The sequence below is a fragment of the Solea solea genome, chromosome 11 (assembly GCF_958295425.1).
Source record: "Solea solea chromosome 11, fSolSol10.1, whole genome shotgun sequence".
Classification (NCBI taxonomy): Eukaryota; Metazoa; Chordata; class Actinopteri; order Pleuronectiformes; family Soleidae; genus Solea; species Solea solea.
In genome coordinates, this window is record NC_081144.1 from 17,658,223 (window position 1) to 17,719,170 (window position 60,948).

At 40.4% G+C, this 60,948-nt stretch overlaps 1 protein-coding gene across 3 annotated transcripts; it reads left to right on the forward strand.

Annotated features, from left to right (window-relative positions):
* The first annotated feature begins 27,973 nt into the window (after positions 1-27,973).
* Positions 27,974-60,715, forward strand: LOC131468092 (nerve growth factor-like). 3 transcript variants are annotated; one of them, XM_058641966.1, is made up of 4 exons: positions 27,974-28,128; positions 34,858-34,935; positions 57,842-57,949; positions 58,822-60,714. In XM_058641966.1, the coding sequence occupies exon 4, from the start codon at positions 58,833-58,835 to the stop codon at positions 59,694-59,696; it is 864 nt and encodes a 287-aa protein (XP_058497949.1). In that variant the 5' UTR covers positions 27,974-28,128; positions 34,858-34,935; positions 57,842-57,949; positions 58,822-58,832; the 3' UTR covers positions 59,697-60,714. The 3 variants fall into 3 exon arrangements, with proteins under 3 accessions (XP_058497949.1, XP_058497950.1, XP_058497951.1); XM_058641967.1 differs by lacking the exon at positions 57,842-57,949 and having other exon boundaries at positions 58,822-60,715; XM_058641968.1 differs by lacking the exon at positions 34,858-34,935.
* The last annotated feature ends 233 nt before the right edge of the window (positions 60,716-60,948 follow it).

Consider the following 60,948-nt stretch of genomic DNA (forward strand, 5'->3'; position numbering starts at 1 on the left):
GTCCAATGTTTTATTTAGCATGGGTCAAAGTGGTTGTGCGTGCGTGTGTGTGTGTACTCTATGTGGGTCTGCATTTGTCTCCTGTGAGCGTATGGGCCGTACACCACTGTGTTTAATGAAACATTGGGGAGCACTAATCAACAGCCTTTCACACAGGTGATTGATGAACTTGACAAACTGCATTTATGCGTGTGCACACATATGTCTATTTATCTATACGTGGATGATATTTTATTCAATAGATATCACTGTCTAGTCACACTCATCTGAACACGAAGACACACGGATGCAACCTAAAACCCTTGGATTGGATGGCTCTCTTGTAATGAGCCTGACATCATTAAAAATGGAAGGGGAACATGACAATTACCACCTATTAGAGTCTCGCTCAGCTGTACACTGTCTGTACTGAGTATTTAGCCATCCCTAGTGGTTAGCACACGTTGTATCGTTTTTTTTCTTATCAGCCCTTTTGACTTTTTTTTCTTTATTTCAAGCTCTTTTTTTACAAAAAAGCTACAAAAAAATACAGTGTACACTGTGAAACATCTTTCCGTTAACTGGATGTTTATTTTACATCATCAAACTTATATATATAATAAGAGTGCAACACATGTTTTATATTTCAACAACAGTATCCCTGTGTCCCATGTCACAATGTGCAGGACTGAACAAAGTGATAAACTGCAGCATGTCAGTCTCCCCTCCTCAATGAATACAACACAGCAGCTAGTTAACATATCGATAATAAGTTTGAAAATAAATGCTAATGAGCGACAAATGAATAACTGAGACCTGCTTTGTCGTAATATTTAAAATAAGTGTAAAAAAACACCTGTCCCATAATGTTTTCATATCGTACAGAGTATTTTTAGTTGCAGTACCACAAGTGGCCACTGGAAAACAAATGTCTTTAAGGCAGAGGGAGAGGCGCTCTATCCAGTTTTTATAATACCATAATCCATGGTTTGAATCTGACTCAAGCCTGATATAGTCACTATCTCCATCCGTGGCCAGGCAAACTTAATCACACTTTGTAACCAATTGAAAGAAATAGCTTTGCAGTCAGGTGTTGTCATGTGAATAAAATGTCCTAGCACTGAGCCAGACAGAGGATCCATCAGCATTATTCAAACCATGTGATGTGAGCTAGCCCAGCCCACCATCTGGTCCAGATCGGCTTAGGTTGGGTATCCACCCCTCAGAGACAGTGTTCTTACTGGCTGTCCTACTAAGCAGCTGCATCTACACAAGTCTTCCGTAGAATGTCAGTGGTAAATTATGCATGCTTATAAAGCAATTATCTGGTATTGGTGACCACTCAAAGCCCTTCACCCTACAAACTTATCAATGCATCTACATGCAGCAACACAATTCACACATTGCAGGCACAACCTCCAGGAGCACTTTGGCATTCAGTGTCTTGCCCAAGGACAACTAGACTAGAGCTGTGGTTGGTTCCAGGGACTCCTTGTTGGTCAGCAACATAATAAGCAGTAAATAATACAATTTTGCATTATTGGATCGGACAACAGGTAAAGAGATATTGAGATTTCTGGGCTTCTGCTACAATGACTGAAGTGAGACTGAGTTGGGAAAATGTGTGGCCTTTGGTCCAGTTGGTGTGGCTGCAGGTCATTTGTAAGTTGAGGACACTGCAATAATTCCTTCAGCATCTAGGAATACAAATGGAAGTAAGCATTGCTAAATCAGTGTTAGGTTCATGGGGAGGTCCTTGGAAAATAATCTCCACTGTATAGAGCTCCGGGACCTGACCAAGGTAATGCCCACTGGCAAGAAACAAAGCTGTTCATCTCTATGGGCTAATATACTAGACAACACTTAAATCTTTTTTCTTTTTTTTATCTTTTTTTAAACTGTAAAAGTGAAGATGGTAGATGGATGTTGTGCCAACGCAGTTGGAAAGAGGCTAACAGTAGAGCATTTTACCACATCCCCAGAGATCCAGAGAGACGACAGACGCGTTTCATTACTATGAAACCTGCTCATAGCGAACAGAAGAAGTGGTAGCTCTTGGTAAATCATAGACTCAGAGTCACAAACATTTGTTTCCCTTCAGGTTCTTATACATTTTAATTGACTCTGCAGAGTGAGATGGATGGACGTTACTCAGGAAGATGAAGATGTCAGGATATTGCAGGTTCAGTGCTGGTGCCATTAATTTTTGCTGCATCTTGTTATTTTTTTTGCACAAACACCAAATAGTGAACGGTGAATTTGACCTCTGCATTTAACCCATCCTTATTACACAGTAGTGAACACACATTGGATGCAGGAGCAGTGGGCAGCAATTATCTGTGCCTGAGGAACAAAGGTACCTTGAGATTTGAACCGGTGGCTTCCCAGCTACGAGCCCAATTCCTTTCCTCCTGGCCATTGGCTGCTGAGAATGGGCTGCCGAGACAGTCTTGTCAGAAGTGGGATCTTAGAACCCTTGGACTAGAGGGGATCAAACCACCAGTTTGGAAGATGATCTGCTCTACCTACTGAACCCTAACTACACCAAGATATCATTTTCAGTATTTCCAACAATTGTCTGCAATGGACTATGAAGAAAATTGATATATGACTCTAAATAAAGTCTTGATGAAACATGTACTGTGTCTCTGCTCATCTGGTGGGAGGAGGTGAGGACAGAGATCTTTAATTTCAAAATGTTAGGATTTAAGGACCTGGGGAGGAAACTCAATTATCAATTTTTTTTTTCTAGTGATCCTGCCAATGACGGCATTAAGGAACGATGTCTTCTTTTCACAGGACAATGTAGATTTTGCAGCTCATCTGAAAGCTTTTATCTTGGATTCACGGCTCCTTGTGAAGACATAAATAAAACGAATGCAAGATGCAACCAGCCATAAATGTGTTTTACAAGCACATTCTTCACCACACTGTTGACCAGCAGAATCGGAGCAGTAATCTTCCACTGAGCCGACATGAGAGGACAGAGGAAATAATTTGCTCTCAGGCCAAAACGTTACTCAGCAATGAATCTCTGAGCTACATTAGCTCAGATCTCTGTTTATTGCAGCATCTACTTCAAAACTGACTCTGATGGATGTTTGTCTCTGGATATATACCTCTGTGGGTGTGCTAGGTGTCTTTGACTTTCAGTTCAGATGCACATGTCAACGTTTTGCCGTTCACCCATGATACACTCACTCTTTAGCAGTTCACCTTAGTTCAGCTTTTAAGTTCTGAAGGTCTCCTCTTCCAGCAAGCTCCATGGGTTTTATGGCCAGATTATGCAATTGACGGAAGAAAGCCTTTAATGTGGGCTCTCTAAGAGGTCTGTATATGCTTCTCCAACATTTCACATGTAAACACTTGAAAGGTTATTTCATTTTCCACAGTGCGTGGTACTATGTGACGGGAAACAACATGGAACCATGCACTCTGTCACCAACACAGTTCCACCCGAAGCATTTACAAGGATGGTTCGTAATCAAACGTATCCACATCCTTAAATTGTCCATGGATTACGTTTCAGTCCACTCAAAGCATAAATTCCACATTTGCACGATAAGCGCAGTGTGCTTCTACTGTGTCATGAATACAGTACGTGGAAAAGACTCCTGGCCTACAGGATTCCGACGCATCGTAACCAAATGTTCCAGTTTTACCTTTGGTGCAGACAAAGTATAAATCACTCGACCCCCCTCTTGTTCACATCAAGTGTGTGGATAAACCTCTAGAATAGTGTGGGAGTATCATTTCTACACATATGCAGGGATTAACACAGTATATTTATTTCCATGACAGTACTTATCAGGCTTTGTTCAACAGATGGCCTCTGAGAACTTTGTAGCAGTAATTGTCCATGGTTGTCTAACCCGACCACATACATCAGGAGTAAGCTTCCATACATGTGTGAGTGTGAGACAGAGCTATAAACACACATTAATGGCTATGGACACCTGTGAATACTTCACTGTAGGGCCTCTCTCTCTCTCTCTCACACTCACAGACATTTTTTTGTCTCTGCTGCCCAAGTCACATCTGTGTCTGTCAGAAAGTTTCAGTTGTGAAAGTTGGTGTTTTTTCATGTGATTATTCTTTGCGGATTATTCTTTGTGAGTCATTGCCATGTGTGTGCAGGCTCTCCCACACATATATACACACACACGCACACACGGGGAAGCTGATGATTTAGACCACCTGGTCATAATCAGTCAGGGTTAGGGGTTAAAATCATTGTGTCTTCAGTGTGGTGAAAAAGACTCATGGAGGGATTGGCACGGCAGGAAGGAGTATTGCGCTGGGGTGTGATGAAACAACACTCACTGAGATGAACACCTTCGAAATGCCTTCATCTGTTAATCAAATGTGCCTCTGAGACTTGCCAGATGTTATTACTGGTTCATGAGGCTTATGGGAATTTCTGTACAAATAGAACCCACACACTGTGGTCATCACAGATCTACTGCTCTGGTGTTTTACTAAGTAAATTGAAGTGATTACAAAAAGTGTTTTCAAATGTTAATGACACAGGAACCGGCTAATCTAAAGGGAGGCTTTCAAACAGCAAAGTTACGCATTAAAACCACTTATCTATGCACTTGTTTCACCATTGAGCGATGGGTTGTACAGGTCTAGGTACCAGCAGATCTCCTTACTTAAATTCTGTGGGTTTCATCTTCCTCATCTTCTTCGACCAATCCAACAATGTGGGGCATGTGTAGTCGACACATACTGTCTGCACAGTCACAAAATGTTGCGGGTGTGTGCATGCATCCACACCGGGCACATGCATACCGCACATAATGGCCTTGTAGAGCATAGTGGGCCTCTGTGGACATGCAGAACATATGAATGAAGAGCAGCTCAAGTAGACTGCCTGAACAAGCTCGCTGGTGTCTTTTCATTTACTGATGGAAGTAGCAGCAGACCAACACCTCCTGTGTTCTGTCAGCTGTAATTGCTGTTTTTGTCAATGCATTCTGGTGTGGGATGTGAAGTGAAGTAGGAAGGTTTACAAAGCGACAGAATTATGACTAGATGTGAAGTGCGAACCCCAGTTGCCTGAGAGAATGTATATATGTGGATGCTTAACTAGAACTGTGTTCTGTAAACAGCATTTGACATGTATCCATTTTGGCTTGTCCACTTCCCTTCAGTATGAAGTTGGAGATTAAAAACTAGCTTGGAGTGTTTTGTCCTGCACTTGCATGATCCTCAGACTAAGGCTCCATGCCATCTGTGTGAGATCAATCAGTGGGACTGTCAGCTGGTTCTAATGGCTGCCTTGTCTCTGTGCCATTTATTTTTTCCTAAAGTGTTTATCTCTGTTTGTATCTCGTCACTCTCTCATTTTTCAATTTTTTTCCCCCTTTTTTCTCTTTGTTTTATTTTTAATTTTTCTGACCCATTTTTCAGTCATGATGTAAACCAGAGCCGGCCTACGTGGCAACACATGCAAGGATGTCAGTGCCACAATAATAAACTGAGAAATAAATGAATGTTGTATGCCTATGGGTGAGATTAGTGAACCCCCTGACCCCTCAAATGTGGACAACACTCTGCAGACCCTTGATGTGGCAGCAGGAACACATGACATCATCATGAGTTGCAGCACATATGTAAACAGGTCATTTGTCATTCAGACACTGTTTTGTCAGCTTGATTTGGGCTGAACTCAGTTTGCCTTTTCCTTTCTTTTGGAGCTACTAAATGGCTCCCTTAAAATATAGCCCCTAGTTTTTCACTGATTTAAGATGATTATATCTATACAGCGTGAGTGAACTAGTGCAGTATTACGTTAATCCCCATCATTCACAGGCCAGATGTGAATTGGACAGATGTTTTAGCAAATTACTGACCTACTGGCCTACTGATCCACTCTCCCCTTTGTTTCTAAAATCATAGAAAAGACAGTTGCAAATCAGAAATGTAAATATCTGCACAGTAACAGCCTGCAAAATAACCGTGCCGTGCTGAGGCGAGGTCAGTCGAGACGAGTTGAGTCGAGTCGCGTCGATCCCAGCCAGTGGAAACACGCCATAATGCTAACTCCTGCCTGTACGCCGGCTTCTCTCTCTTCTCACACATACACAGCGCTGCTCGCTAACTCTCTTTCTCTCCCTGCTCGTACACTTGCCCGGCTCTTAAAGGGGCCACAGCATTCTTACAACAGTAGTTTACATGAATTCATCTTGCGGGCCGGATTGGACCTTCACCCGGGCGGGTTCTGGCCCACCGGCCTTAAATTAGACTCCCCTGATTTGATGACATGAACATAAGTGAACTTTAGTAAATGTTCAGGAAATCGGATCCATGTCTTTTCTGAAGAATATGGGTGATTAACAGTAGAAAGTGGTGGAGCCAGTGTTGAGCATTTAGGATATACATGTTCCCACTCCCTTGCCGAGAAGTTTCCAACAATTTTCTGTCTGTTTGCACATTTTCCGGAAAATGTACTCACGGCTGACAGCCCAAATGCCCAACTTTTAAAGGCTTCTTGCCTAGAAGAGGATTTTATTGGAATGGATTTCATCTAATAATGTAGGTCAAAAGAGGTTTGTGGTTTATCCACAACTCTATTAGTATTCATAAGGCTACTGTTGCTGATGATGTTACATATGTACATGACTCACCCATCAAAACTTGTGCAGCACAATTTGAATTGTATTGTATCTCACACAGAACGTAATGTCTATGTAAGAACACACAGAAAGAGAAAGAGGAATGTCTTATTTGTGGTTTGAGTCATTTCACTTACTGTCAGAACTATTGCTTGTACACACTGGGGAGATGAAAGTGCAGAGAGTTTGTAAAATATTGTCCACGGACAGAAAAGGTCGGACTGTGGAATGATAATAGATGCCTTCCTGTTCTTTTCATCTCAGATGGGCTTCAACAGTGTCTTCCTACAGCCATGACATTCAAACTCCTGATGAACTCCATAGCTGAGTCACAAACTAGTCCACTGACATCTGAAGTATTTGAAAAACTAGTACCTCTAACTTAATGCGCAAATATAGAAGTTAGGATTAGCATTACATAATGTTTCTTGTACTCTTTTATCTGTTTTTCTTTTTTTAAATCACATTTAAGATGTGGCATATTTGTTAAATGGCACGGTGTATGCACATGGGGATTGAGAAATGGTCTTGTGTGGTCCCACTGGGTTAAGAGTGACTCAGTCTGAGGTTTATGAATGGAGAGGAAGAGACGTCTTTATGGCTCTGAGGCTCTCTCTTACCACTAGACAACACTAAACAATAGGAGAACTCCTGAGAGTCCCTGCACGTGATGTGTGCAGCTCCCTGTGCTTTAAGAAAAATACCTTTTGAAAGGGAATCCATTTCTGAAAAGGTTCCTGAAGCTTACTATGAAATATTCCAAAGTTGCAGTTGATTGTTACACAACTGTTTATCACTGAGACTCATCTTGGGATGGAGGCTCTCTCCATAGCCCCTCCCACTAGACGAGTAAAGTCGGACACGTGCATTTTGACAGGTGACCTGAGGCAGTCTCTCCAGCTCTTAAATGTTCCACTGTTGACGTATTTTATTGCATTTACTGTCCGTCTCTTTCCACTCTTTTTCATTTTATAGGTTGCCTTGCAGCGTAAGCAGTCATTACGAATGGTGACCTTTCAACTAAAATGACCTACACATGCAGCTGCTTAGTACAGCCAGTGGCAGCACACTCTCTGATATAGTACTATATAATACTCTCATAGTCCCCCATCACCAGCCTTCCCAGATTTCCCCAAGACTGTAAACCAAGAGCCAATTTATTTTCAGTTTAATTTTGTCTACTACTTTTAAAACTGCCAGGATCTCAATATAGAAAGACAGGAAGTGAGTCAAAGAGGACTGCATTAAGAAACGCCAGTCAGAATACTGAATATATAAACCTCTTTTCTTTAGCCTACATTTACATTGACACACACACATACACCCTAGCTCCTTTCAGATTTGATTTAGAAGGATAGAAGTCTCCTATTTCTGTTGCAATTTATTTTATTGAACCGTGTGTCTAAAATCCCTCTGGCCTCAAACAACTTGTAAGACAAGCTGCCACTTGAGTGTGAGTCTGGAAAGGGTGTAGTCACCTCCCACTTCCAAGAGGTGTGACCAATGGCCGGATAAAAATGCCAATTGGAAAGACCTATAACCAATCTGACCAATGACCAGGTGCTTGTTGTAGATTTCTTGGAGTGATTGCTACTTATCTAGTAATGGCATCTGATGACAGGGTTGCTCTGTGGAGCAATGTAGGACGTGCTCTCGGGCTCCCCCCACATGACAGTAAACAATACAATCTATGTATTGTCTGCAACATAAGACAACGATATTGATGAACTCTGAAGGAGTACTTCTAATGTACAAACAAGCCTGTCTTCAGACCAAGTACAGAAGCCTGTGTTATAGCACTTTATACAAATACGATTGCATTGTGTTATTAATTTATCTTTATTAAAAAATGACAAAAGGACTAAAGTGCTTCAGTTTCCTTAGCTTGCATTTTTCAACCCGGCTTATATTCTTTGAATCACTTGATTTATGAAGGAAAATGGACGAGAGAATGAGAGGAGTTCAGTGACAGCCTGACACGCAGCAAGCTCAAATGCTGTGGATATACAGTAGAAACTATTTACACTTACTAGTCCAACAGTAACAGTATACCTCCTGTGGTGAAAGCATATGCTAGCGAGTGAACACCGTATGGATATTCTCTCTTATCCACCCTCTTATTCCTCAGAGGTGCAGTTCAACTTTCAAGGTCACTTTTGTTTGTGTCCCTTGGGAGAAATTTGGCTTGGTCAAGCAATAGAAAAACAGCCCAATAAAACAACATACAATATTTGAGGTTGACAAAAAGACATAGTGCAAATTATACAGTTGCTCATAATGAGCTGTGCCAATAGTCGTCCACTCATCCATGTGCAACCTACACACAGATCATACATTCACCTCTTTCCACCCTGTTAGGAGTTGATGGATCATGAAAAATAATAAGGGTAAGTATTAGAAAGTTGAAATCCTACATTGTGTTGCTCTAAAATGGAAGCAACAGCCAAATCGAAAGACAGCTGCTCTTCACTGGCCGCTATGTCTGCAGAGCGAAAACCAAATCAGAGTCTCGATTACGAGCAAAAGTCTAGTTCTCCATCAGAGCACTTGGTTTATATTATGCTGAAAGGTTACTATGGAATTATTAATCTATGCAAATTAATAAAAATATGTCCACCATGGCTTCAAGAAATAACCAAAATGTACAGTAATACCCTCTATGACAGGAACTCAAGCCTTGGACTTCATGTTGTTTTCTGTGGAAAAGACTGCAGTGGAAAAACACAGCGGCAATTACTGTTAAAGTTAAGTTTGGCCATAAATGTAGCCTGGAATTGCTTACTGCAACGTTCAGTGTAACACAGTAAGCAGCTCCACATCCACTGTGTCTTAGTCCATGATATTGAAATATCTGTGGGGTTCACAGCGAAATTATTTCGTAACAGTCCCCATGTGAGAATACAGTGATGGAACTCTGTGCCAAACAGAGAGTGAAGACAGGGCATCTTTTCCCAGTTGTAGAAGCTCTGGACAGCAGCCATCTCACTCTAGTGACCTGTGCTGATTAGAGTTGTGTCTGGCACAGAAGCAGGATGTGTCTGCCAGGCTGTAACCACCCAAATTATGTTTTACACACACACACACTCACACACAATGAAATTAAATGAAAACATATTCCTTCTTTTTTCCTGAAAACATAACTACCACCCTCATTTTCGAAACCCATACCTGAAATAGAAACCACTGGTATATTTCCACATCATTTCCAGTCATTTAGGATCAAGAAGTAGGTGCTTCATTCCTTTTTGCTGATGTTTCTTTCCCGACAAGATTTGACAGAATAAGTGGCACCTTGCAAAATGTCGGAATGATCTGTTTTCCTGTACATATACCTGCTATAATATTCCCAGATCCCTCTGACTGGGCAACAGGGAAGGTAAAGCAGGCCCCTCTCAGCTTGAGTCACCTGAAAACAGATGAGTACTTTAAGCAGCCGCTTAACCTTCACTGGAGATCAGATATTTTCCTGAAATTGTCCACGAATGTCTGCAAAATTGCTCTAAACCAGAGGTCACTTATTGGCAGGCCATGGTATGATTCAGGACCCTGGTGCCATACTTTATGAACCCAGACATAATTATTGATAAACAAAACATGTTGGACTCTGCTGGAACGCTTGAAACATAGGATGAAGACAAACTGTGAGAGAGCACAAGGGAAGGGCATGTATTTAAACTAGGTGAGGGGGAGACAAATAGGTCCAATTTTTGTTTTGTTTTTCAGAATAAAAGCCCCCGTGTTGACACTATAGCCTGCAAAAATTTCATTATGTCTCATAATGACAATAAAACTTCTTGAAATCTTGAAAATTTACACACATGCGATGGAAATGCTGGGTTCCAAGTCCCTCGACTGACGACAACAACAATGATGTAGATCCAACAGAAGTTGATTGGAGGTGTGTTAAAAGATCGACACATTGGAAGACAATTGTTAAAAAATCTGAAGAAAATTTGCATCGCAGCTCCACATAACCGCAGCTTTCTGTTGTCCATTTTGTTTAGACGACTTTTTTGTCCCGGAACATGGCCTGTTACTTTAGAAATTCATGTGGAAGACAGTGTGGACACACGCAGATTGAATTGGATCACTTGCAATATATAATGTGAACAGTTGATGAGGAAGATCAGATTTCTGATCGGATATGCTTCCAAATCCGGTTTGAGCTGATAACAAGACCTAAAAAAAACACAGACACAGACACATGCATTTAAAACCCAAGGCAAAGTCAGGTCAAGTGAATTATATTTTATAGCCCGACATCACAAACACAATTTGCTTTGAAGGGCTTTACAATCTGTACAGCAAGTGACACCACAAAAACCCTTTTACCGGGAAAGAAATGGGAGGAAGGGCCACAGAGGAGGGATCCCTCTCCTAGGGTCATGCAGTAGGTGTCACATTACAAACAAAACATCTCATTTGCCAAAGAAACTGAACGAAAAAAAGTCCAAAAAGAATAAATGTGCGATGGAAATTGGCCGGAGTAATCGAAGTCTCGTGACACATCTGAAGTGCTTTATCTTCAGGGTTTTTTTTGTAATGTTGGCCTGTTTTATTTTTCTATGATACAAAACAGCTTTTTATTTATAATCCCAATAAATATTAAAACTTTTTTATTTATTTAAGTGAAATTAGTCATTATGTGCCTGGAACTTTGCTTCAACAAATGTTCTCTACCTGGGCACTCACAAATATAACTCACTACACCTGCTCTAAACTTCTTCAAAATTGACACAGCAAATGTATAGCCTATTGCTTTCAATTCTGTGTGGGTTAGTTAAATGTGACCCAAACTCCCTTGAAATACCTGTGAATCCAAATGACACTACTGAAACTACGAAATATTCAAATCACTGCAAAGCTCGATCTCTGCAGATGGATATTTGTGTCAACCTTGTGCATCTTTTTCCTGACTCTTTTCATCCTTTGTTCCATTATTGCAGTGTTTTCTGCCACGTACACCGCCCTTCATAGTCAAGCAAACAAACCTCATGAGTGTTTGACCTTGCCTCTCCCACAATGTGAGAAGCACATCAGCTACGTAGGAAGAGAACAAGACAGATGTGTGTTTGAAGGAAACCTCTGTCCAGAACAATCCCCGTGACACACGAGGTGCCAAGTACAATGAAAGTCAAATACTCTCAACTCAAAAAAGTGAAAATATTTTTATGTTGTCACTTGACTTTTTACATGTGGGAAACTCACTCAATAGACAATTAGACACCAATTTCCCCTGAAAACGCTGACTTTGCTGCACTTTGGCTCCAAATATAACAATCGTTTTAGTTGCTGTGTGAGTGTTTTTGGCTGAGTGTGCAAACAGGATGGCTGGAGACACTGAGGTCAGAAGAAGAAAGTGTTTGTTATAATTTTGAACAACACTTTCAAGGTGGATGATGGCTTGAGGGAACACATTCAACACATATTCAAAGGTTAGCATTAGGAAATTATGTTCTGACAGAAAACATCCCTCTGTTCTATCCCACTGAAATACAGCTGGCCTTTAAAGCTTTTCCCCACAGTGTATCTTGGCTTTATTCTCATGGTTTTGGCCAGCATTTCTATTGATCGTAATAACCAAAAAAATAATTGATGAGAACTTGGAACATTGCGAAAGGAGGAAGTCTGACGCCACGATACCTGGAATGTTAAGACCTGTCCTTGCATTCACAGCTTTCAGAAAATAATCAACCCCACGCGATGCTCTACGACCAAGTGTTACTTGGGAAAATAAATAAATACATATGATGTATATACTGTGGATAATAAAAGTGAAACTTGTCAAAAATTGCAGAGTTGCAGTTAAACATGACTACAAGTGCATAGCGAACTAATGAGGTCATGTCTGTGTTCTATTTTTCCCAAGCTCTTTTGGAGAGTTTGGTCAGAATCTTTTTTTGTCTGTCAATATAATTAATCACACAATAATCCCAACCAAACAATGCAAAGACAGTTACTTTATGATCTTGACTTTAAGGTGTTTTGATTATGTTTAATCAAAATAAGTGCAATAAGTCTGAGGTAACACAATGTCTACTCCAGAGCTGTTAATGCAACAGCTTTTGCACTTTGCAGGAGTTCCAGCTTCCCACGTACTATGAAATGTATACAACGATGGACTCCTGCGTTAAAAGCAGCAGCATTATTTGTCTTTATTTATTTATTTCACCTCCTGACTAAGCGATCGATCTGCAGTCTTTTCCCAAAAGACTCTCCAGTTCAGAGCAGAGCAGCAGTTCAACACACAGTGTGAACAACGTGGTGCGTGAGACTCTTCATGCAATTAAGCTATAGTTAAAAATAATAATATGTTATACCTGTTAGGCATAGTATAATATTAAGCCCTTGATTAATCACGATTCACATATTAACACCGACAGCCATGGTCTGTCTACAGCATATGTAATAAGCTGACGGACCTGTGATGACATGACCACATGAGTCAGAAAGCACTGACATGATGTCTGACTTTTCTGGAGAAGGCAGATGATCGCCAATTAGCAACGGGAGCAGCCAGAGCAACAAGCTATTAAACTGCAAAGCTGATTCCACAGTGAGTCACAGCGAGTCACAATTGCCATTCATCAATTTGAAAAAGTTGTGTTTCTTCAAACCAAGTGAGAGTGAAATTAGTGCCACTGTTAGAGAGATTTGCTTGTTGTCTCTGGTTTGGGCGCTGCTTTTTGGAAGCATCAAGAACTTCTAACCTAATCCTATCATTGCAATTATGTCCATGACCATGACAAGATAAAAGCTGATGAACCTGAACCATGAACCTGATGAACCTGATCTTTGTCAGATATAAAACAGATATATACGGAATATGAACATACAAAATATAGAATATAAACCGATGTAAACAAAAGTGTCATCTACAAACAATGTGGAAGCACTTAACGCCACACAGGTGCGGCTTTCAGAAATAAAGCAAATTAAAGCAAAATAAAAATTTGACCAACTATAGACAGAGATCTTGAAAGGTATTAGAGTTCCTTTTACATGGTAAATTATCAACAGGGCACCAAGCATATCACACATATCACACCAATATTGGGTTCCCTGAACACACACGTTTACAAATTTCCAGCAGAAGGCTTTCAGACTGTCTGCACTAAATTCTTACATATTTGAGAATTTAATTGGTTTTGACATTTCTTTCCAAGCTCTACCTTGTTGTCTGAGATCAGTGATTTTACCAGACACACTGTGAAGTTGGTGTGACTCTGGGTTAGAAGATTATGTGTTGGAAAACTCTCAAATTCAGATTTTCCCATCATTTATGGATCTTCTTTGATCCCCTTCTGGAAGACTACTGAAGGTGGTATTTAGTTCTACTTCATACTGCTTTTTTTTTTGTCCCATTTTCACCTGCTTTTAGTCTGTCCATCCTTCACTATGACCCTGTAATTGCTTTAGCAGATGCAGAGAGTAGCTACTTTGTGGCAGCAGATGTGTCCAGTGTTCTAGGTTTTTGTTTATGGCTGTAACTCAGTGCCAGCCCTGCTGTCTGTCAGATATATGTGCCAAACCACCACACACAGAGCAATCCAGGAGCTTACAGTACATGCCAGTGGTTTTGCACAACCAGCCACTCAATCATGTGTGCGCCCAACTCGCTGACATTCATTTCCCAGTTTGTAAAAGTACCCTTGTTGCTGAGGCTATATTTTAAATTTTATTGTACTTTAAACCGCAAGAAAGATTGCACTATACTTGACAGATAACCGTATGTAAACTCGACATCTATAAAATGCACCGATTGACACACATGCACATTTTTTCATTGTTTCTAACACACGTAAATACCCTTTATTTAACATTTAAAAAGCCAAAGAAGTAAATCAGGTATTATCTGAAATGAAATGAAATGTAAGAGAAACAACCTGTGCAGCTTTATATGTGGAAATACTGTATCTATGGTTAATATCAGTGAAATATTATTTATAAGCCCAGCCTAAAATGTATTTTTCAAACATTCCAAGCTCACATTCAATTCAATTCAATTTGATTTGTTTAGCGCCAAATCATAACATACATTATCTCAAGGCACTGTACATAGACAACATCATCCCTTTTAACAGGAAGAAATCTCTGACAGAACCAGACTCAAAGATGTGCAGCCATCTGGCTCGACCGGTTGGGATGAAAGGAAAAATGGGGGAGAGAGGAGAGGTGGGGGAGAGAAAGGACAAGAGGGAGATGAGGTAGAGACAGAAGAGAGAGACAGGAGCAGATATGCAACAACTGTATCAAGTTCAGGACAGTTAGAGTCAGTGATGAAATGTTTATAGCACTACAAAGTAATTTATATAAGCAGCAACAGATATTGTTGATACAAATTATACTGATATCGACTTTTAATTATAGCATAATAATAATAATGGTGGTAATATGTATGATGATAATAATAATAATAATAATAATAGCCTCAAAACTGGATCTGGATCCTGCAACCTGCAAGATGAGGACACAGAGAGAGAGAGAGGGGAAAAGAAGGAAGGACACACACTAGGGAGAGAAAGAACAAAGTTAATGACATATAATGAAGTCATATTCATAACCTGAGTGTGAGAGAGTGAGTGTGCGTGCACCACAGAAAATCCCCCCAGCAGTCTAGGTCTATATCAGCATAACTAAGAGATGGTCCAGGTTTCCCTGAGCCAGCTCTAACTATAAGCTTTATCAAAAAGGAAAGTTTTAAGTCCACAGGAACAGGAGAGGAGCCTGGTAACTGAAGGCTCTGCCTCCCATTCTGCTCTTACAGACTCTGGGAACCACAAGTAAGCCTGTATTTTGGGACCTAAGTGATCCGTTAGGGTGATAAGGTAAAACTAGGTATTTCAGGTATGAAGGTATGTATGTGACGAGGAGGATTTTAAACTGAATTCTAAACTGTACGGGGAGCCAGTGTAGAGAAGCACTAAGTTATATGGTCTCTCTTTCTAGTTCCTGTCAGAACTCGTGCTGCAGCATTTTGAATTAACTGAAGGGTTCTGACAGACTTGTTGGAACATCCTGATAATAAGGAGTTACAGTAATCTAATCTAGATGTAACAAAAGCATGGACTACTTTTTCCAGCATGCTTTAAGGACAGAATGTTTCTAATTTTCATAATTAAACTTATACATGTTTAGGCACAGTAGATGTGGTGTGTGTCCCTTTTGTGTATGTGAATTTTTTTTTTTTTTATTCATTTCAGTCCCTTGGTGCAACCACGGCAAACTGCTTGCTGTGTGCTGTGCTGGAATTTCCCATTTAATCCCCTCAGCAGACTCATACTGACACTGATCTCTTTTTGTCTAAAGGCAGTGAAGGACAGCTCAGGACAAAGGAATTAGCCTAAAAGCTTATAAAACCATCAGATCAACCACACCGTCATGTAACGCTTATGGAATGTCCACTTTCAATCTTTATTCATTTGTCACTCTATCGCAATAATGATTGTGGGTGTCGGTGGATGAGTGGTAGAGTGAGTCTTTCAACGGGAAAGTTGAGAGCGGTCGATTTCAGGCTCTGCTAGTCTACATGCCAATTTGTGGTGGGTAAGACACTTAACCCTAAGTTGCTGTGAATGAAAGATGTGTGATTGGAAAAAGTGTTGCACATAGGTGTGCTGTATGAATGGGTGACTATATGGGTTTGAATGGGTGAATGGCAGCTTTGAGTGGTCATTAAGACTATATAAATGTGATTGCATATCATTGACAGCGAGTTTTGTACCTAAAGCAATGACAACGTAATGTCAACAAGTCGTCCTTCAACTGGTAGGTTGAGGGTTGGATTTCCGGCTTCACTCGTCAACATGCTAATGTGTCCCTGGGCAAGACACTTAACCCCTAACAATTGCAACACTGTGCAATCATTTTCAACAACATGTGTGTATATTTCTGCTTTAAAGGTAGAGCATGTTGGCCGTGATTCCGTTGAGATTGGAGAGGGTGTGTCAAACCACATGTCTTCACAAACTGGGAGTGTTTTGACTGTTGGTTCGAGGTGTGGGAGGTCATGCCTGGAGCTTTGTGGGGGTGGTAATTTAGCTTTTCCCCAAGAGCCTGGTCTCTTACAAGCATACCACTGTTATTTTCTCTGCTATGCATTCCAATTAAATACAGTAACCAGCCTTGGGGTTGTAGCACAACTTTCACTTTTTACCTGGTTGGAATAATGTTTGGCCCTGCTATCTCCATGGTGCCATAAAAGAACATTGTCATCTTCTTTGTATTTATATAGGGCTTTCCGAGTCTGGATGACCACTCAAAGCTGCTTTACACTAGTTTTACCATTCGCTTAAGCTTTCATAAAGTCTATGTACAGAGCATTTTCATACCCCTTCACACATTCATGCCGGCACAAACATCAGGAGCAATATTGGGTTGTGTCCCAAGGACACATTGGCATTTAGACCAATGGAGTCGGGAACCAAACCCACAACTCGCTCTATCAATGAGAGAGTCACCCCACACTATGTTTCTATGCCACAGCATGCTGGGGTGTAATTTATTTTGGCCAATTCTGGCCAATTGTGCAAGCAGTGACTGGCAGGGTGGTCAGTTAACGGTCTGTGTTACTGTTCTTACATGTTTGTATTAATAGAAAAACAGTTCTTTATGTTTTCTCCTGTTTAACATGATTGAGTACGACTTCTTCTTCTTTCGGCTTTTCCCATTCAGGGTCGCCACAGTGGATCATCTGCCTCCCATGAGTCCTCTTCTGTTACACCAACTGTCCTCATGTCCTCATTCACAACTACCATGAACCTAATCTGTGGTCTTCCTTTTTTCCTCTTGCTCAGCAGCTCCATCTTCAACATCCTTTGTCCAATATAATCACTATCCCTCCTCTGCATGTGACCAAACCATCTTAACCTTGTCTCCCTCACTTTATCAACCTAAACTGTTTCTTGAATATGCTCATTTCTAATCCCATTCATCCTGGTCACTCCCAATGAAAGTCTCAGGATCTTTAGCTCTGCCACCTCCAGTTCTGTCTGCAGTACGTCCAGTTCTTTTAATCTAGAATGTAAATTCTTTATTTTGTCACATTCTATGGGATCTTTCGTACCAGCTATCGTCCCACAATGTTGGACACAATAATCCACACACACTGCTAGCTTGGGGCTAGATCTCACGCCACGGCTGCCAGACTTCATCTTGAGATATTTTAATGGGTCAAGTGGTGTAATGGGGGACAAGAAGAGGAAACAGGGAAAACAAGTGGGTGTCAGGAAACAGCGGCTTAACCAAATCCCTCTTATCTTTGTTGTCCTAGGGAATATCCAGTTTGTGAGAGACAAAGTGGACAAACTCCAAGGAAATGCTTGTTTCCAGAAGGACTTCAGGAACTGCTGTGTCATTTAGCCAGTTGACCTGTTCGATGGCTTTGGGGCTTCTTTTAATCTGGACTGACCAGCTGAGAACATGGGCAAAACACAAGGAGGTGGAGTACGTTTATATGTAAACAAGCAGTACTGTAGCTCTGTAACTGTTAGAGAGCACATCTGTGCACCAGATGTGGAACTTTTATCTGTGTCCCTTTGGCCTTTTTATCTACCCTGTGAGTTTCCTCACGTTTTTATAACAGCAGTGTCCGTACAACGAAGGTTGGACCCTGCATTCACTAGGGGTGGGAAAAATAATCGATTCTTCGATGCATCGCAATTCTCTCTAGAACGATTCCAAATCGATGCAGATAAGTTAATAATCGGAATTTAAAAAAAATAAATTACTTCGCCTGCTGCAACATTCTGTTCGCTTGCTGCAGAGTGCGACAGAAAACTCTCACTATCCTGCGAGTTGTTTATGTGGCGACAAAATGGCCGCGAGCAACAAACCTATACTACCTGCACCATCTGCTTCAAAAGCTGCCGTATGGCAGCATTTTGGGTTCTGTGCATCTATTGCTTACCGTTAGAAAGTGCAAGTTTATCCTCAACATCCAGGTATCCAGGAAGTAGATGGGATAGGACCTCCCACTCTACCTCGTTATGAATAGAGGCCTGAACCTCACTCATTGGTTCACATCCAATGCACATGTCAGTATTGGTTGCCATGACTGCAACCATTTTCTGTTGCTTGTTGTTTATTTCTTTATTTATTTTCTCTAGATTTGCATTGTTTAGTATACTTTAGTATATATTTCTATTTTAAATATACAGTATATCTAGAGTATTGGGGGCAAGTCTTGTCTTTTCAAACAATATTTCATCAACAGCTTTTGTCTCAATTATTTACACATGATCTACTTAAGATAATATGATAATCCTTTATCCGTCCCACATGGGGAAATTTGCAGTAGATTTCAATACTGTATTGTAATCTAACATCTAGAAATGATCTGTATAACTAAAAAAATCACAAAGGATCCTCTTTATTTTTGTGTTTTTATTTCATGAAAGTCTCAGTTGAACAAAATGTTCATAATCATAACATCACTTGACCGTTATGACACAATAGTGTGCTTGTTGTGCAGTGTTGAGACACAGTTTGTGCACGCCTGGGGGTGCATGCACATCACTTTGGGAAATTCCTGATGGTAAGCTTAATACAAGTGACCACCATGGATGTTTTCAAGAATGATCACACATTTTGTAACCAGTGGGGTTGAAATGTTTTCCTTTTCGGCAGTCCCTGGTCAATATACACATGGCATTAGAAGAGAACATTTAATTCATCCTCAACAACATTCACATCACACAAAACACACAAATGTTGTTCTTCAGGAATACCTTGACCTGCCTGTTTCAATTGTGAGTGGAAGGGAACCTTGTCATAGCTCTCTAGGACTGTTGTCTTCAATAAAATTTGAATTTGTATGACAGTGAGTTTTCATGATGAAATAATGTGTAATTTATGGAAAGAGCCACACGCTTCTTGCAATAATTTGTGTCTCATCCATGACTTTGCAGCACTCATGGTTAAATCTTCCATTTACACTGATGATCAATCAAAGATAATTGTAATGATGTCATTGACATTGCTTCACTGATCAGTGTGGAAAAAAACAGAGGATATGTTGTTGCATGAAAAAAAAAAAACATATCTTCAGTGTATGGTTTCAGTGGTCGCCACGTGTTAGTATTTTGTTGTGTTTTGTTGGCAACAGCAATATGAGACATGTACCTGCTGGTGCTCGCATTGGGCTCAGTCATCAAATATGCTGAATTCATGACCACAAACATGGGATGAAACAGAACAGAGGAAATTATTTAATGAGTAGAAAGGAAATAATTTGTTTCACAAAATGTAGACATGCAATATGGCGTGTGCTGACGTGTTGGGGTAGGATGTGAGTCAGAGAGGATTTACATTTAAAAGGAAAGTTAGTGGTTTTTGAGACTTGGTCGGGTCATTAGTGGGAAAACCTGGGGGATTTAGTTAAACATTATACAGTAGTTTTCCTATTTTGGGCAATGGGTTTCTGCTAAACATTTGATCACAAAATGAGTCTCCCTCGTCTCCTTTGTGTTTCTGTGTGTGTGGCCGTATAGAACATTTAAGCAGTAATGTGTTTGGAGGCAGAGACCTAAACCTACACACGATCTGTGTGTTGTGCAGCCACAGACTCTGTGGCTACAGCTCCATTACAGGACACAATGCCCTGTATGTATGAGACACAGCCAGCAGCTTCAAACCTTTCCCTATCAAACTGGGTTATTCAGACACAGAAAGTCACAGAATGAAAGCAATGCCGATGACATGATTCAGGATTTCACTTTCAGACACGACAAGTGTTTTAATTTTTTGTTTGTTAAAATTATCTTTACTTCTTGTCCGTCATCAGTAAATAAAGCTGTCTGGAAAAAATTAAAAGATGCCAGTATCAGGAGGGGTGTCAAACTCAAATGACCTGGGGGTCAATATGTCTAGTCTGGCCATGAGGGGGCCATCTAGAAAAAAAAAAGTGATTCATGATGATATTTCACAGAATTTCAAAGTAATAGTGTTTGTTTTGGCATGGAATGATTCACAAGAATAACATGATGTTAAGTGGTGGGCCACACATAATCAATGGGGGGATGCATGTGTCCCACGGGCCGCCAATTTGACACCTCTGCAGCAATAAACATGGCTAATCAATACCTGTCTGTCACAAACTGACCTGCCTGTGCTCTTTAAGTCTTCACAAGCCAGAGACAATACCCTACAGTTACTGAGTAATTCACTGAGAATGGGAAAGACAGGGCCACTCTGTTGATGATGGAGCTTTGATGGCAGATGGGCTCAAAACATCAGCTAAATTTTGTCAAAATGTGGGCTATTAAGGGTCACAAAGAAGCATTAGTGGCTTGGATGTATTGGTATCTATCGGACAGATACCGATACTGAGTATCGTATCGGCTCATCCAAAGGATGTACCCGACCTTTCATCCGATGTCAGCTGGGATTGGCTCCAAGCCCCTGCGACCCTCATGTAGAGGATAAAACGGTAAAATATGAGCGAGAGAGTAAGGGGCCTGCTAATGCTAACTTTTCAATGCTTCTTTCGCTTCTAAAACGATCGGGTATACCTGGGATCTTTGAACCCAGATGCCCCCACTGATATAGGCGATGTCTTCTATTCCCCTCACCAATAGTTGTCTGGTAATAGTCCCCTTACCAGAAACAAAATTAGTCAGAGGATGAAGAAAAAAAACAATTGAGTTCAGTGATAATGTCACAGTCCTTACTAGTTTGTTATGTTTTTCTTCAGTCCCCCATTCAAATTCAAAAGAATGTAAAATATCATAACAAGCTGTAAAATGTGTATAACCAGTTATAGATGACAGCTATGCACATATTAGCACTGTGCCAGAAATGACCCCGCTATTTAAATCAATGCGGAAAATGAAGTGAAATGACGAAGGTTGGTTTAAATGCTGACATAAGGAATAATTTGAAGATTAACAATATGTATTAAAAGAATTAGTGTGTCTACGTATTAAAATCATTAAAATAAATAATAGTTATTGTAATGTTGAACTTGATAGTACAGTGTACTGTAATAGATGTGATACTTACGTAATTGCATTGGTCCCTTTTAAATAACCATGTTGCGTTCATTCTTGGCCACTGGAAGTGTTTTGCGGCAAAAAAGAAATGCGTTATTCTAAGTGAATGGCATTCTACAGAAGGCTATCTTGTGTTTCATTGTGGCAAAACACAACCTCGTCTCTAAAGAAGAGTCCCAGTCTCTCTCTGCTGCTGGGTCTGTTGCCTCTAAGGGCAAGATTTTTTTTTTTACTTTAAAATGAGTGACTGTTGGGGTTCTTATCCCTTGACTTTGGCACAAACCCAGATGCAAAATTAACACAAGATGTTGACCGAGTCAACATTTTGCCAGAATCTCTGGGAACGGGCTTCTGTAGTTGTATGTGACATGTCACAGAGACAATGGTGAGAGAGGCTAAAGGTTAATGCACTTATTAAACAGCATGAAGGGCAACAATTACAGACACAGGCCTTTATAAACACACACAGGCACGCACACAGGGACTTAATGAAGAGCTCAGCTTCCTCTGAGAGAAAGGTTAGAGATCAAACTGCTGGAACACTTGGGCAACTACTTTTTATTCTTCTTGATATCAAAGAGCAAATGATATATATAGTGTGTTTTTTCTCTATATGTTCAGGTAGACACTGCTGTTCCTCAGAATCCATCTGCACAGGCTGTGATGGAGCATAATGCTCATGATGTTGTTTGCCAGCCTGTCCTTGGTGGGACAATAGCATGATTCTGCCGCACATGGCCGTGGGAGGAAGGGGGCACAAGAGTCAATGAGTGAAGAGGCTTCTGGGATGCGTCAACACAAGACCGTGATGAGAGCGTAGGAGCTCCAACAATGAAGCTGTAGCCTCAACAATGGTCAGAGGAACAGCCATTCAGTCCCCCAACCCGAATGACACACACACTGTAAACACACACAGCCGTAGGTACACACAGTCAATAAAGGCGCAGGTGAAATTAAGCCATTCAACCACCTTCCCTCCCTGTGACATGTGGATGACTGAGCCGCACAGCCTCAGTCAGATACTTGTTTTTTGGTGTAGGTTGTAACCGGAAAAAAAAGAATGAATCTGTGTCATTTATTATAGAGGAGAGTCTGAATAGGTGTTATTTGAAATAGACAAGGCAGCGGTAATGACGTAAGATGATCTAATGTTGCCCATTAACTTGTAAATAGTACATGTATAGAAATACAGGAACAAAGAGCGTCAGAGTCATAATCTCCATGGACATTCTGCATTCAAATGATTACTAATGACTAATATGGGCTTCAGACACTTCCACATTAACTTTACCCTCTAGACTCTAAAATGACATATGTATACCAATACATATTTATTACTATTTAACATACAGTAAATGCCCATTATGTGATCATATAAAAGTAATGCATAGTGAATAAGGTAACATTTTATTGTTGACTCTTGACTTCATATCTACTCCACTGTTTTTCACTTTAGATTTACAGATGCAAGTGTAGTTTCCCCACCAATAGTTCATTGTCAACAGATAAGCAACTAATTGTCAACGAATCTATGATTTGATGTTTTCTTGACAATAAACATGTTGTCCACAGATAATCAATTAAGAATTGAACATATTTGTGGTCATATGTCAACTTTACATTGACAGACTAATCAGAAGTAAATAGTCAGCTCATAAGACGCTGATACAATCTACAGAGAAATAGTAAATGATGGTAAATAACACTGCAAATTAATACTATTTATTGTCAACAGGCACATTTGTACAGGGTTAGTGTTAGAAACATGAAGCACATCTTACAAGTCTACTGGTAGTTATCAGTTGAATAAGTGTCAACTAATTGTCTGTTGACACGATACCAATGGACTATCAAAACAAAGTGTTACTGTGAATACACTTAAAAGCAATTTATATATTATCAGTTCTTATTAAGGTGCAAAAGGCAACACGGAACACAAGCAACTGTGATTGTGTGCATGTCAGTACAAAGAGGCATGGGATAGTCATCAAGTTACTAACAAGTCCAGGGGGAGAAAGTCTTTGAAAAGTGAAACAGGACTCACCTTCAGCTAAATCCTTTGAACTTATTTCATTTCTTCTACTGCAGATCAGCTCATTACTCACTGAGTCTATTACTGGGCTCAAGCAGAACTTGTAATTAGAAAATTAGATGTTGTGTACAGGACATCCTGGACTTTCAGAAAACATAGCATTGACAAGTTATGAATATGACGAGGGAGTGTTCAACTGTACGTTTGTATAGAACAGGGATTCCCAACCCTGGTCCTCAGGGAACACTGCCCTGCATGTTTAAGATGTCGCCCTGCTCCAACACACCTGATTCAGATCTCTGCAGGACGGTGTTCCCTGAGGACCAGGGTTGGGAAACACTGCTATAGAACACAGTAAACAACCCAATTTCAATGCATCATATTTATTTACAGGGTCTTGTGATTTCAACTGATACACAATGGAACAGCTGGACTGACTACCAACAACAAAGGCTCAAGAACAACACAAAGTATGAGATCATGTCAGTTCTCTATTATGTATTTGCATTGGTGATATTTATTTTATGACATCTGGCGAGGCAGAATGTTACCTGTTGGACCTTTAAGACCTAAGATAAGAAAAACCTTATCATTATTAAAGGCTTTCAGCATGGAAGTGATCAATGATCTAAGTCGTACAGTTTTAGTGTGACTAAATATCTCTGAATAAAATTGTTGCGCTCACACTGTAGAAAAAAAATCCTCTTTAAATACTTTACAGAAATATCTGCGAGATGAATGAGAACAGTTTTTCATATGAATCCCTTCATCAGAAGAATATGGTTCAAGAATAGAAAAGAAAGGTCAGTCACCAGATGTTTTTTCTAGTGATCTAACCAGGGAAGACTGGCAGGTTTCCTTTACATCTGCAACAATCAGTAGTAGTATTTCAAAGCTGTAACGCACGCAAACAGAGCTATTTTCTATTTTCATCGCTAAATAAAACTGGTTTGACTTCTGCATGTCCTGTCACCCAGAAGACAGCATCAAAAATAAACAAAACACAACACACTGAAGTTCAGTGAAGTATGACATCGTTCTTGGAATGACTGAAATGAATGGGATGTGTGCGTGTGTGTGTGTGTGTGAAGAATCCTGAGAGGACATATTGTGATTTGACATGTTGCTAGTTCCTGGTCCTCAGAACTTTAAAGGTTAGGGTAACGGGCTCGGGAATGCATCATGTCTACCAGTGTCCTAACTAGGAATGCTGTACAAGTTTGTGTGCATGTGTGCGTGCATGCCTGTGTGTGTTTCGGCAGGCTCTGTGTCGCATTGGGAGAAACCTGTCCAACCGCTTCCCTCAGATGTCCATGGGATAAAAATCAAGATGAAAACAGTGGGGTGTTTGAATTTGGATGTGGTTTTAATACTGATGCCCTGAGGCTGCAGGTCATAAAAATATAAAATTACATAATGTTGAGAACCATGAAAATAAGTTATATTGGGCTGTTTATGCGTGGTACAAAAAAAACCTACCCCTTCTCTTCCTGAACTTAGTAACTTCATACTTACATGATATCACATAAATGTTATTTTATTTTAGTTAGCAGCTATAGGCTTGACAGCTTACTGGTGTGAGGTATGAGTCATGATTACTTTTGTTTTGCTTTGCTCAATTACTATAATTTATTCAACTCAGGAGCTGCCATCACAAGGGACCGGTCTCCTTTGCGCTACAGTTAAGTTTTAGGGACTTCCAGCAACAGCTGGTTAGCCAACCTATGTGTTCTGACTGGAGTGTGCATGTGCAGCATTTCAGCTAGAAACTGAAGGTGCCAGGGCATTTAAGGATTTAAAGACAAACAAGATTTTACAATCAATCCTAAAACGCACTGGTATGATCACATTTATGCTTACCGTTGAGAAGCGCTCTGCACTTTTTATTACATCAGTGAGTTACAGTAATCCAGTCGTGAAGCATTGTTTATTAAATCATGCCACAACACATCTTCTGAGGGGGCTTGAGTCAATCCCAGCTGACAATGGGCAAAAGGCAGGGTAAACCCTGGATAGGTGACCAATCTATCACAGAGCCAACTTTTCAGACATGAGCTCCACAAAATGTGTGGGGACATTGACATATGCTGAACATAGTGAAAAATGATCTGGGTCCAATGTGTTCACAACAGCAGGGGAAGGTTTGGAACATTCAGGTAAGGGGTGGGTGCGTGGCTTAAGCATGCAGGGGGTAGGACACTCACAGGTAGGAGTAGCGGTTGTTCAATTGGAAGGCTGTGGGTTCAATTCCTGGCTCCGCTACTCTTCATGCCGATGTGTCTTTGGGCCCCATGTTGCTCCCAACGTGTGGCAGAATGTTAACCTTATGAAAGATGTGTGATAGAAATTTGCTGCACATAGATGTGAATGGGTCAATGGCAAAAACTGTAGTGTAAAGCAGCTTTACACAGTCGCTCGCAGTGAATTATCTGGACTCCTTCCTGTTGTGTTCTGGCATTAATTAACTCTGAGATAATGCAGAAATCTCACAAAAGAACTGGCAACAGATGCTCCAAAAAATTCCTGGATTTATTTGTTGCAATCTTAGATACAGTCCTGCCAGGCTGTTTCAGGAAAATGTTCGATCTTTGTTTTAATTTCACCAAAAACAATCTTAAACACATGCACACCAATCCCCCAAAGCCCTCCCAGGCATTACATGCCTGAAATGTGACGATAGCCTTGCACTCTTAACCTCTTCTCTACCCTTCCAGACCAATGCAAGAGCTAACCCCTTCTCAGCATTTTTCACCCTTAACCGACCCTGTGGGGTGCAGAGTCAAAGTTCACTGTCTGGGGTTTCCCCTTTCAAACTCTGTCTCGATAACAAGGGCAAGGGCAGTTTTGACAGTGACACAAGTGAAATGAGACAAGAGAGACCCCTCTCAAGTTTTCACCTGTGTTATTCCTTCCACGTCCCATTTGCACCCAATAAAGTTGTTCTCGTTAACGTTGAAAACATTGCCAGCACTCGGAGCAAAAACCAAAGGAATTCCATTTTCCCAAGATGAGGAGAAAAGGATGACAGGGACACACAATACTTCCTTTCTCTCATTTTTCTCAGTCTGTAGCTGCAGAGGCGTGGGACATCTGTCTGCCCAGTGCCAGGGGCTCTGACAGTGATACGGCTCAGGTCGGAGAGAGGAGACGTGAAAGAGAGAAACACATAGATCCAGAAAGGGAGGCAAGAGCGAGAGATTGGGGGGGGGGGGGGGGGGGGCGTTGAAGATGGGTAAACAAGAGAGGGAGAGAAATGTCAGAAAGGGACTGTTGTGACATTGGAACCCGGAGGCCCTGTTGAATGCAGGGTGTGGCTAATCTCCTCTGGGGGTGAGGGGGTAGTTGCATCGTTTGACTCTTCTTCTTGCTCCATGTCTCCATTTTATCTCCATTTGACAAGTAGCAGAAATGAATTCCTGCATGCAGCAGACCATCAAAGTTCTATTCTTGCATGTCCATGAATCTCGTCGGACTGTAAACACGTTCCTCGATGTTTGAAATGCAAAAGAATGTGCAGAATGTGATATTTTATTATCAGCTTGTAGAAGATGGTACCACACCTCTGACATGGTCAGTTTTAGGTTCAACAAACCTCCACCACCATTCTTTACATCATGAACAGTGATGTTTTAGAGCAACACAATGTAGCACTTGCTCTCCGGGTTTTCCCCCAGTTGGTAAACGGTATTGTTTGACACATATGACATCAAATATATGTTGCAGTAAAATGTGCACTTGTTGACAAGTCAATGAACTCTGAAGCAGTATTTGTGTACTGTACAAACATTGTGTTGTGATTAAATGCCATAAAGTAGGATGTTCTTTTCGTGGCACAGACCAGAAACAAGAAGTTACATAGTGCCAATGCAGGTGAAGCAAGGCTTTGACAGAGGTGACATTCACCTGAGTCCGTATCCAAGGATGAGATGCAGGTGTCTCAGGTTTGGAGTGACAATGACAATCTTTGTGCAGCTTTCACTGTACATGCCGACAAATCCTGACTGTAGGTGAGGTTGCGTCTCACATATAGCCTCACTCAGCCATGATTCATCATTTCATATTATAGAAATGTTGAATCACGGCTGAGTGATTCAGCTCCAGTTTTTCTTTTCCAGTGGTTTACGCACACAAAACCATGAATGCAGCATTGAATGAAAAAAAAAAGAAGGAGAGAATGAATAATTGCATAAATATTATGTAAATTATGAGCAGATGTCCCTCCTCTTTAAATGGAACACGTGGAAAGGGTAGGCACTAGGACCTGACGTGTGCCACATAGGAGGGAGGGAGCAGCTTTGGACGTCCTCTTACTAAACTTTTAGAACAATCCATTTCTCAGAGAGTGTGGGAGGGAGACAGGCAGAAGTGGCCCGAGTCGAGGATTCACAGCTTTGAAAGCAGGAGCGGTATTTGGAGATTGCCCCTGCCTGAGGTGGAATACATTGCAGAGTTCATCTGGAAGTTTTCACTCTCTGGGGAGGGAAAGACAAGGAGCGTTGATAGGGTGGTGAGTCCTACCTAAAACTCTCAATTAATCACTGTGTTAAAGAGTGTCTGAGGTAGAAGGGAGATTTTAGGATCTCTCTTCATACCTGTCATTAAGAGAAAGTGGAGCCACTGAATTGAGACTCAACTCAGCACCAGCCAGTTAGTCCTCTGTTGCAAGGGGGAGTGAAAATTCCAGCTGACCACATCACACAGGAGGAGACCAAAAAAAGGCTTTTGTTGAGTGATGAATGTGAGATTTGCGTTGCCCCACTCTGTCAACATTGTCAGTCAAGTTTTGCCAGCAGTTTTCCAGGTGTAGAGAGAAAGGAGGTGAGCACTATAGAAAAAAGGGAGAGAGAGAGAGAGAGAGAAGGGGGTGGGGTGGGGGGGTCTGATCTCCAAACTTCAATGGGTACCAGTTCACTGTTCAGAAGGCTCCAGGGACATCAGGTTACCTTCTTTCACTCTCTCTCCCCCTTTTTTCCTATCTGTCTCTCTCTGCCTCCTCTTCTTTTTTCTCTGATCATGTTACACAACCCTCAAAGGACTCGCAGATTCTGATGATCTCCAATGACCAACATAAAGTATGCTTCCAAGGTTATCCTGGTGTCTGGGTGGGGCCTGCAGCTTGTTGATAATTTTCTATCCTCTAAAATTTATATCCGTGTGGAACTCGTGTGTGTGTGTGTGTGTCTGTGAATAAGCGTGCTAAACACAGACCTCATGCCTGCCACTCCTACCAGGGAATTCCTTTCGGTCTTTGACAGGAGAGGAATTTCACCATGGACCAATATTTACGCACACAAACATCACCATCTCAAGTCACATGGACACATTTCCTTAGACCTGATTACCTATTTGTTGTCTCATTGAATTAGATAATGTGCCTTTCAATTAGGGTGGTAAAATGGTACGAACATGCAATGTCTGTGCTTCATCCACCTCTACAACTTTTCTTTTTTCACATCTGTGTTGAATAAGAAAAGTTATCACAACTTTGAGCCGAGACCAGAGCGTGAGGCTCTCTCAGAAGAGACGTGCTCTGGACTGTAGAGAAAGAATTTTTGTTAAACTTGTTTACGAGCTTCAGTTTTGTTGCCAGCGTGTGCCGCAGGGAAGCGGAGTGCACTTTCATCACCTCTCAGTGGGCTCAGCAATCCTGCTCTACTGTACAGCTTAAGTGTACGTCCCAGCAGACACTGTTGAGCAGATGTTCTTCAAGCTCACTTCATCTCTCTTAGAGATCATTTGTAGATACAATACACATTTCACTTGCTCAGCTATGTAAGCTTTGAATTGAATTTGACCACGTTTGTCATATTCATGTAGGAAATCTTTACTCAAAAGAAAAAAAACTGGTCTCGTGAGCCAGTCATTACGGCATCTATGGATTTGAAGGATGTTTTCATATTAGGCCAAGTGAAAGATTGCATTATCAATGAGTCATTGTGACAACAAATTTGATTTGCAACCCTGACTCACAAAACCTACCTGTCAACACATAACTGCATTCTCTGATTCCATTTGAAATGAGGTTGTATTTAGTTTTTTGACATATTACAAATTTTATGTTGCTCAAAATGTTCAAAATTCTGTCACACTTAACATTACAACTGTATCCTTTTTTTTTTATTGTGGGAAGGTTGTTGCAACACTTGGAAAAAACATGATCTTTTTGTAACTGTAACTAGTTGCTATTTGTGCCTAACCCTCGTCACATGTTCACCGTCATTTCCTTTTGAGGGTGATTTCATTAACAGTTAAAACATTGTTACCTTTACATGCATGACTGCATGTAAATCAGATATGTCATTTCATTTCAAAATAATGCTCCTTAGTAAACATAACAGGGCCACATGGCAGAGTAGTGGCTAGCACTGTTGCCCCACAGCAACCAGTTTGAATCCCGGTTTGACATGTTCTCCCTGTGTGTGTGTGGGGGGGGGGGGGGGTTTCTCCAGGTACTCCAGTTTCCTCCCATAGTCCAAAAACATGCAGAGGTTAATTGGAGACTCTAAATGACCACATGTGTGAATGTGACAGTGAACAGTTGTTCTTCTCCGTATGTTTGTTCAATGATGGACTAGTCCAGGGTGTACGCCACCTTTCGCTATGTCAGCTGGGGTTAGCTCCAGCAACCCCCCCATGACCCTCATGAGGAGCGGTAAACTGAATTGTGAAAAGTGAGTAAACTGAATTATGAATGCAGTTTAGTCCACATGGAAACAGGTGTAGGTGAATACGCATAATTGTTTTTTATTGCATTGGGCTTTAGTGGAACCTGAATGGCATTTTTTAAAAATGGGTCCCAGAGTCAGAAAATGTCAAAATGCCACCCTTTTAATGAAAAGTCACTAGATATCACTGTCCTGTCCTCAGCGACTTCAGCCTGACTTTTCCTGCAACAATGCTGTATGTATAGGAAACAGCAAAGAAAACAAATGTTTACGTTTCATTCCATTTTCATGTGGATAGTGCCTTAGTTGAGTGGAAACATAAGATCCATTGCTCATCTCCTACTGGGAGAAAAAATCATTCATAGGTGAGATAAACAGTGAGCTTGTTAGCTTCCATGCTAACCTTTAGCTACGTGGCCTTCGACTTGTGTATATTTATCGATGTATCCGCCTTAAAGCTCCAGTCCATAACTTCTGTAGCCTTGTGAGGAATTCAGAGTAATTACTCAAACACTGCTGGTGTCTCCACATGATTAAGGCCAAGGGGATTTTGCATCTGTCAAGAAGCTTTCAGACTTAAGGGACATTTGTAATTTGAGCTTCCTTTGTCATGTTTTGTCCAATTTTAATTCCATATTTACTTGTTTTTAGATAAGAAGAAACAAATAGCTTTATCTCTATTTTTAATGTACTCAAAAATTGAAGGTGCAGCGGCATTGGAAACAAGTTAAGCCATATTAAACCTGTGTGCATGTGTATAGAGGGCAGATGGACAGTGCTGTTTTCCCTCACAGACAAAGATGTCTGTGATTATTTATGACCCTCTCAGGTTTCCCTTTGAAGCTGAATTACAGCTTTCCCTATGTTAGCACCAATGTGTTTGTGTGTGCATGTTTTTGACCGTGCATCACATAAAAAGAGACAGAGCTAAACGACCATGCTTTACAATAAGGTATAAACCAAGCTTGAGCTTAGTAACTATGAAACAAAATATTAATAAATGAGGATTACATCATTTTATAATGCATACATTATACTATGTATTTGTGATTAATACATTAATTGCCTTCTATTTTAATTATCAATGTAGCAGTTTTAGTTGTTTTTTCAATAAAAAACAATTCCTGTGATTCCAGCTCCTTAAATTCATGGAGGTATTTGATAGTGCTGTGTAAGTGGTTTTATGTTTCGAAACCTATAGTCTTACCTTAATATATGTAAATAAACAGACAACCATGCTTTGTCTAAAGCTGCTAATTATTAAAACATATCCGATTTAAGCTCTATTCAGATTTTACTGCAGTTTTTTGCTAGCTAACTGTTGTTGGAAAACCTCACATGATGCCACCATCTCAACAGACTTGCAACTTGAAAATGTTCTCATTCAGACTAGGACAGGAAAAAGTTCCACCCCTTTAAAACATAAAAGATGTAATGATATGAGCTGTCTAGGCTCTGGAGTGTTGTTTAGGACCCCTGGGCATTGACTAACACGGGGAGGCTGGAGCCAATCCCAGACATAGGACAAAAGGCGGAGTCACACCCTGGAAAGATTGCCAGGGCAGGGTAAACATATAGACATGAACAACCCTTCCCTCTCACACACACACCTATGGTCAATTAAGAGAGTCCAATTAACCTCTGTGTGTTGTTTGTTTGTTTGTTTGTTTGTTTTTGGGAGTATCTGGTGAAAACCCAGGAAGATGCTAAATCATGCTGTAAGGCCACAGTGCTAGCCACTATACCTCCATGTGTCCCTTCTATTGTATGTATTTCGTTGTTATATAGACTGACTCAAAGCAACTCTCCTGAGTGACACAGCATGAGAACAAGATAGCTGCACATACAAGATTTCTATCAGACCACAAAAGCCTCAGGCAGACAGAAAAATTACATAGCGGTTAAAAGACTCATTAGTAAAATATACTGTTTATTTTTACAACTCTGAGTTTTTTTTCCTTACAGTTAACAGTTAATGTGAAATCACTGTAGTGGCACGTTAACAACTTCCTGTCTACATTTGTTGACGGATCAATATGGATTTTTTGTGATAGGTAGGTAATCGCTCAAGAATGTAATTTGATGACGTTACATTTTCAAGAAATCCCTATCTCTAACACCGGACAAAGTTGTAAAACATTGTCAATATTTATCAGATTTGAACGGAATTTGTTATGTCTATGCAGTTTCGTCTGGATCTGATCGAATTTAAATTTAAGATGGGAAGTCTCATTTAGCAAGGTCAGATGTGTATATCTCACTGACATCTTAATAGATGAGGATGAATTTTGTAATGATTATGTAAGATGGTCACAGCTATAAGCAGGTAAAGTTCTATACAGATCCAGAGGTGCCAGTATATAAAAGCCTTAGTGGCGGTACCTCAGATTCAATAGAATCAACGTAACATTTGCTTGGCATTTTATATAATGTTTTGAACCTGTTTCAAACATGATCTCAGGACATATCTGGAGCTTCTGGAGTGTCCAGACATTCTCTGGAGTCTGTCAGTATAGCAAATATACAGAATCTTGAGAACATGCAAGAGATTGGGTGATATTCCAGATACTAGTAGAGCACTCGTCCTCTCAGTTGCTGTGAATTAGAAACCAATTATGACCATTACCATTACTGAAATTTGGAGCAATATGCATTTACAGTAGATATAAAAAAAAGTGAATTTCACAAACACCAATGCAAAACTTTAATGTTTGTCAATACTTCAAATGTTTACATGACATTAAAATAAAGAATGAATACATAAAATGATGCAGAAACTGTCCTCCAAATCTAGAACCGCCCTCTTATGAATCAAGTGAAATAAATAATGGCACAGCGGTTTACTCTTTTTTTCTTCTTGTCCTCTTGTTTATATGGACATATGTATATTGATGGAGTAGCAGCAATTACTAGTAAGAGACTCCATGCTGTTGACAGCAAATGGTCCAGTGGAAGAGACTGCAGCAGAGCAAATGGAAAAGCAATAAAACAATAGCAGTTCACAATCTGTAAAAATGTAACTGATACATTCAGCCCCCTCCCGTGGGCCTGCTCATCAAATTGCGACTCCCCAAAACACTAGAAGTTGTTGTGTAAATCTTGGCTGCCGTTTAATCTTGATAGTTGATAGTGCAGGGGCCTCACTGCGTACTACTTTAGATAGTGTTGCCCCTCTGAAAGTCTCATGAAAGAATGTAGTGAAAACCATGGTTTAACTCCCATGGTTTTCAACAGGCTTTACTTAGATTAGAAAGAAAATGGCGTTCCACTAATTTAGAGGGTTTTCATGTAGCCTGGAAATATGGTTTTGTAGCAAAAGCCCAACATAAAGCTAGAGCTGCCTATTATTCTTTTTTATATGAAGAAAATCAAAATAATCACATGTTTCTTTTCAGCACTGTAGCCAGGCTGACAGTCACTGCCCTAATGAGCCGTCCATTACTTTGACACTTTTTTTGTCAATAAAATAACATCAATTAGAGACAAAACAAATCATCACCTGCCTCCTACTTGTACTCAATCATTTTTTGACACAAGAGCTTTAGAAGCAGCAGGCGTACAGTTAGACAGTTTCTCCCCCATAGATCTCCCTGAGCTAACATCATTAGCATCATCATCCAAACCATCAACCTGTCAGATCCCATCCCCACCAAACAGCTTGAAGATGTTTTTCCTTTCAAATACAGCTCCATATGAATCTATGCTTATTAACTGGATATGTACCATAAGCTTTTGAAAGTGTAGCAGTTATTAAACCCCTCCTCCAAAAAGTGACCCTCGACCCAGATGTTTTAGTTAATTACCGACCGATATCAAATCTTCTCTTTTGTTTCTAAAATCCCTGAGAAGACAGTTGCAAATCAGTAATGTGAATATCTTTGTAGCCTGTTTGAGGATTTCCAGACAGATTATATGTAGATTATATCATAGCACAGAAACCGCACTAGATAAATCTGTGGTACTACCCTCGGCTGGTTTGAATCCTACTTATCTGATTCAGATAGATAGTTCATGTTAATGATAATGCCTCATTGCAGACAAAAGTTAATTGTGGTGTTCCACAGGGCTCAGTGCTTGGGCTTATACCTTTTACCTTGTGCTTCCTTCCTTTAGCAACAATCTCTGCTGCTGCCTGTGTAAATGACATGGTAGTACTATAAACATGTCATAACTGATTCAGAACCGTCTTGTCTAAACCTATAACTTGATATAACTGTTATGTATCTGCTTGTGGTGTTTGTCTTCTGTCTCAACCTTGCGTCCCTCTTTCACTTTCTCTCTCCCACCTCTCCTCTGTCCCCCATTTTTCCTCTCATCCCAACGGGTTGAGGCATATTTTTAAGTCTGTTTCTGTCAGAGATTTATTTCTGTTAAAAGGGAGTTTTTTCTCTCCACTGATGCCTGGTGCTAGCTCATTGTGTGAACTGTTTGGTTTTTTTCTTCTCTCTATAATATTGTAAAGGCTTCTGTTCACTATGTACAGTACCTTGAGATAATATATGTTGTGATTTGACGCTATACAAATAATTGACTATTTCAGTAACCTCTGTCTGTCATCTCTGCTTCAACAGTGTATGTTTCCTTGGCTGGTTGTGAAGACTCCGATCACACGCTGCGAGAGCACAGGCTTATCGATTAGTGAGTCACAGGTATGCCAGCCAATTATTCCAAGCATTATGAATGAAATGATGATGGTTGATGGTTTATTACATTATTGTGAGACCCAAGCTTTAACCCTATGAGTCCATATGATGCAATATGCACACAACCAGCAGGGCCAGCATTAGAGCCCCATGGAATCTGTTTCATTTCATTCAAATTCCATATAATCTTTCCTTAAATCCAGTTCTTCCCATTTTAGTTCAACACTTATTTTACAAGGAAAACGTGTCTTAACTTTAATCAATTATTTATGCAACACAGCATTGCACTATTCTATCATATGCAGAATTTTTATTTAACACTATGTGCTTTTAAGCCTACTGGTGTTTTTCAAAACAATGTACTTTAGATGCTGGTGAGTTTCTCAGAAGCTAAGGCGAAGCTGATTGGTTATATAATGTCCAACCTCTCAGAAAAACCTAAAAACTAATTCTGCAAGATTTAGAGTTTAACCGGTGATTACATTTTTATTGCTCAATTCCGTGTTTTCCAAATCACAAAAATCATAGGGCCCTAAAGTAGGATTTCTTTGTTATATGGAGCAAAGAAACCAGACCATATTCACATTTAAGGAGCTAAATTAATCAGAAAGCTTGTTTTAATTATTGACAAAAACAAGAAAAAAAACAACTAATCAATTATTTTAGTATTTAATTTAGTATTGGATTAATAAAATAATAGTTGCAGCCTTAGTCAGCTACAGCAACTACCATGGTGGAAAGATTTTTAGAAAAAACAAACCTCACTACTATCACAATGTCTGTGGTTTTCTACAGTGGCTCTCACCCTCTGATTAACAATGAGGTTATTGCCCTATTAATGGTTTACTTCATGCTAATTCAGTAGTTGTATTAAGCCCAAGCACTCGTATGTGTTCTCCAGAGTCATCCACCAGCAGTGTACTCTTCCATAGCACAGAGGCAAATATGTTAGCGATTACAGTCATGGTTCAGTTGGCTGTCAGCATATTCCCAGTCTGATGGATACAGGAGGATATAATAATTCATGGGCCTAAACGTAAAACCCAGCCATGCTTTGGTTATATTTTTGGTTGCTGGAGCCGCAGTCTGACAGCGGTCAATGCACAGAATGGGGTAACAACATCTGGTGTAAAGTGAAACACATTAAATGTTCTGTCTGGTCTCAGCGGGAGAGGTAATAGGTCAGAGTTTGGGCCTTGGGTTACACCTGTGTTTGTTGAGTAGACTCTGGAACTGGAAGTCAGTCTTGTGAATGTTACCTTTTCAAACAACTTTTTTCTGGTTGTTGGGGAGAAGTTTCATTCTGTAGAAATCCCAGCTAACGTTGTTTGACATTTGTGACGTCCAGGATTTGCACGGGATTCTGTTGTTTTTACCATCTTCATTCAAGGACCTGTTTTTCAGCTTCTTTCCTTGGTACCAAATCAAAAATAATGCACTACTGTGTTTGTACAATTCCACATTTTGTAAACAGAAATCAAGGCTTTAAATGAAAGCCAGTCTTTGCGTTTGACAGTGATTGGGTCCGCCTGTGTCTGCTCCCATGTCTGCACACATGCAGATGAACGTGAACTGTATCCTGTATGCCCAAAAGACAGAAAAAAGAAGCACGACAACTAAATGTGCAGACATGCCTGTTCATTCCACATCAAATGCTTCTATGACTTTCAGCTATTGCTCTGTTTGGTCTCATGCAAGTGCACACAGCTGCGAACACACAGTAGCTGATAAATCACTAAATTACCAGAGCTTTTCACTTAGCTAGAATAACACTGTTGTGGTCTTAATCTGTTGACTTAGAACACATCTGGTGTTTTGAACTGTTTCACCACAACCTAATCTCTGTGTGTGTTCATATATGTGTGTGTGTGTGTGTATACTTTTGGATTCTGTGATGACACTGTCTCACACTCGCTTCACTTTCCCTGTATCCTGATTAGGTTGTCTTCAGTGTAGCTTGTCTGGACACGAAGCGCACACTTGTTGCCAACAACAGAGCAATATCGACAGGGTGTTTCTCAAGTATTGAAGTGTGTGCAGAGAATCTTAGAAAGATGAAATTTGCCTTTGCTTAAGAACACTGAATTGCAAGTGATGTTTGAGAGATCAAAGTTAAAAGAAGAACAAGTGGATACATAATGGCCCCAGCACTGGAGGAATGTTAGTGACTGTGTGTGTGAGCAATGCACATGTGTGTACTTGTGGATATATGTGAGCATTTGTGTTGGATACGCATCAAACACACACACACACACACACACACACACACACACATGCCTTTGCCCCAAGGATACAAGTGTAACCACATATTACCGAGATTATGATGATTTGTGAACTGACTGTGTGTAGGAGGATGAATCACTTGTTGGTTTTAGAAGATTGAGTCACGTGGGCAGATATTCATACACCTGTTTTTGTATGTTTTGTATTCTTTCCTTTACTTTTTGTAAACACAGAGGATTCATTTTCTGTGATGAAATGTAAAAGCTAATGTAGTCACTTCAAAACATACAGTTGTTATGCTGATGTTTTGTTTAATTGTTTTATGAATTTGCCAGCAGGAGGCAGGTTAAAAAAATGCGTAAACATGATTCATATGTAACAGATGACTTGCATTAATATATTTCCATCTCTAAAAGGCTCCGTCTATTTTGACATGCATTTTATTTATTGTCAGACTCTCTGTTAGACTCGCTCTAAATTTAGGAGGATTTGTGTTTAATTTGATTTAACTTCCACTTGGGCTCCCATGGTTAAGATAAGATCCCTGGAATTTGGTTCATAGCTTGCTGAGAAGTTATATTGTTGCTGTTATTTACAGTGGCAGGGCCTGATAAATTGTTTATGTGCTTTTTTCCGATGCTTGTATTTTGTTGCACTTTAACCCTTAGGGAAAATTTTGTTCAGAAGTGATGATGTAAAAACAACCGCTTAGTAGAAGAGCTTGTAGGAGGTGCCCTCTCTGTCTGTCTGATTGTGATTGAAGTCTTTCATCACAGTTCAGATTTTCCCAAGCCTGGAAAACAGATCCTCGACGAGTCTCAGATCACTTGACTTACATGATGCTGAAAGGTTATTATATAATTATGAATCAATAACAATGCAGTGGAGGAGACTATGGGTGGGTTCACTCAGACATTATTTGAAGATGTTCCTAAGAATGTCCGGAGTGACTTTTGTGGGCATTTGCATTCCCACATACAGCCCACTGTAGACACTGGCCCGAGAATGGCTGGACTTCAGTGTATGTCTGAAGGCAGCTTAAGACCCATTCATTCACTAAATGCTTGCTTAAATACTGAGCACATTTATAGCCAAACTGAACGGAAGAGTTTGCCTGTCCTATGGTTACAACTGTTACTGACTTGTAAATACAAGCTTGTGTGTGATAAACACACAACTTCTGTCTTCTGTCTGTTTAACATCTTGAGTTCATAAAAATCTTTGATAAATACTATATATAAAAAAGTTACGATGCTTACTGGCACAACAAAACAATTGTGTTCCCCTTAATTTCACTTCGCTTGTGACTGCTGATGTCCCGCCACTGTAGTGACATAACCACAACATCCGCTCCAGACTGGTCTGTAAGGCATCATTTGTCTAATTGTTGTTTTTGTCTGACATGTTCTCAAAAGCTATGATATTTGAAGGACTTTTTAAGTCTTGTTTTCCCCACCTCTGCCCCGCGACGTGACATTTTTGGTTCAAACTTGAGGATGAACGGTGTGTCATGGTGAGTTTTTGGTAGAATGAGGCTCTTGGTTCCTCGGTAATCCGTGTATGAAGCGCCACAATAAATATTTACGTAAACTCTTGCTACAGGTCACATACACACATGAGCACACATGAGGACCATCTGGAAAGCTGCCACTTAATCTCTTTCAACATAGCTCTGCTCACACACTGAACATGGTATGCTGCTAACAGACAGAGGATGGGCCTGGGAGGTCCCACGAAGACAGGTGGTTGACATCAGCTCGAGGGAGAGACGGAGGGAGGGAGTGGAGTTAGATAGGAAGGACAGAAGCCGAGAGAGAGGGAGATGACGGAACGATGTGGAGACCACACAGAACAGAAAATGGCTGGGTCAAGTCTTCAGTGAGAAGGCCAAGACTGTAATCAAACGAACGCTGTGAGTAACAACAACATAAAATATTCTACCCTCTCAAAGGATTCAGCAAAGTCCTGGCAAGGCCATCTGTAAGTGTTCAGCCAACTGAAATGTACAAATTTGATTTATATGATTAAAGAGAGAACAAATGGTAATACTCATAGTCCTCCTCATGTGATTATGCTTTTTTTTTAAATCTGAAACATTAAAAACTAAAGACTTTAGGTGATGATGTCTCAGTGGTAGAGCAGTGGTAGAGTGGTCGTCTTTCAACTGGAAGGTTCCAGGTTTGATTCCCAGCTCTGCTAGTCTACATGCCAGTGTGTTCTTAGGCAACCCTAACCCGCGTAGTATGAACGTGTAAGTGAATGGATGAATGACAAAACTGTAAATAAAGCAGCTTTAAGTGGTCATTAAGATTAGAAAAGTGTTGTATAAATACAGTGTTACATGTCGGCAAATTTGTAAGTTATGTTTGTTTTGGGAGGCATGTTTTTGTCATTTCCTGTTTTATTTTGGTGAGGGTTTAGGGTTTCCTGTTGGTCTGCACTTTGTCTACCTTGTCTGATTACCTTGAGTGTTTGCACCTGGTGTCATTCCCTGATTGTCAGCACCTGGTCCCCTTTCCCCTTCTTAAGTCCCTCATTTCCCTTTGTCCTTTGTCAGTGCGTTTTTTTGTCTCCATGTTCTTCGTTACCTTGTTCATGCTTAGAGTGTTGAATCAAGTTGATGTAGTTTATGTTTTCATGTTTGGAGTTACGATCCAAGTTGATCTAGTTTACGTTTTCTGGTTATAGTTTTGTTCTTTCGCCTTTTCTCTTGCATTCGGCATTCTTTTCTATTTATGTTTTAGAGAGAGCAATAAAGCCTCATTTTTGATTTTACGTATCTGACTCATGCCTATTGGATCCAAGCTCTGTGGTACGAACCCTGACATACAGACATCGACCATTTAGATTCTGGGCCAGTAAGATAAAGCAAATATGTTGTGACAATTAAGTCGTCTCACTTGATTTTTATCATCGGTCAACATTTTCCTGATTTAGTTATAGACCATAATTTAATTAATTCAGTCTAGCACACGGGTGAGCAATTATTTTCCCCATGGGGCCACATAAGAAGTATAAAATGTTGTTAAGGGCCAATGGGCTGAACTACTGCTTAATATTAATTTTATGTCTTCATAAAAAGCAGTAAATTGTATCACTTGAATGGAATCAACCTTTACAAAGAGAGAGAGAGACTTGCAGGTGGTTGTACAAGCCCATAGCAACATTTTATGTAAAAATTGTCTGTGTAGGCTGGAAATTTTGGGCACGAGAAACCTGAGCCGAGTGTGCCACTCTCGCAACACAATACACACTCATTATAAAATCTGAAAACGTCCAAAAAAAAGTACAAAACTTAAACTTTTCATTCATGTGTATGTGGAAATTATTGGCAGTTTTTTTTAGATTTTTGTCGCCATTGTTATTTCAAACGCTTTCCTAGCACACCATGTTTTTTCTCAAAACTGTGGGACGAGTTACATGCCAAAATGTGCCGTAGGAAAAAGAAGAAGAAGAAATGAAAATAATAACAGATGCTTGCTTTGTTGTACGGAATTTTAGAGCTGACCAGCTTTGCTGGTTAGATACTAAGATAATAAACAGGGAGGGAGACAGTGTTGATACTGTGCCATGTCTGGGTTTATCAATAGAGAAGGGTGCTAACAAGCTAATGCTATCTAATGAACTTGAGATGCTCGTAGAAGAAAAACACCACAAACATCCTTCTTAGCGTTAGCGTTTGATACAGGCTGCATGTGTTGTACGTGGAGAGAATGAGCAGACAGCTGATCTGTGTGTGTGTGCAGGAGAGAGGGAATGAGAGAGACAGAGAGCTGCCGGGCAGGGAGATGAATGAACGGAACATATGATACATCAGTGTTGATTCTGTCGCTACGCATTGATCAATGTGGGAAATGCATCGCACTCTCGAGCCCTGTTATTTACCTTTTTTTTTTTCTCATTTCAAATTAAACACGGGCCAGTCTGGGAGAGTTAAAGGGCCGCACATGGCCCACGGGCCGTATCATGACCACGTCTGGTCTGACATGTATTGGGGCATGGACACTGTGTGGAAGATGGGGTCATTGGTCAATAGGTGTATTCTTGCAGATGTAAGTGGCCTACAACCATCCTTCCAAAAATGTCTCTTTTTACAAAAAAAGGAATGACGCTGGACTGAACTCAATGCTTCCAAATGGCAGCTCACAAACCAGTGGGTGACAGCTTGGCAGGTTGCCACTTGGTTGGAATCAAAAACTTATCCATTCAATTTCACTGACTGAACTTGGCTCCTTGGAGCTGAGTGCTATTGCCAGCATGCTAACATGTTCATTATAGGCTTACGATGCTGACATGACGAGGGCAGGGGAGCAGAAGGGGAGCAAGTAAACAACGGGAGTGTTTAAATGAAATCTCTCTTCTTCCCTCTTCTCTCTGCATTTTGACACGACACTCAGGATCAATGGATATTTTTTTCTATATAGACTATAGGCAACGATCAGTATTAACTCATATTCCTGCAAACATGACTGTATGAGACTTACATACCAAATGCTGACATATTTCTGAGAATCAAAGAAAACTATGACACTGTGCTGTTTATGCTATAGAGAAAAGTAAGGAACACTGGAGCCACTAGTATTCATTCTCTGGGAAACATGAGTACTTGCAAAACATGTTTTGGCATCTACTTGCCCTTCTATAACTTGCCTCTTCTTTCCTCAGTCTACATCTATCTCTCTATGTGCACACGGGCGCCCTTGCCTCTGGTTCTCCTGCACTCACTGTTCCGCTGCGAGATCTTAGGTTCTCACCAGAATTGGGGAGTTGCTGTTGTTACCGCAGCCGTTCTAAAAGATTAACGGCTTGTCGTGAAAAGATTGCTCAATGTGAAGGTCATACAAAGTGAAGGACTGGAAATAAATGTTAATTGTTGCGTTTATCCTGCCGTCATGGCCTGGATGACTGGCCTTCCACAGCTGGTGGTCCAATGCAGGGAAAAGATGGGCTGACAGAAGGAGAGAAAGATTGTAGTGAATTCATATGGAGCTACCACCTTCATCTTCTTTTATGCTGTACGTTAGATTGTTAGAAAGAGAAACTAAAATTGATGCTGAATCTAATCTAGTGGATTAACAATATTGTTTTGGGAATGGAGGCTCTCTGTCCTGAGAGATATGCCAGTCAAATCACATGGTTTAGTTTATGATAAAAGGTTGTTATAATTGATCTATAACCATTTGTACATTGTATGCTGTCTATCCCAGCTTTAATGCACAATAGTTTTCTGCTTGTATGACACGGTTAATTTGTAATGAGAATACAAACAATAACTTAATTATTTAATAGACTGTATGTCAACAGACCCAGCAGGTTTGTTGTGTCTTTTTATTTCTGGGAAAAGTACTGCAAATTTTATTTTAAAAAAGCTGCATTATTCCAGCTGAGTTGACAGATTATTTCCCATTCCTTGTTGGAAATCAATTTGTGACAGTAGACAATTGGCTGAAGTTACACTGTAGCCCTGTTTTGTCTCATGGTTGTCCTTGCAAAGGGAAAATGACTCTGGAATAAATATTGCACCAAGAGGAGACTGAAGTTTTACCTCACACTGATTTAAATGAAGTCCACTTCACACCACATCGATACAGAAAATGAAGGTGTTATGTGTGTTCCAGGAATTTGTTTCATGAGCTTGGACAGGAGTAGGACTCATGTCCATCGAGGGTAAATGAGCCGCACTTAAGTCGGACAAACAGAAACACTTGACTTGGACCCATGATGAAAGACTTGAGACTTGACATGGACTTGCTAAAATGTACTTGTGAACATCTCTAGTAGCTCTTTGCTCAAGATGGCGTTGGCAAACTTTTTAAGAATCCAAAGCAGGGAATAAAAACTACTGATACCACAGGGCTGTTGTCAGGTTTATGATAGCATAGTTAAAGAAAACTAGAAAATAGTTGATTGACTGAAGCAGTCTCTGACTTCTGTTGGTGAGGTACTTCTCACACTTTTCCTCACTGTTCCTCACCACACCTTTGCATTCCAGCATTCTCAGCACCCAATTATAGAAAAGTATCATCAAATATCTTTATCAATATCAGCATTGATATCAATAAAATGCTAATCATACAGATTCCACAGCTCAACCACCTACACCTGGTGTCACTTATTGCACAACGTCCTGTCACACTTATCCCACTTTATGGTTTATTTTACTCTAAATGTGATTAACGTACAAAATCAACATTGTGGTTTTTTGAATAATACCCAACATTTCTGAGGCCATATATGTAGGAAAAACGTTTTTTATAACTTGATTTATACTGTAAATCAAGTAAGTAATATGCTCATTTTTCATTGTTTTACATACACACCGGTGAAATCACATCCTGATGGCCATTCGATGAATATTGGCTTCACTCTATGGAGCCTGAAACTGTCCATTTGTCATATACAGTTTCTATTTATTTCTCCAAACACCATGGAAACGAACCCTGGATGAGTGGCAGAAATCCAGTTCTCTTTCAGATCTTATCAGAAAATTATTGTGGAATCATTAAGTAGTCATGATGAAAATGTTACCTACCCCAGCAAAATACATTCAAACTGTATAGGGACTTAATATTCACATGTGTCCATTATTGCACCCACTGCCTGACTACCTGTGCAAGTGGGATAGATTAAATCAATATGTATGTTAGCTTTACTGCAGCTGTACTACTGTTGGTCAATTATAAATGAAGCCATATGCAGGCACAAGACCCAATGTTTTAATCATCCCAGTTTTTCCTCCACTGGCCATGCTTATTGAAATCTAATTTCCTGTGTGTTTATATCTGTAGATATTTCCATTTAGAGATTCTGAAACTACTTGGCTAGTGCTTTGTTGCCTACAGCACACACACACACACACACACACACACACGCAGGTTTGCACAGTTTTTCCTGCACTCACTTCCATTCAGCATAAACAAGGCAGTAGCCATAACCTTAACCTTACCAGTTAATGCCTACACTAAACTTAACCCAACCACAATTCAAATCTCAGCCATGAGGTACCTGGTCCTAATCAGGACTGCTGGTCCTTTCAGAGAAGGTCCTAAAGAAGACACACACACATGCAGGTTAGCACAGCTATGTGTCTTAGGATACTGCATTGACTACCATTCATTTAGACTAACCCTCAACAAAGTTTTATCCCTAACCTTAACCACAACCACACACTAGCACGGTCCTCACAAATGAGATTCTGCCTCATTAGGACCAGGGTTTGGTCTCCATGAGGACTACTGGTTATGATGAGGTCAGTGTTTGTACAAAAAAAGGTCCTAAAGAGGTCACAAGTACACACACACACACACACACACACACACACACAGTCTTGGAATTGACACAGCCAATTTGGAAGAAAAAAAGTCAATGACTTTTATTCATAAATTGTTGTTGTGCAATTTACAACACCCATGAGAGCAGTGCTCTGCTTATAGTTACACAGTGTTGAAATCTGTTATTGCTGTTAGGACACAGAAACAGACGTGCATCCAGGAAGTTACCTCTGGCTTTTGACTGGGAGGAAAAAAAAACTAAAAACAAAGACTGAGGCCGTTCCCGGGAGCAGAATCTGAGAACCTGCAGGATAAATTAGAGACAGACACAGTCAGACAAAGACATAAAGCTGGACAAAGACACTAAACAGCTGGATGCAGACACTGGCCCCTTGCCAATATCCCTTCCTTTTACTTTCCACACCTTTCCTCTCCGTTTCCCTGATATTCCCAAGATACCCTGGGCTGATAAACAAGCTTTTATTTTATCACAGCTGATGAGGAGAAACACCTGTATATATTAAATCCTACATATCGTATACACTCGCTAACCCAAACAAGAAATGAACTACAAATGACTTTTGGGGTGTGTACCATATCACTGCATGGCACCGTTTTTCATTTGTAGTTTTATTACAGGTGAATTTATTAGAAATAGCTGCTTGTAAAACCACAGACTGATAAACATCAGAGATCCTGTTGGCAGCGGGTTGTTGAGCTGGAGACGATTCAGTGGTTGTGTGAAGTGAAGGCGTCTGTGAGGCTGCCAGTATCAGGAAGTTAAGTTGGGGAAAAAAGGCTCAATCTTTTAAAATGTGCATTATAACATTAGAAACACGTATAGGTATGTGTCGTGCTCGCCAACATATTTTATTGCTGCACTCGATAAGCTGGTGCACATGTGTGGGTTTTTTTTTTCCCCTCTTTTTGCCTATCTGTAGTTTGTCATTGCACTTGGAGTCAAGTGCTTTAGCAGGTTGTGTGTACCTGTCAGAGTGACGATGACCTCTGTAGCCAGCCCCTCAGCTCTTCCCGTGACCTGAGGCCTGAGCAGCAGACTTTAGTGTTTGAAGTATCCCTGGTGTGCAACAGGTGCTTGGTTCACATAGCAGGAAATGTCTTTTTAACATGAAGACAAGGGTAAAGGACAGAGCAGAGGCTCATCTTTCATCTCTGTTAGTCACATTACGCCTGACTAACCCTGTCAGGCTCGTGTCAGGCGGTCTGGGAGCAAAAGAAACAGTGACGTACTGAACTATAGTGGGTTAGCTAAAGACTTTAATTTATGTGTTTCATTGTAATATGAAACGCTTGATCATTCTGACTGAAAGGGATGGAGTGGATTTTTGAAGTTGGATAGTATGACGTGAGTGAACTTAGTAGGTGTATGGCATACAGGGAGACTGCATTCTGCACTCTCTGAGCTGAAAAGCAGCAAAGGGTGGACCAGCGTTACCAACTTAGCGAATTTGTTGCTATATTTAGTGACTTTTCAGACTTTTTTTGCAACAAATCTAGCAACTTTCTGGCATAGCTCTAGCTATGGAAGGAAGAAATCGCCAGTTCTGCAGCGCGAGTTGCTGCATCTGGAGAGCCGGTCCGGGTGTAGACTCACAGAAAAGACTGAGCTGTGCATGTACAGTGCAGCTGACTGTGTGCATCTGTATTGTTCATCCAGGTAAAATAAAAGGTCTGTGAAGATGAGTTTTGTTTCCTTGTCCCCCGATTGAAGATTCAGTTTCACTGTTCGTCTTCAACACAAAATCTTCTTTTTTCACTTGTGTCTGAACCTACTCAGGACGTATTAATTATAGAAGTATATTCAACTGTGACACTCACTAATAGACAGACACATTATGTATAAGATACAAATAAATGAAACAAAGTGCTGCTTTTTAACTCTCCAATGGTACAATGACTTTACCTGTGTATATATAGTGGAATATAATCAGAAGACACTGTCAGCATGGTGACGATGTCTTAAATATGCACATTAGTGTCTGATGTGACACTATTGGCTTCAACTACCTTCCATTGGAAGTAGCTGGCAACACAGAGGTGGACGCAAGCTCAGTCAAACACAGCTGCAACTGTAGCCACTCAGAAAAGTGCTCCAGCATGAAACTATCAGTCAGTCATTACGTACAAATATTAACAAATGTCTGTTCCTTTCAAACCATTGTCAGATGAGTTCAGACAGTGTCAATTAAGTCTATCAGCGCCACACATCTGTTTTTCACTATAGCACGGCAATGCAAGGCAGTTGTATTTGTATAGCACATTCATACACAAGGGCAGCTCAATGTGCTTTACAGGAAAAAAACAAAGTGACATTTAAACTTTAATGTTGGAAACATTAAAATGTAAAATTTGAGAAAACCACACTTATAACAGAGAGAAAGAAAACACAAAGTTAGACTACAGTGGAGCATAAAGTATGATAATGCAGCATACAATAAGAATTTACTCTCAAATTATGAAAATAATGTGAAGTTTAGAACATTTAAATAAAAAAAACATGCTTTAAAAGAGTTCAATCATAAGCATATGAGAAAAGTAGTGTTTAACGTTCACATTTGGTGCTGATTTCAGTTCCACTGTTAGTTTGTTCCACTACATACACAACACATACACAACATAACAACGGAATGCTGCTTCACCATAATTGGTTTAAGCTCTGAACTCTATCTGACCTGAGTCAGGAGATCTCAGAGCCTGATGTGATATGTATTCTTTAATATGTTCTGGACCTAAACCATTTAATGATTTGTAGACCGGCAGCCGAACTTTAAAGTATATTCTATAACTGATTGGAAGCCGGTGTAAAGACTTTACAACTGGAGTAATGTGCTCTGATGTTTTTGTTCTGGTTAAAACTCAACTGCAGCATTCTGAATGACTTGCAGCTGTTTAACGCTGTTTTCGGGGAGTCCTGTCCATTAGACCATTACAATAGTTGAGACTAATGGAGATGAAAGCATGAACAGACTTCTCCTGGTCTGTTTGGGACATGAAACCTTTTACTCTGGATATGTTTTTTAAGCTGATGGAAGGCTGTTTTGATTTGGTATGACAGCTAAAGTCTATCAGCACACCAACGTTATTGACTTGTTTTTTGGTTTGTAGAGACCGTGACTCAAGGTGTAAACTATTTGCTCAGTTTCCTACTGATTTAATAGAAGAAAATGTTTGTTCATCCATTTATTTACTTGCTCTAAACAATGACTCAATGACTCTATTAGACAATAGTCATCTGGGCACAGTGCCATATATAGCTGTGTGTCATCTGCATAACTATGATAGTCAATGTTAGATCTCTGCAGAATTTAATCTAAAGGTAGCATAATAAGCGAAAGAGAAGGACTCCATGAATCTTTCCTTGAGAGACTCCACACATCATCCATTTAGTCCTGACCATGTTTCCAACCTCTTTAAGATCAGAACTGACACCTTATAATCACTCTAATAAGAGCTGTTTCTATACTGTGATGAGGTCGGAAACCTGATTGGAATTTGTCAAATTGCATCTTACTGCTACTGTTTTTCAGCAGTTCGATGGAATAAGAACGCCTTGTCCCAGCCTGCTCTTACTCTGCTGCTGTATACACACAAATGCTCCCTTAGTCAGGTCTGATAGTATGTCTTTCAGATGAAGGACCAACCAGTGGCAGAATAATCACATCAAAAACACAATTCATTCAGATACAATATAATGCACTGATTTCCAAAGACTGACTTGCAGAATTCCCCCAATCTTTGTTTTAATTAATTAATTAATTAACACCTCTTGGAAATTATTAATTTGCCAATTCAAAATGATGTCAGGTCTTGCCAATTATGGCTGTAAATGAGTCATTGGGCACAAATTTGCCCTTGTCACAGTTTATATTATGATTCTGGTCACGATAGTTTGCATCTTTAGAAAGTGGAGAACGTTTGCAAAACACTGGTATCAAATTAAGATCCAATCTAACTTATTACCAGTGTGGGAATAATGTACTTTGCGCTTCTTAGAAGAACAGCCAATAGGAAGGCCCTCTCTTTCTGTGCTGCCCTGTGAGTTGCTCAAGTCTTCTTGAGGTGCAGACATCTGTGTTTTTAGTATGTTCTCGTTTCTTTGCTCTTCTGTCATAGTAAACTGAAAATCTTTGGTTTGTGGACAAAAACAAGACATTGCAGGACAATGTCATTATTGAAATTTCCCCCATTTTAATGAATCAAACTAAATGTTTACTAGAGAAATAAACAACAGATAAAAAAAAAAAGGTTGTAATAAACAGGAAGCCTTCTTAAACAGACTTAATGAAACAATGGTTTACCAGCTTCTGCACCTTTTGATGGTCTAAATCTTGTCCAGGAATAGGTAACTCACTGAACATCCCACAAGAACATCTGATAGAGTGTAATTTGAGTTTCACCATGACATCACTTTGCATGACAAAACTCAATTCACACAGCAGTGTCTTGGAAGTTGTATCTGTTTCCCATCTAGACTATGACAAGGAGACTTCTGCTGATCTTTCATGGATGACAGGCTTTATTTAATGAAAGCATGAACTGAAGCCATGACTCTTTTCAAATAAAATCACCCTTAAAATGATGACTTCCACAAATTCCAATCAAAACATCTTTGCATGTTTACAGATAATTGCCAAATGAGAATTGGACAGTATTTTTAGAGGAACTAAAACATCTTTAACCATTTGGATAAAGTGAAAGAGAGCAGGTTGGCTGGCGGTCATACCTCTTGAGAATGATTTCCAGTGGATGACAGCAGGAGGAACTGCACTACACTGAGCTGATGAGAGGCACTGAAAAAACTGTTGACATTTCTGTGTTTCGTCTGCATCGGCCCCTCTCGCCGTCTCTGTTCTCCCTTCCTTCCTCTGTCACGGGAGTTGTCAGTCGTTCTCTCACACCCTCTCATAATCTGATGGCGTTGTCCTCACGCAGAGAGAGAGGTGTGTGTTTGTTTGACAGAAGGGCTGACATGCTGCCGCTGCATATCTTTTAACAAGGACTCCTAACTAATGACTCATGCATAACACGGATCAGAAGAGCTGCTGGTTTACTGTAAACTAACCTTGGATTGATGACAACACCCTAAACGGCTCCTGATGTGACACAGCTGCATTGTTGTCAGGGTATCCCGGTCAACATTATTGTGCTTCCACTGCTGCATGCAGTCATTTGGCAGCTTGTTGCAAATTACTTGAGTTTGACATGTTTTATCGTGTCAGCATTTTATCCACACGGAAACAGCATTTCGGGAGAACTGGAAGCCTATTTTTTGAAAATACTGCATTATTCCCCAACGTTACAGGAGTCAGATTTATTCCCAATAAGATCATTTACTCTCTCATCATCCTCCTCTTCCTCACATATACTTCAGACACTGGTATAATGAAATTGGATTAAGATGGAGCGAGCGATAAGGTGACTAATTATAATTTAATTTATTATTACTATTCTCCTGTCAAAATTCCTTAACCGCACTCCGATCACATGCAGTAGAACAGGATTTCTGATGTTCCTCCAAGTAGGAAGCTCATGCGCTAACTGTGTTTGCTCATGTTTGCTTTATGATCAATTTTATTTTATTTCCTTAGTCACCCTGGCTTTCTTGATTCCGTCTCTATTTCAGTGAATGTATACGTTGCAAATTAAGTAAAGCTTTATTTAGAGAAAAACGTTTGTACACTGCACACATCTCGTATGCACATGCTCAATGTCTTCTTCTCCCAGTTGTACAGTGTACAGGCCAGGCATATGTATTACAGTCATTTTGTGTGGATGAAACAATGACATGTTTATGGAAAACCTTTTTTTCAAAAAGATTGTTTATGATTCTCCAAACGGTGAAAGACTTTGATTGTATTTGGAGTAGAAAGTTAAGAAACATGATTTCTTCTTAGTTTTTTGTAATAGGCAATTGTAATTAAGCTTTAATCCTAACTCTAATCAACCGCACACCTGAAACCCACCATGCACATACTGAACAGTGTTCCTTTTATGATTCCCCTGCTAATGAGACAGTGTGAGTGTGAGGTGACAACACATCCACTGACACCTGTTGTACAAATGTTTGTAAAAATGTCAAATTCAAGAAGAATAACACAGAATTTATATCCCATGACTTTTTCTTAGTGAAGATTACTTTTTAAAATTGACTATACATATTGTATCGATACTTGAAGCTTTATTAAATAAACTGAAACAAAAAAATCAGAATACACATAACTATCTACTTATTAGCATGTATATTAATGGAATACTGACAAAGTATTAGTCATTACAAATCCCTTATTAACACCTTATCATGTATGACCATATTCTAACATTAATAGGCCATTAATTAAGATTTTACCGTAAGTGACCTTCTAATTACTATGTAATGATAATGTGCTTTTCTTAGTATGGACCTATTAAGTGGGTAGTACCACAAACACTGTTATTCTTTCTTATTAATATTTAATGAATGCAACCTATTCTTATTGAGCAAAACACAAACTACATGTGTTATTATTGATAAATAGAGCGCGGTGGAGCGTGTTGTCTTTTAAATCCTGGCTCTGTTAGTCTGCAAATGTTAACCCCACGTTGCTCATGACAGCTGTGCCGGCAGTGCGTGAATAGGTACAAAAGATGTGCATTAGAAAAACGCGCTTTACATTGATGCGCTGTATGAGTGAGTGTGTGAGTGAATGGGTGTGATTGGGTGAATAGCAAAATTGTAGTGTGAAGCTGCTTTGAGTAGTCATCGAGAAGACGAGAAAAGCGCTATATAAATAGAGACCATTTACCATTCTATAGTGGGGTCTAGGGCAGTGATTCCCAAAGACCATCTTCAGTCAAGATTTATGTGCATGAGTGTTACATAACATGCATAACGTAATATGCGTGTGGGCCACAGGGGTCTGTGCTTGGTCCGGAATTGTTTACATAATGACATTATGCAAAGTATCTGGAAATGCACAATAAGGTTAAAAAGTGCTTTGTAATGACTAATGAATAAAGGATCCATGCTATTAAGTAGATAGTGAATGCTGAATATGTTTGGCCTATTATAACCTATTACCAAAAGATGTTTTGCATTACTTTTATGACCCACCCAGACAGTGTTTGACTGTTCACTGTTAAGTCCACCTTAGAACCAAACTAAGACTTGATGACTTGAACTTAGTGGGGACTTAATGATAGCTAAAACTTTAACTTGAAGTGGACTGGGGGCTTTGTGGCTCCATTATAACTAACACTGCATGAAGGTAGCATTGTAGTCAAGATTGCACAAACAAGACCATGGCCAGAATCCATTTAAAACCAAGACAGAGTTCAAGAGACAGAGTCCAAGACCAAAACGAGGCCCTACATTGATCTTGGATTGAGTACTAAACTGGTCTGTCTCTTAAGTGTGGTCTTGACAGTGACACTACTTATGGGTGTAATTTCTGGTGCTTTTTGTGCACTGGCAGACGTAATGGAAATGTGTGGCTAAACGGTACTGGTTACTGGTAGTCACAAAGTGAGTACCAGTAACTTTGTGGCTGGGCTCCACTGCCTCGAGCTGAGTAATTGCTCTCTGTCCAAAGTGTTTTCCTCTCATGCAGCCTGATGATTGGTTTTTCCAGCTCACAGCCTAACAGCTGCTTGATGCACCGTATGTTTTCTTTCCACGCACTGTCATCAACTTTAGCAGTCTTCTTCAACCTGGTAGTGCCATGTGGTGCCTTGAACAGCCCGTGCCATCACAGCAAATGAAATAGATGGATGAGTCAAAAGGGAATGGTCTTTATTTAGGGCTACAGTTTGGCGTAGATATGAGGGAGTGAGTTTATTGTAAGAAAGGGAACCTCCTTAAAGCAGGCTGAAGCTGTTTTACAAAGTCTGCTCTCATAAACAACCTCCCTGGAACAAAGTATACAAGCCCTGAATTTTAAAGCAACTTCTTTCTGTCTGGAAAAATGAACCATGTCGTGTCATCTCTGCTGTATTTGATTAAATTGATGTGGAATACCTTTGTCATAGGGGCAACGGTGGCTCAGTGGGTGGGGCATGCGGTCTTTCAAATGAAAGGTTGTGGATTTGATCCCTGTCTACGTGCCGATGTGTCCTTGGGCAAGACACCTAACGCCACTGTATTAACGTGTGAGTGAAAGGGTGTGAAAGGGTGAGCGGCAAAAGAGTAGCGTCAAGCAGCTTTGGTCATCCAGACTAGAAACATGCGTTTACCATTATTGGAAAACTCATGGGAGCAGGACTTTCTTTTTCAGGGCAGGTCCCATGTGGGTTTGGGTCTTTTTAACTAAGCGGGAAAGCATGCTGTGAGTGTGTCATAGTGCAGGGAGCCTCAAACACCTTTCTGCCAGTTCCTGTTTTGTCAGTATGGAACACCTTTCTCCTACAGCTTAATATAGGAGCTAAACTGTTTTTCTCATTTGCACCACTATTCCATTTGTTTCTGTTTTGCAAGGCGCCATTAACACCCCACAAGTGAGGATGAAATATTTCCAGTGTTGTCAAACTGATACATAATAGTAATAATTATGAATAATAACTGTATTTATATGCCACCATTCAAGTTCATTAAGTTTGTGTCACGGAGGTAAATCCAAACCAAAGGATTTTAACCACCAAGGTCACAAAACAACACCTTTTAAGTTACTAATAGAGGCAGCAGTGGATCAAAATGACATGTAATGTAATCAACAACTCCACTGTGCTGTGATGTACAGAATCGTTGATTTACTTTTTGGACTGTAACGTGGGCAGTGAGTGGTTTACAACATGACACAAAGGTTCAGCTTCATTACAGTCACAAAAGGCTGTCTTATGAAAAGATGAAACAGAGAGCACATGTTTCAGATAGCCCAGACGAAAGGAGGTGTAGAGGTGCAGCCATGTTTTCTTTGAGAGCGTGCTTGCCTGTGTCATACTGCTTCTAGGTAAATAGGTCACACCACTCTGACTCCGCCATGTGCCTGCACAACCGCCTCTCAGAGCATGCTTTAGTTTCTGCACAACAGTAACGCAAACTAACAGTTTTGGGAGTACATCCATACGGGCTGGAGTATGTATGGGACTCCATGTGTTTGGTGTTGTGCATACAGAAGGGTCAGATGGAAGGTCAGACAGATTCTGATCCAGTGCTGAGGTAATCCTATAAGTCAGAGGTGCGCTCCAAACCACTCTGACCTCTGTGCTCCTGCATCACAATGTTTACACTGGCTCCACTGTCATTAAACACGAGGCACATATTTTTAACATTAGGATCCTCCCAGCTCACCCTGGGCCATGTAAATAGTGAGCTGCTTGTCAGCCTGGATCAGTCAGCTCACTGTCTGTTTGGACCAGCTCCATATGTGTGCGACTGAGTGTGTATGATTGTGTTTACTGAAGCCAAGAGATAGCGCCGGTAGGTCAGGATCTTGAATTGTCTCAAACAATAGCTCTTTCCATCACCCAGGATCCCTGAACTGTTTAACAAATACAGTGAAAAGTGGTAACAATGTGGTGCAGTGGTTTTATTTAAGTGAAGCGTATTACATTACATATTGAAGTCCTACATTTCAGAGTGAGTCTTCTTGCAACTGGGAAGGTTGTGGGTTAGATTCCCAGCTCCACAGGCCTGTATGCCAACTGGGCAAGACACTAAACCCCATGTTGTTCCTGTCTGCTGTGATGATGAAAAATGAAAAATGTCCTGGAAGGTGGTTGCGCTGTATGAACCTGTGTGAGTGAATGGGTGAAAAGCAGCTTTGAGTGGCCATCAAAGACTAGAAAAGTGCTATACTGTATGAATACAGGCCATTTAAAGTGTAAAGGTCAGGATACTTGATCCCCTTTATGTTATTGGATTATGACACTAATACATTGTTGTAAGCGGCATTGGATAATGTTGCCGTTTAAGTGCACAGATAGCATTTAATCTCCAATAGCGTCATTCTTACATATTTTAATTTGCACACATATTAGATTTATTTCTTTATTTTATGTAAGGAGGGACTGTTCACTTTAAATGGCAAGACAAGATCATTTTCATCTGCAGGGGTTGATATCAGAAATATAAAAGTGATATTATAGTCGTAATAATAATAGAAACATTACAAACATGAATAGACACTTTGTCATTTTAATTGCATGGTGTGTTGGCGACAGAAAAACAACACCGTGCACCTTAATATGTGTTTCCTGTAAGTCAGATGCAGTTCACAGAAAAATGCCAACTTGATTAAGTCAGCTGCTTTCTATTGTTTCACTCTAAACATCAACACCACTCCCTTAACATTATTACTCATTTTTGCCAAGCAATAATGTTACATTTGTAGTGGCCATGCAACACACACTGTTACAATAGCTTTTCAGTGTGACATTGTAAAAAAAAAAGTTCCGTTTACCTCTACAGTGTACATGCTTATCTCAGAAGGTTTTCATTACTCCACCAGGAGCCAGATGCTGTGCCATAGGAAGCACCCCTAAATGAAAAACACCCCCACTGCCTGAATTTATGCTGCACATGCAATAGGGATGCCTGAGACAGATGTTCTCATTATGGCACACAACTGACGACTAGGAAAAACATCTGTGTCCTTATTAGCATTTACTGCTGTAAGGACCACTCCCAGCTAACACAGAAAAAGGCAGGGTGCACCGTGGATCGGTCACCAATCCATCGCATGGCAACATACAGAGATGGACAAACATTATGCCCTTATGTCACTGTTTGGTCCACCTGAATCCATGACATAAAGATACATATACATTTGAAACATATGACAACAAAAGCACATAAACACGGACAAAAACTTCAAAAAGACAATGACAAAGTCCTTTCTAAAAAAAAAAAGGTGATGTAACTACAGTTATAGTCATAATGTGGCTGAGTGAAAATTACAATTACAATTTTGTCTATGTCTCAACATACTTTATTTTCATTTTCCACCACTGTGTGGGAACCAAATTTAGGTAAGAATGCATAAAACAAAAACCGCAAGGACACCAATATTTTCAGCTTGTGGGAAAATACTGATGTAATAAAAATGGACAGCACAGTGAACAGTGGTTTGCAAGAAGGTCATTCAAGGCCCTTTTTATGGAGAGTTTGTACGATTGCTCTGTATTTCTCTGGGTTTTCTCTGGGTTCACTCGTTTACTTTCGCCATCAAAACATATGTTGACTTAAGTCTGGAGTCCCTGGCACCAACAACGCCTGGGAACCAAGCCAATCATGGAATTTAGATTAAAGGCTGATTATGATTTGATTTTTCCCATGGGGTTATTAAAGTTACCTTAACTTTAACTTGAGATATGACTAACGATGCTGAAGTTCTTCTCTCATGTAGTCAGTGACATTTGACATGTCTCAGTTGCTAGATGGTACTGAACAGGCAACACTGACCTCTGCAGGTTACAATGTGCAACACAGGGAGGATGTCAGCACGGAGCAGACATTATTATACATTATTAGAATTACAATTAAGTACAATGAATTACTTTCTGCTGTCTATGTTTTGTACATCCAACTTGAAGGTTTAACCTCTCAAACCAAGTTGTATTTATTTACAGCAAACCTTTGTGGTATGCCAACACTGTACCAGTGAGATAAATACCGACATGCCAGTTTCAACTCACCCCAGTGACCTTCAGAATGTTTGTGTTGGAATAGAGCATGTGTTTGTGTGTCTGTATGTTCCAGGTATTTCTAATATTATTGTGGGGACAAAAATCAAGTCCCCATTACACAAATGATTATATTTTAAGGTGAAGACATGAGGTTAGGGTTAGGGCGGTAGTCGTTATGGTTAAGGTTAGAGTATGTCTCCAAACAAACAAACAAAAACAAGATGATATACATTCCTACATGCACATGTATGGCATTTGTGACCGTGTTTGCATCTGTTCATGCACACACACACACACACACGTGTGTCCACTCACCTACACTGATAGCACATTATATTAATGTGTATTATTTATGTCTAGAGACGAGCTTTGAAATGCCAGGCATTCCAGAGTGTGAGAGTCGAGCACTAAGACTTAAACATGTTGAGTGTGTGTGTGTGTGTGTGTTTATGTTGCATGAGATAAGGTGAGATAGTGATGGATGATGTGTGTGTGTGTGTGTGTGTGTGTGTGTGTGAGAGAACAGTGACCGGGGATGAGGGCACCACAGAGTTTACCCGCACTGATGCACATGCTCGTGCTGCTTCTTTACAGACTTCTCTGAAGATTTTTTCCCCGAAAATGTCAAGAGTGGTCGTATATGAGAATTAAAATGTCCGCAAATGTCACCTCCTCACCTGAATGTTCAGGACATTCTTCTGCTGTTGTGAAAGTGCGACATTAAACAAAATGTCCTGGTCCTATTGTCACTTATAAATGACATGCCCTGATGTTATTTTTGTGTTTTAGAGTTTGTGTCTGTCTCTCTGTTCGTGTGGAAGAAAAAAATAATAATCTGTAATCTGTAAAATGCCATTGCTCAAACCAACTCTGACAGTTGTCACTGAGTCAGTGATGGAAGGCTCTTAGCCTCAGGCTCCGACAGTAAATGTAGGGGAAGCTTTTTCACTATCCCACAAGACCATATCCAATCAGGGGCCAGAACTCCGCAAAGTGGCGGCCGTCTTTGCTGCTGAGGTTAGGAGGAGATTTGTTTGGTGAAAACCACTCACCAAACATGTTCATGAGATGACACAGGGAGGAGGCAAAGGAAATGAATGGCAGCAGCAACACTTAGCCAAAAGATGACCAGGGTCACTGACGACAGCTTGACCTGAAATCATACAGATGTAATAATGTGACTTTTGAAGGGTTTTCGACATGGGACGAGCTGGTGGACAACAGTGTGACAGAGAGAGTCCTTGTTTTTTTTCAGAATCTCAGTTTGGTATGGTCACCTGACTTTGAACAAACATCTGGGCCTCTTGACCTTTTCTGGTATAAACTGACCTTGTTAGGACCAGTTGTCCTCATGGAGACCAAAAACTGGTCCTAATGAGGCAGAGTCTGGTTAAGTTTAGGGCTAAGACTTGAATTGTGGTTAGGTTAAGATTAGACATTAACTGCTGTTGGTTAGGGAGAAGCCTTTGTATAGGCCAACCAAAATAAGTAGAAGTCATGTGTATGTGAGTATTTTCTCCAAGTATTATGGCTTCCTCCCACAGCCCAAAAACCTGTAGATTGGGGTTGGTTTATTCAAATAAATGGAGACTCTAAATTGAATGCAGGTGTAAATGTGAGTGTGAATGGTTGGTTGTCTGTGTTTGTTACTCCTGCGTTTGGCTGGTGTCGTGCAGGGTTTACCTCGACTCCCAGTCAATGTCAGCTGAGATTGGCCATAAAGACGGATGAATGGAAACGTGTGCTTTGCAAATGTATGTGTTTAATTTACATATTTTTGTTGTATGTGTTTGTTGCAGAACTGTGGTTTAGGGGGTCCAGATGGCTGGCACCAGGGGCCCGGCCTGCACTGGGGTCTGGCTCTAGAGTCCACAGGGGCTCCTACTTCAACTGGACACATTCCACAGGTGCAAACACTCAACAACAACAATAACAACAACAACACACACACATCATTTGAAAACCAAAGATTTTGGTGATGGTGGATAAAACAAAGCTAAGTCTGCTTCTGCTAATTAACATTTTCCTGTATGGTTTGCCTTGCCAACCAACTGTAATTGTTCAAATCTAGGAGTTATGATCCATACGTACATTTTTAAAATAGGCAACCCTAGCAATAGTATAAATAACAGCAATGTAGTAGCTTGGTTGTGTCGTCATCAAGTAGCTGATGACGATGGTGATGAGGTTTCCACTGGTCGTTGAAGCATTTACTTTGGTGTGGTGTGGACTTTTACACGTGACGCGCTCATCTTTTTTTCCATTGTCTGTAACTTACTACCTAGCCCTGTCTTTTTTAGCCGTAACCCTAACCTCATTAACACTTGAGTTGAAAAACAGCGGTGTGCTAAAAACATACATATGGGTCGTGTTCAGGGGTCGACCAATAAAATAAAACGACCCATAGTTATGTTTCAGTTGGAGGACTTGTTTTTAAAAGAGAATTTCTATTTTCTTTGTGAAATACACGCTTATTGAGTAAAGATAAGTGTTCAAAAGTATATTATTAGTGACATATAAAAAGTAAAAACCTAAAACATAGCAATGTTCCTGTGTGTGCTGATTTAGGTAAGACTTTTATGAAGTTGCTAGAATCTCTTTTCCCTTATGTCCCCGCTGTCAGTCATGTTTTTAGTGAGCATCTGTGTCTTACGATGGTTCCTGAAAAAGGGCGTGTCAGTACCTCATACAAACACGTTTTTATAAAACCTGATTTTTTTTTTTCTTTAACGTTGATACCAGAATGACAGAATCTGAAATGTCCCTGTCGTTGTCTCAGGACGTGTGCCCATGAGGTCGTCACCACTGGTCCTGCTCCTCCTGATTGGCGTCCAGGCTGCACTGAACATGGGAGGTGGATTGGCCCGCGGTGCCGGGGCTGCCAACCACAAAGCCGGACAGCAGACGGCAGCTAATCACAGAGCAGGACAGCAGCAGAAATCTGAACACCATTCTTCACAGGAGCATCACAGGACCAGCCACCACAGGACCAAGAAGCACCATCGAGCAGCCTCACACACCCAGGACAGAAGCCTAGCCGCCAAGCACTCGACATCTCCTGACCCCTCCATCCCGATGGTGGACCCCAAGCTATTCTCCAAGAGACATTACCGCTCCTCACCACGCGTTGTCTTCAGCGAGGTTCCCCCGTCACATGATGCCCTAGAAGGTGAGGACTATGACAACGAAGGGCTAAGGGGGGTAAGGGTAAGACGTAGAGCAGGATCGCACACCATGCACCGAGGGGAGTACTCAGTATGTGACAGCATAAATACCTGGGTGGGCAACATGACACAAGCCACAGACATAGCTGGAAACGAGGTGACAGTACTGCCCAACGTTACAATCAACAATGTGGTGAAGAAACAGTTTTTCTACGAGACCACCTGCCGATATCCAACGCACAGAGGCTCCGGAAATGCACATGGAGGACGGCCGGGGGGGCGGGGCAGCAAACAGGGCACCAAACCCGGCAACTCAGGCTGTCTTGGCATTGATAATCGCCACTGGAACTCCTACTGCACCAACACGCACATATTCGTAAGTGCCCTGACCATCTTCAAGGAACGGACAGCCTGGCGTTTCATCCGCATCAATGCAGCATGTGTGTGTGTCCTCAGTCGGAAGTCTTGGGGGGGACGATTGGGACACTGACTAGGGAGGACAACCCCTGACCGCTCAACTACAAACCAAGCACACGTTTCTTGTAAGCAGCCACTGCAGATTTATTGCCAATACTGTATTCCTCTCCCCCACCTACACACACACACACACACACATACACACACAGTTTCATCTATCCAATGTCTTGGCCCCTGACCCTACCTCAGTCTGAGAAGTCCTGGTTGTTTTTAAATTATATGGACTGCATGTCATATTATATTTATGGTTTATACAGTCAAATATGAATATATATATATGTATATATATATATATACAGTATGTATATATACAAAATGAATTCAAGCTTTTAATTTTGTTGTTATTGTTGTGTTGTTAATGCTGTTATTTATTAAACACCTCAGTACTTGCCTGGTTTGTTGTGTCACTGTAACAAGGTAGTGATGATTGCATTTTGGCTCAGCAAAGAGTCACAAGATGGATTTAAGGGGAATTTAAATGATCCGTGACATACAAGGAAAGGTTATTCTATTACATAGACATGAACTCCCGAAAACTGGGTCTAGACATGTTTTACTGGCATTTGCCCTCCATAAATGAAGAATGCAGCAGGAGATTGTGTTGAGCAGACAGAAAACTTGCTCCCTGTGAGCTCACTTGGACCTTTTCTGGAAATCTGACACGTGGAGCTGGAGGGAACATTTCTGAAAAAGGTCTAAAGTGATGTCTGCAGAACTTTTGCACAGCCCCTTTGTGCAATTCCAGGAAAATGTCTAGACCAGTGTTTTCCAAAGTGCCCACTAGAGGGCCAGGGCCTTGGAGGTATTGCAGATGGGCCTCAGATGGGTACAAACATTCTTCCATTGACCAAATCCTTTGAAACATCTGTTCTTTGTTCTGGGAAAAATACATGTAAATTAAAAGACGTTAAAATATGTCTAATAAAACAATGATGCCTCCTTTGTCATCCACATTTCAATGAGTTGAGTTTACATGTAAACATATCGTGGGGCTTCCCAGTTAAGACCAAAAAGATGATACCAATTAGTTTGACCAATATAGAGTTTATGATTACTTCCAAGTAATTGTAACCATAAATGACATTGTTTATTTCAATGTTATGCTACAAATCTGGATGTGGGCCTTGGAGGTTTAACAAACTTTCAGGAGCCTTAAAGATCTGTTCTAGATTTCAATGCATGTGCGTAAGCAGTTTGTTACCTCCACCAACGTTTGTGGACATATTTGTGAGCAGCAAAACTCACAAAGGTAAAGATGGATTTGA

What these genes read in the sequence shown, in the direction of transcription:
- LOC131468092 (XM_058641967.1), top strand. Translation starts at nt 58,833, where the DNA reads ATGAGGTCGTCACCACTGGTCCTGCTCCTCCTGATTGGCGTCCAGGCT.